General features: G+C 43.4%; 1 protein-coding gene across 1 annotated transcript; it reads right to left on the bottom strand.

The window, feature by feature from the left end:
• Window positions 1-18,587: 18,587 nt before the first annotated feature.
• On the bottom strand, window positions 18,588-38,375 carry LOC147607180 (uncharacterized). Its single transcript, XM_086791399.1, has 3 exons — window positions 38,094-38,375; window positions 37,926-37,999; window positions 18,588-18,926 (listed from the first exon to the last, which is right to left on the bottom strand). Exons 1-3 carry the CDS (start codon window positions 38,274-38,276, stop codon window positions 18,866-18,868), a joined length of 318 nt encoding a protein of 105 aa, XP_086647525.1. The 5' UTR covers window positions 38,277-38,375; the 3' UTR covers window positions 18,588-18,865.
• Between the last annotated feature and the right edge of the window lie 22,573 nt (window positions 38,376-60,948).

Below are 60,948 nucleotides of genomic sequence, written 5' to 3'. Positions count from 1 at the left end.
TAGACCAGAATTTGCAAGCGAGATTAGACTTTTGAGTCCATGATTGCTCAATCTTGAGCACGTGGACCCTGCAGGCCAACGATCGGACTTCCCAAGCCATCGATTGGACTTTCCATAGAGTAATTTTTGCTTGTTTTTTCCAACACGATCCCTCCTTTTGGGCCATATTTATCTCCTAGAGCACTTATTCAATGTATTAAAGCTCTACTATGACAATGCCATCAATTAAACACCAAAAAATCAAGAATTTTTACAAAAGCTGGAAGCTTCTAATTAGCTAATTGTAATGAAATTAGGTCTAGGACCATGGTCATGGGCTCAAGTTTAAAAGGGGGCTCATGGATCACTATTGTACCTTTTTGACATCTTATGACATTTGGTCATCTTGACTCTTAGAGCATCATGGGTTTCATACCTTGGCTTGTCCATCCTCTTAGTGGGAGGTTAACTCACTTAACCATCATGGCAATTACATGGCAAGTTTAAAAGGGGGCTCATGGATCACTATTGTACCTTTTTGACATCTTATGACATTTGGTCATCTTGACTCTTAGAGCATCATGGGTTTCATACCTTGGCTTGTCCATCCTCTTAGTGGGAGGTTAACTCACTTAAGCATCATGGCAATTATATGGGATTATCTCTTTAACCTGTATTAATACATGGCAATTTTTCCATATCTTGACTTTATAATCACTCCATTTTAGTTGGTATCAGAGCTCTTGGCTTAGATCCTTGTTTAGGGAGTGATTAGAAGATTAATCATTTTTGGATATTCTTAATCCAACTTTTAGAATGCATTTTCTTGATCTCATGATTAGTGATAATCTTTTTTGGATTACTATTAATCTAATTTTTTAAAAATGCATTATGATAATTATTTTTAGATTATCATTAATCTAATTTTTTAGAATGTATTTTTTTAATTATGATTAGTGTTAATCATTCTCAAATTAGGAATTTTTACAGTTTTCAAAATGCGTTTTCTTAATTTTTTTGCATCTCTTTGATGTTCTTGAAAATCTTCTTGATTTTCTTGAATTTTGGAGAAATTATGCATGAATTAGAGTCTAATTTCATCAAATCTTCACATAAATCCTAATAGTTTCCCGGTATCATTTTTGCAAGATTGTTTGACTTTCTTATATTCTTGGGGAGATTCTTGGTCGCTTTGCCGCTTTGGTGAAAGATTCATCAAGAAAGGTGTTGATTATCAAAGATATTGGAGACAGATAGCAAATATTACACATTTTGATGCAATTTTCAACAACAGTCAACAGATTGAAGATCTATTGTAGAGTTATTGTAGTTTTCTTGCATATTTCAATGCATAATACAAGATCAGTGCAGAGTTATTGTTCAGATTACAATATTGTGCATATTATTACAAAGCCAGTGTGCAGGTTTATAGTTCTGTTGTTACGAAAGATTTCAAAGCAAAATTCAAATTGGAGAAAATATTATGTGCTCTTTGAAGCTTTGAAGAATCTTGGTACATATTTATAATGATTACAAAGGCATTGTGCAAATCAAGTTTTCTCTGCATGAATTTGGAGTAATGTTTTACTATACAAATCAAGTCTACAACAATTTCAGCAATGGAAAGCTTGATCAAATTTCAAATATTTGCCTAAAAGAAGTGCAAGCATCTAATCTTTACTGCATATTACCATTTTTGTTAAGCTTTGTTGAATCTTGATAAAGATTCATATACAAAAGGTAATACAAGCAATTTGTAATCAAGAAAGTGATTACAATAGTGGATTAGTGTTAATCTTTAAAAGATTAGCGTTAAAGATGTCAATAAAATCAAGATTGAGTTCTACAACATAATACAAGAGTCTTTTGCATCATTGAGCTTTGGTGAAGCTCTCACAAAAAGGGGGGGGGCAAATAATTAGATAGTGGACGGCGCTATTATGGTGCATTTTTCATCAAGAAAGAGACTAATCAATATGGTCGACCTAGTCAAATCTTGAATGAACAAGATTACAATCAAATGTTGATTATGTACAAGTGCAATGAGTAAGTGCAATGAGTAATGCAGAGCGCAAATGCAAAACTTAGGGTCATTACAATGTCTTGCTGGAACCAAGAAAGCCAGACAGGAGGACTTGTGAGACAGAGAAGCTGAAAGTGCATGTTCACCCTAAATATTGTTGTTTCATATTCGTATGTAGTGTAAAATCCTGATAACAAGGTCCAACAACACCACCAGAGGAATCAGGCATAACCCAATAGCAGAAAGATTCAGATGAAGGCTTGGCTGACTTGGGCCTAAGCGTGGCAGTAGCCATGGCATTCCTCGCTTCCTCTTGGCACTTTGCATCTCCACGAATGAGAATTTCTTCTCATGGTGGTTGATACACATTTAGCGTTGGTGAGAAGGTTATTTACTGTTGTTGCGCCGACTCCAACTAGCTCATCATCGCCCAGCTACTACAGCATGCGACTGGTTGTGAGTACCCCAACAACATGCCGACTTGCTACCCCCCACCTATCCTTGCCATTGTGTATTAGAGCTTCATGGGTTTGTTCACATGCCTTGAGCACTTTGATGCTGCCTAGTCATTTTTTACATTTGTTCGATGAGGAGAAGATATGTGCCAGATGGTCTAGGTGGTCCACACTCGATGATTTTATCACTTCATTTCTTGGCTACATCGACACGGATGTTCGGTATTGTTCACGTGGGATGATTATTCTTTTGGTGACTTGATTGAGTTCCCACACTCTCATGTCATCGTGATTATGTTCCTGATGAGGACATGGACTACACTTGCATGGATACCTATGATCGTTATGATGTTCATGATGCGGCTATGGATCATTATATAAGTGATGATGATCATGGTGATCATTCATGGGATACATTTGGTGAGTTATAGCATGACAAGGTTGGATCCTTGGAGGACACATATCGAGCATGACAAGGTTGGATCCTTGGAGGACATATCGAGCATGCTTATACTTTCGCACCGCTATCACAATGGTATTCGCATGGGCCTTGATAGCTTCTACCACTCACCCACGACATTGACTAGCCATCATCTCATTAGTTCTCATTTACTTACACCGACTCATTCATTTTATTATGATGAGGATGATGATGATGATGATGATGATGATGTATTATACACATACACACACACATGATGACATTGATGTATCACACACATGCACATGATCATATAGTGATATACGTGCACATGATGCCACTAATACATATGCACATGATGATGATGTATGTGATATTGATGTGTGTGAGTTAGATCATCTGGACATGATCTCGAGGGTTGAGATGGTAGAGCGAGCACATGAGCATCGACACTTCTATGCTTATCATCTTCCCTATGGATCATGTGGACACTCTAGTTGATCGTGTGACATTCTAGAGGATAGTGTGCACTTGATTAGTGACGCATCCATTAGCACACTTGGGATGAGTGTATCCATTAGCACATTTGGGATTAATGATACTCTGCATACGAGTAACAAAGACACCTATGAGCATAGACCTAAGTTCCTAGTGTTAGATACATCAAACTATTCTTCTAGGATTTCTATTTGTGGAGATATCACTGATACAACTACTACTCCTAGTATTCATAGCATTCCTTGCAACATTCGTGTGGATTCTAGAGTTCATGTATTTGAGCAGTCAGGGGGGATAGTGCATGACAGTAGTGATGATTTTTCTGGTTAGACCTCGTAGGAGAGGCAAGATTGTCCATATGGATATAGAGAGCTTTGTATTTGATTTAGACATTTTTCTAGATCCAATGATTAGAGAGGTTTGTTGGATATGCTCCATCACATGCACACGACTCTTGATATAGTTCAAATCTCATGGGTTATTAAGACATTAGTCTTGGCCCTTTATTGCACTGATTAAGGTTTTTAGATATACCACAAGAAAAGGACATGCCTTACATTGAAATATTCTTGGAGATATTCATGCCTCTAATCAAGCAAGCGGTGGAGCGGTGGAGATAGATTATGAGACAGGATTTGTATCTAATCTTCATTAGAGGCCAAGATTAGGCATGTGCCTCTGCCTATTTAAAGAGGCATTAAATCAATGAAATCAGAGTCTCTATTTCAATACTCTGCAGTGTTACCATGTCTCTATCTATCTGTTATTATCCTCCTTAATTATCATTGGTATCAGAGCCACCTGCGCATTTGTGTAATTAAGAGCAGACTATCGTTGTCGGGCTGCATTCCACTGCCATGGGTCTTCCGTCGTAGCTCAGTTGCTAGTGTTGCTAACCAACAATTCTCAGCCACCACCAATAACCGATTGTTCTCAACCACACATCGTCACTCCGCCTCACGACCTCAGCCACGTGGCCGTTTCTAACCAAGCCACGCGGTCGATTCAATCCAACCAAATTTTTTTAGGCATTTAACTAAGGCTTTGTGTAAAGCCTTTAAAAAGCGGGTTCACAAGCCTTAGAAATAAGGCCCTTTAAAAATATATATATATATATAATCTGGTTTTTCATCAACTCAACATGGCCGCGTCGCCTTGGTGAACTCACCTCCTTCAGCACTGCTCAACTCAGTTGGATCTGCGACAACAAAATACAAGGTAGTTCTCTTTGAACGACAAATCTTTGAACACTTTTTTACATTGCTCTTTGAATTATTGATGATATGACTAGTTCATGTGAAGAAATCATACAAATATCATCTGACTCTGAAGCTTCGGTAAATCAGCCAGCTAAACGAACTCCTAAGCCAAGGAAAAGAGTGATTAGAAAATCAAAATCAAGGCTCAATAGAAAACCATGGTATTTTAATTATGCGCCAAATATATTGGTTTAAGTGATTTTCTTGCAACAAGCATGCATTTGTATGGAACTGGAATGGATAACTAATCTCTTTCTATCTTAGTATCTTTGTACAAGGCATTAGACACTGCTTGAAGAGAGTCTCTCAAGTAAGACCTTGCCATCATGTCTAAAACTTCACAGCTAGAAAGATTTACCGGGGGAAATTTTCATACTTTGCAAACTAGACACAAGTTTATCCTTCAAAAGAAAGATTTGTGGAAAGTAATTACTACATCTAAAAATGATAAACCCACCACATGGGAACTCTGTGACACTAAGGCACTTGCTATTTTAGCACTTGGGCTTGACGATCAATATTTACATCATATTTCAAACATAGAGATAGCCAAAGTAGCATGGGAAACCCTTGATAGGATTTTTGGTGCTAGTGGAAAGAATTCAAAGATAAATCTCAAGCTACAAATCTTTAAGATAAGATCATATCTATAGGGATAAGCTTAGAGACATTGAGGATGCCATGGATAGTGACTTCGTGGATAATACCACTTATTTCTCATGTGTGGATACATTGTCAGTATTTAGTGGTTTTGGTGACAACTATGCTTATGATGATATTGTTGATCATGCTTTTGCTTTGGATAATCATACATACATAGATGGTCTTGCACATGAGGATATGTTATATGGTATAGATCATGCTCATACATATGATGATGCACTAGACCATGCCTTGATTGGTTTGAGTGATGCTCTATATGGAATGATGACATTGGTTCACATTTCTTGCATGATGATGATTATGAGTTATGTTCATTTGGCTCCCATGGATGTCGACATGATCCTGTGTTCTTTGGAGATGAGACATTGGTCTTTGGATACATTATATGCCACTTCGAATGTATGGTACTTGATTATGTGGAATATATTTTGAATGCACATCGTTGTTTTGGCCAAGCAGCACGGTGATTTGTGCTAGGACCGTTTGACATTCCAGCCATGAGTTAAGGGTTTATTTAGTGGATACCTTGGATGTTGGATTCACACTGTAGCTGTGAGGATGGGATTGTGAGCTTTCCCTTTGACTCGAGACCTATTATTACATTGATTTCAAGGGTCTATGGTGTATACCATGGCTTGCGAGCTTTCCCTTCAACTAGGGAGCTATTAATACATTGATTTCAAGGGTATGTGGTGTAACCGTGGCTATTTTACCTTGGAGGATATATGGTTAGCCTCATCATTGACATTGGTTCCCTACATCTTCCATTTGACCCAGGTGGTTGGAGAGACATGCCTTTGAGTTTGCATGGCTTGGATTTCCCTTTGATCTAGGTGATTGCATGGATAGCCTCATCGACGATACTCCACCATCCTTTTCATTTGATCCCAGGGGTCATGCGACTTTGGCTTGATTTACTGTTTTGGTACTTTGGTCTTCTATTTGACCATGGCATTGATGCCTAGTTATGGGTCAATTTTTGGCTTTTGTATATGTTGTTTGTGCATGCTGTTTATGTATGACCACTCTTTGATTTTGAGGATGAAATCATTGTAGGAGGGGATGGTTTGTAATGAAGTAATTTTAGGATGCACATGCACATGGGGCATGGGCCTAGGTGCGCTTAGGGATATTTACACATGTGGGCACATGGGCCTTGGGACTATAAAGGCACATGTCGTGTATTTGGGACCCATTACTTTTTTACCTCATTACCTTTTTGGTATATTATACATTGTTACCTTTCTTGGAGCAATTAGCTTCTTGCCCAAGCTTTCATGAACATATGGCTACTCTAGGAATTGAGGAGCAAGCTGTGTGGACTCCAACCATTGAGTCTAGTTGTGTGAGGACTCCAACCAATGAGTTCTGTTCTCTCACTAGATCTCTTTCTTGCATTCTTAATGGCTTTGCTTTTTTACAAGGCTCACATCGTCCAAACAATGCTTGTCCTTTAAGATTCGGCAATCCCCTTACCAAACCTTTGCATGATGTCTCCTTTAATCGAGAGATAGTTATGTGACCAAGTCTTTTGTGCCAAAGCTCAATCTTTGACATAGAGGAGCTTCTCGTATATGCACATGCCTCTGACATAGTCATTGCATCCAAGATAAACATCCTTTTAACCTTTTCACCTTTTGCAAGAACTTTAAGTGACTTATAGTCTTGCATTATACACCCATCCGGATTCATGATCACTTGCATATTTTTCTCCACAATCTGTCCAACTGACACCAAGTTCTTTGTAATACATGGAACATAAAGATATTGTGCCTTTGGGAACCTCTAATGGTATATTCCCAACGTGAGTTGTAGCAGGGTGTTGTGTATCATCTCCAGTGGATGAACTCCTCTGTTTAGTGACTTCTTGTTTTGATGCAAAGTCATGTGATTTGTACATGCAAAATCTCTGTCTCACTTGTCTTTTTCCAAAGACTACCTCTAAATGATGACGCATAGCAAACAAGTTATGTTTATCTTCTTCTTTTCTCTCTCCTTCTATCGAGGCATAATTCCCTTAATCCAATGTGCAATTCCTTATATCTCTTTGCTTTAAATAGCAATCTCGAGCCCAATGTCCGAGAAATGGCACGTGTCACTGTACATTGTTCTTTTCTCTTATCTTTTTCTTCTTCGTCCTTTTCTCTTCTTCGTCATCCTCTCTATTTTACTCTCCATTATCTTCTTCCTCTTCTCCTTTCCTTCCTTACTCTAACCCTATTATACCTTTAAAAGAAGAATACAAGGGGCAAGAAAGGTTCTAAGATGCACTCCTCACATGTTAGAAATCAACACAACAAGAAAACATACACACACACACACCCTTCTATTCATCAATACCTATTCTTTTCCTCAAAGAGAAATATACACCCTCTTGTCTGCAAATCTTTATTATGCTTCACTAGGAAGATTATAGTAAAGTCACTTTGCTTACAAGAAAACTCTAGAAAAGCACAACTAGTAGCATCAGTGCAACCAACGTCTACAAGAAGTCTTATAGAGAATGGAGAATGGAGCATGGGAATGCAAATGGAGTCAAAATGGACAAAACTTAAGTTGTTCATAGTTTGCATTCTTTTTATAACAAATTTAGTGGTCCTTGCAAAATGCTAAACCATTGCTATTTTCACTTTGTAGAATAATCCACCTTACAAGTTTTCACATTTAACCTAAGAGCATTATTAGACATACCCAATGGCATCCCAACATCCATTAGGATTCCACTAATCTTTGATGAAAACATGGGATTAGAGCGAAGGTTAAGGTTATCTTAAAAGTTTCTCATCCACCTTGCCCTTGCCTACTAGTACAACAACATTGAAAAGTTCGTGGTTATTTTCTATCAATCAATGTAACATCACCTCCATTGAAATGTGTACACAATTCTTTCTCTCTCTACACATGTCAAGACTTGAAAAAAGAGCATGACTCTCGTGAGCCATTACTTTTGGAACTTCTAGATCTAAAAGAAGATAAATAGTCACTTTATTTGCACCACTTTATGCATGATGCGATTAGACTTGACCATAATGATTTGACCCTTAGGCATGGTTGAAAAGTTTGTCCGATATATCTCTTTGCACACAAATGGTTCTTTATTAAGTGTACTCACAAATTTTACATTTGTGTATAATCTTAATAAGATTCAAGTGAACTTAGAGTAGAGGTATTAAATAATGTACTCAGATTAGTGGTATTACATTTATGTGTATAATCTTAATAAGATTCTAATATACTCATAGTAGAGGTTTTGAATAATCTCTCTCTCTCTCTCTCTCTCTCTCTCTCTCTCTCTCTCTCTCTCTCTCTCTCTCTCTCTTTAGTTTTACAAAAATTACTTCTTGAGTCTTGGAGAATGGTCACATTGAGAAATCATGATATCTCTATAGACACATGTCCCATGCCATGAGGATGGCCATTGGCCAACTAACGATATCCTCACTGCCTTTGGATACAGATAGGGAGAGGAGAGGAGAGGGCATACCAAAAGAGGAAAAACTCTACAAATGGAGGAGCACCACTTTTGCTCAGATGCCCATTGTACTATGAGATACAAGGGAGGTTTCCTTGTCCACCCCATGAAGGGATTTGGCCCCAAGGATAAAGATGTCTAGGGATTGTGGGTTAACTAGAGATGTGCGCACCATCACTGAGAGGCATTACTAAGGCTATAGATAGGGTGTCAAAATCAATAGGTCCCACTTAATCATCCATGACTAACTAATAGAGTGTCAGCACATCTGACATTCAAGGGCATTAAAAAACCATTAAAAAATGGACACCCACGCCCACCAAAAGTGCCGACCAAACTCAAGGCCCACTAGCGCCTTGCACACTTGGAGTTATAGCCAATGTTCTCGTCCTCTACGATCCAATCCCTCTTCCCATTAGCTCCAAATTTGAGATATTTTCCAAATATATAGAATGGATCCACCCTATGTACTGACCCTAAGTAGTGGACATTGTCTTTGTGTATACTATCATAGAGTGAAGATGAGCATCGTGATACATAAGTCCATTTTTCTTTTGGAACCTTCTATCTCCATTTATGTAACACTTGTTGGTTTGATAATCCCATTGGGTATTTAGTAGACTTTGGTAAAGATCTCTCTCTCTCTCTCTCTCTCTCTCTCTCTCTCTCTCTCTCTCTCTCTCTCACACACACACACACACACACACACACACACACACTTAGATCCCAAGATACATCTAAACACATCACATGCCATGATGATAGCAATCTGTCAAGCTTAAGGTATCCTCTCACCACCTTAGAGTAGAGATTGGTAGAGCTAATACATCTCATAGGAGGACCAAATATGCAGAGTATGCACTACAAGAGAGTTGGAGATTAGTAGAGAGACAATACATCTCGCAAGAGGACCAAATATGCAAAGTATGCACTACAAGAGAGTTGGAGGATGAGGGGCACTACATGTTCAAACACAGCCTATTATAAGATCTGAGGGAGATTTTGTTCTCTTATGAGACAATTTTGGTCCACTCTAAAATTAGTGATGAAGTATGAGGATTATAGATGTCAAGGCATGCTCTTGATGGAGCTCAGATGCTATAGAGAGACAAAATTGAGGCAATAGTCTAAGAGAGACTTGGCAGGACTCGTCACAAATTTCTTTGACATCTGAGGTGCCCACAGTGCAATGGCGATGGCGGCGGCCATGACCACTCAGACATAATCTCCCGTCCCCACATTGTTACAACCCCATGGATCTCTTAAATGCAAAACATGAGTGATTAGTAAAAAACCCCTAAGAGGGGTACAGTCTAGCTCACTTCCCAACCATAGGTTCTATGCTTTGAACCACCCTCGAGCGAGAGGCCAAGAGATTCACAAACACCTACTACAGATAATAATCACTTAAAAATTAATGTCCTTCACTTTTTTAGGCAAGCACAAATCCATGTTTCTCATGTTGTTCACAAACATCTGGACGTCCAAATGATTTTGGTGTTAAAGGAGACAACTTTTTTTAAAGTTGTCTATGACTCATCTTTTTGGTGGGTCCAAAGTAGTTTGTCCAACAAACGTTTATGAAATGAAAAAGTGCTGAACAACTCTTCTCCACCAATCAAATCATTCCAAATCAAAAAGTGTTTTTTGTCTAGGGACGTTTGTGAAAATACCCTAAGGTCCAACTCCCACAGATCCATGCCAATCCTTCGGCATGCCGATCTATGCTATGCAACACAGGTAGCCAGAGTTTTGATCAAACTCTTACCAATAGTAAGGTTATTATAACAATAACCCATGTTTCACTTACATAGTGACCAAACTGTTATAAATAGCAAGTACACATGGATTTATTAATATTAATCTTAGTCGCCCGTATTAGCCTACTTTATCCTAACCGCAGGGTTCCCTTAACCCTGTAAAATTAGGCCACTAATCCCAAGGATTAGCACTAGGTACATAGCATACTTCCCCTCCTCATACATTTTCAATCTTGGAAAGAAAATATGTCTAAGAAATAAAATTGGGAAACCTATGCTGTAAATTAGCAACTATCTCCCAACTCAAAGACATTCCCAGTCTTGGGAATAAACCTGGGAAACTCAAACTACATCTCTGACAACTAACTCTGTAATCTAGTTCACCGTCTACTCTTTCCACTCATAACTCTACCATAGGAATTAGCTAAAGCTATAGCCACTGTTCCTATAATCTCAGTGGAACTAAAAACAGACCACCAACTCGAGCCACAGTTGTGAGGAACATAACAATCCCTCAATCCAACCCCCGAGGAATCGAATAATCTAATATCACAGAGACAATTGTCATAGCCAATCAAATTACCTATCCTATGAGGATTAGGTAATTTCTCATACCTAAGGGATTAAAAAAAAAACCTTCCTGAGAACCATAGAACTATCAAATATCTGAACAATCTTGTCATAAAATGACCTTTGAAAGTGTTCCCATCAAGATGGTGTCCAAGACAAAACACCCATAATATGTCTCTTCCATCGTACCATATTCTTTGCCAAATGCACTACTATGGAATTGGTTGTACAACAGGTTAATTCTTTCTAGGACTACACCTAGAACTACATTTTCAAGTTCTAATTCTCATCAAGAGAAACTTGGGTTAACACACTCATACCAAGCGTAACCTATTAAGTATCAAAGTAGATCCTGACTAATCAAATGATCTCTTGGTGCTGAACATGTGCACAATGTTCAACCAGAACTGATTTATCCTTTCTGCTGTGCTGCTTGATAGACTAGGAACACTCATCATTGAGTAGTAACCTATTCAGTCTTTGATTGATTGAAGTATCAAAAGAAACTTCGGGTAATCAAGATGCAAGCGAAATCTACGAGTATCAACACTCTCTACTAGAACTGGGTCCAAGTAGTATAATCTCACCAATCAATACCTCACTACATAGCTTTGGATATAACAGCCATAAAATCTACCTTATCAAAGGCATGGCCCATAAACCGTATATTTGTGACTAATGAAATGGACATCTGCGATGTCAGAGGCTAGTACACTTACCCCATGAATTATCCTAAGTTCTGAATAACTATCCCATCAAAAGCTAAAACATCTGCATTGACAAAACCCTAAAAACCCACACGTGATACATCCTAGCATACCACTAGAACAAACCCCAAATACGTCTTACAATCCATCACTCCTCAACTTACAAGTCTTCCAAAAGATTTTCCAAGGTTGCTAGGAAATCTGAATAAGTATCCCATCATAAGCTAAAACATATGCCTCGACGAAACCTGTAAATCCACACATGTGATACATCCTAGCATACCACTAGAACAAACCCAGATACGTCTTACAATCCATCACTCCTTAACTTGCAAGTCTTTTGAAAGATTTCCTAAGGTTGCTAGCAATCTCTCTCAGCAGATAAACTAAATCTTCTTAGGAGATTTTATGATATGGTGCACTGCGTGGAATTGAAACTTACAGTATTTTATTGGGTTTCTTTTTCAGATGTAGCAACAAAAAAACTATCCAAGAAACCTACTATTTTCAATATCAGCAAAGTCTAGCCTGAATCTAGATCTCTACAAAATATATGTGCGTACACCAAGATTTATTAGAATTGTCTCTGCAAAGTTGAAAATCTTCATCTAGCAAAAAGCATAACCACTTTACCCAAAAACATATAGACCCAATTGTAGTTGCAAATACCAAGCAACAACAGGACACTCTCTTCGATCATCTACAATCCACAGTCTCATTCTTCCTTCCTTCTTGTTATTGATTTCTCAAATCAGCTATGGCTTTCCCTCAATCTAGAAATCCACCAAATAGGAATATAGATGTATCTAGAAACCTTGCGTGTGTGTAGCGGATCCTAGTGTCCCATACCACTAGGATACACTACATACAAGATTGCCTTTAGACATAAGATTTAGTCAAGAGTGATCAATTCATTCCCAATCCTGCCTTGACATAACCAGATTCCCACCTAAAGGACATTGACTTTCAGGTTAGCCCACCACATAAATGTGCCCTATATGATATTTCCTCCCATAATCCTGGAGCTACCATAAGTACATAATGTTTATCTATGGAAATCTTGTCCTAAATAAAGATCATGAGGCTAGTGTAGAATACTCATGGCAATCTTGTCCAATGACAATTCTGCCTCACGTAAAACTATGTATGTAGCAACTCACTAGCCCAAATCATACCTACATAAAGGCTAGACAAATCCTCATTATGCTACCACATGTAAACAGTCTAAACCTGAGTTCAAACTTGAGAGGATAATCTCAAGGAATGCTACCTTTACCCAAACTAGTACCGCTTCTCCAAAGAAACCATAAATCCCATACAAAGCTACTAAACTCTCCCAAGAGACTAATCATAATATCCACTTCTGCCTTTGTATCTGTGCACCAAAAAGAAACTCAAGCCCCATCCAATAGATGGGTTCTATACAAGAACCCTAGGTCACATCCAATAAATGATGGAACAAAGGTAGTCCCTCTCATCTCAAAATCTAAGATGGAACAAAGATAACCTTTCTCATCTAAACAAAGTTGCATCCCAAAATGCTCAATAAGAAAAACCTACTACCTTTACAGCATGCAAGGATTCCACAACAAATGCCATCCTGGGCTAGAGTACATATGTGAGCCAAAGGCATCCGGGAAAATTGAGTATAGGTCATACCATCAATGTTGTGTACATCACACATCCACATATCCTATCAACCTAGGGTAACCACTCTGGTACTAAAACGTAGTACCAAATCTGCACATTCTCAAAGTACCAGTATAATCACCAATAAACCTAGTGCACCTCAAGGAAAATATGACACAACGTCTGATCCTCACCATGTTGACAACAATAAGTTATCCATGGTCATAGAGAGGCCTCATCAATATAATCTTCTCGTCAAAAGTCAAGACATGCTTCCCTAGTGAGTCAAAATTCATCAAAAAATAATTATCGATGTGAAGCTACACTATAACCCTAGCTTAAAGTTGAAAACTCTCTGGCAAAAGATGACTGAATAAACCACCCCTGAGATCTTATGCACTATATCCAATGTGCTCGATCAAATACATGATATAATGTTACTGTAGGTAACTCAAAATAGACAAGCTCAATGATCATATAAGAAAGTACTAAGTAATTGCAAGTAGTCACAAACCTGGTCACACTAGCACTTGGTTGTGACACATACGGATTGGCAATCGAAGCAAATGCCTGATATAATTCCTTCGTCGAGGCTTTCCGATTAGTGTCTATCTATCCAGGACTAACCAATGTTGTTCTTGGATGCATGAAGGAACTATGGATCATATCAACTCTATCGGCAAAATAAAATTAGATAATTGTATAATATACATAGCACTATCAAAGTTATTTTATCATGCCTTTGCATCCTCTCCTGGTTCACACCAAGTAGCCTACAATCACTAGGATCCCCACAAAAGACGTTGGTTTCTACTTGCAAACACAGGTCATGGAATAACCACCAAAGTACATCTGCATCCAAATCGTGGGTTTTCTACTTTGCAACACATGGTTCATGGAATAACCACCAAAGTACATCCGCATCCAAGAGGTCATCTAAACAAACTCAAGGTTACCTTGACAAGACCATCCAAAGAAGTCTCTTTGGTCTCTCAAGTCCATGGTCTCTACAATAAATTCTTCTGTACAGGTCAAGGATTTTACCCAAAAGGAAAACATCCATCTACAACTAGACCGACTCAAATATCCAAAACAATAATGTGTTAGAATGGGACACTAAGGTATATGTCTCCAAGGTGTGTATCTCCATGTGAACCAAATGGGGCACCAAGGTATACGTCTCCAAGAGATCAATGACTCTTGGGTCCCCTCCCTTATATCACTTGTGCAATGGTCTAAATCTACTCCTTCATATCACCCCTACAATGGTTTGGATCTACTCTACCACGAGTCCAGGTAATCAAGGAGAATTCTAGTCCAAGTTCAGCTAAAGCATTACGAGCGGATACAAATCAAGAAGCTATCAAGAAAACTTCTTCTATGTCTGCTCCTCGTGGGTATGAAGGCCATGGTACCCTCTAATGGAGGGGAAAGAGCCATCAGGGTATCTGGAAGGAATCATGAAGGAAAACTCAAACTGTTGTGCTCCAAAGACGAAAATCTACTCCAATCAAGTCACTCCCCAAACAACCACCCATAAAGTAAGACGACGAAGGATTAACGCTTTACATGGAAGGGAAGCACAAAATATCCCCTATAGAAGCAAACCAATCTTCTCTACTGGCCTATGCTATAAAAACACCCTTGTGTTTCGTCCTTCACACCCACATATGTCTAAAAGGTGAAAGAACCTGTATTAAGAAACAAAAGGGAGAAAAGGTGCTACAAGGTCATAATAAAATGCATGTTGATTATTGATGTTCACAAAAGCAAAGGAAAAAAATTAGTTTAAAAAACTTGTGAAAAATTTTTAGATCATTGCATGAACCACTTACCTAGCAATCCGTGTACAAAAATCAAAGTGTGAACTTTGCTCCCCATAGTTTTATCCCACATGGATCATTGGTAAAAGTCTTTCATGGTTCGTTGAAGGGATAGTTTATTGTTCGTTGGAAGGGATAGTTTATAAGATCTTCTAACGGTTGTCTGCCCATGGCATCCACATGCTCATGTGTGCATCCATACGGGAAATCTAGACCTGTCAAAAAAAAGAGGGGTGGCCTATGCACGTTTTCCCCCTCTGCTGCCCACCCACCCCTTCAGTAGGCCACATACTTCTGTTGGCCACTCTGATCTGAGATCCCGACTTGCATCATGTGAAAAGGCTGATGTACCTATCCTCAATACATGTGATATGCATGTAGGCACAAGGGTGGAGGAGATTGAGCAAGGGATAGCCTCATTTTGGTGTGTAGAAGGGCTCTTCTGTCTTACAGCCCTTCTACAGGCTGAAAGAGTGCTTGTAGGCAGAAGAGCCCTTCTACACACCAAAATGAGGCTATCCCTTGCTCAATCTCCTCCACCCCTGTGCCTACATGCATATCACATGTATTGAGGATAGGTACATCAGCCCAAACACAACCAACCAGGAGGAAAACCACAGAAGGATTAGGGTTTCCCACCATGAAGCTTCCTCTACACACATGAATCTCGCATATTCGTCCTCTCTCAGAATCCATGTAACTTAACATTTAAGCAAAACCCTAAAAAGCATAGGCTTTTTTCCCAAGATGAAAACCTAGACATGGCATAAAGAAATACCGTCAACGAGTATGCACAAAAGCATCTGGATCTTCAAATCCATGAAAAGTAAAATAGAAAAGCTTATTGAGACCTCTTCCCGTGTATCACAATACCTACCGTGTTTAGGCCACTCTAACACCGACGCAAAACACAAGTGATTAGTACAAACCCTATAAGAGGGGTGCAGGCTTCCATGCTTTGAACCACCCTCAAGCTAGAGGCTAAGGACTGGCTCCCACAGATCCTTGCAAGTCCTTCGGCATGCCGATCTATGCTCTGCCACACACGTAGCCAAAATCTTGGTTGAACTCTGACCAATGGTGAGGTTATGATAGCAATAACCCATGTTTCACTTATATAGTGCCCACTACTACTATAAATAACCAAATTGTTATAAATAGCCAGTGCACATACATTTATTAATAATAACCTTAGCCGCCCATATTAGCCTGCTTTCTCCTAATCATAGGGCTCCCCTATCGGATTTGCCCACTAATCTCGACTAGGTACGTAACACACACCCAAGGAGTTACTAGGTGAGGGCTTGATATATACTACAAGCAAGACATCATTGGCCTCAAGCATCACAATCCTCCACTTACCAAATGTAGATCTAGGATGCTTTCCGATGCCATAGGCTCCCTCTCACACAATGCCATGTGCTTACACGACAAGCATTAGCAATAATTGTTTTTTTTAGTCCTTTTATTTACATGGCTTCATATGTACGTATTTACATGTGTAAGTGTTGTACCACCTTTTGGTCTCGGGTTTTTAGTAGACATAACTCTCTCTCTCTCTCTCTCTCTCTCTCTCTCTCATGATCTACAACAAACCATCAATCCCACACCAGATTATCCAAGCAAAGTTTGATGCAAGCCCAATGGTAGTGGATGCACTCTTCTAGACAGTCATATACCTCCATCGCATCAGTCACATGGATCCCCATAGGTACCTAAGGCTTGCTTTGGAGTCCTTGAGATAGCTAGTACTCAATGGCCACCCTAGAGTATGATATGCCCAAGTTTCCACTTGGTTCTCAAGATATGGGCTCCACGTGGACGGCATCCCACCCCTTAAGTACAATTTGGACTTTGCTTTTCTCTAGGTCTCTGATTGAGGACACCAACCAGGTTATCCGATTAGATCTTCTCAACCTCCACACCCACTCCACATGGATCACACCTTTGAGGCTCCCACCGAAGATGCTCTTCTACAAAGATCACTTCCTCACACTCACTGAGGATGCATTCATCCAACAACCGAGCTACCTGAGTAATCACATGTCCCATGGCCATGCCATGCAGATTGGGATTGGCAAGTTACAAGTTTAATCCCATCGCCTCAAAGTGGAGACAGGGAAAGCTAAACGCATCTTCAGAGCCAGGAGCTCATACAAAGACCCAGTGAGAAGAAAATTTGCCGATTATGCCACAAACGTTGAGACAGAGGAGCATTACATATGTCGTTGCCCATTATACTATGAGATCTGTGGGGGGTTTCATTGTCTATTCCATACGGGATTTGGCTTACTTTTCCAAGATCATTGCCCTCCCTGCAACGTTGCCTGGATACCATGGACCCACCTCAAGCTGCTATAGAGGAGTTACATCAAACCAGGCCTCCGCATTCCAACGTGCCCAACGCCCCTGGACCCAAAAACACTAGGCATGATCCCCTAATCAACTCCAAATCCAAGACATGCTCCATCACCATCGACCTACCTTTCCGCGTGACATAGCTGAGAGAGACCTCTCGGCCATGCTTATTGGCCCCATGCTTGATATTTTGGAGAGTGGTATACTATCTACGCTCCTCCCATGTTTCACGTTTCATGCTCATGGTATTCTATGATGGACAATTTTGTATCACTCCAATGAGAGAGTTATGATTTGTTTTATTTTATTTTCCGATCCATGATGAGATATGCCATGGACATTTTTGTATCGCATTGGTCTCATAGGCCCATTGGATCTTTAGTATGACGCTTAATATATCTTTCTTTGGTCATTTTTGTATCACGTTGATCTCATAGGCCCTTTGGATCTTTAGTAGACGCTTAATATATCTTTCTTTCTTCCTCACACACACACACACACACACACACACACATGCAAATGTGTAAAATAGTGGTTTATTTCCTTCCCATAGATAAGCCATATAAGGCCCTTCAATCTCAAACCCCATGAAAGTTATTGTAAGTAGTTTTATTTTAATAATAAATTTTGGCTTTGGAGAACTTCATATGAACGATCAAGGTAGTACTTTGAAAGGTGGTATAAAAACTACGGTTGCTCGGTACATAGCGGAGCCAAGGCTCTACAAAAAAAAGTTACTGGTAGCGAGCCACCTTAAAAGGTGTGGCAATGAGGCTGCCACCAATTGATGAGCTTGGATTGAGCTTTACTAGAGACTCCAATGAAGCACTTTCTGACATTTACCTATCCAAACTGTTTGCACGTTAAGTTACACACACACTAGGGTTGTGTGAAACGTTTTCAGCCAACCCAAATTAATCACCATGAAATAATGAGAGACCTACCAATATACGGGCCATCAACAGAGATGAGCGATCAAATTTTATCATTGCATGATGATAGCCCAAATCCAATTTTGAAAACCGAAAGCCGTGAGAATGAAAACCAAAAAGCCCATGACTGCACACAATGGTTTTGAAGAATTTCTTACAAAAACTATTACCATCTAAGGCAATCAGCCCCACAAACATCCTTCATAACAAGTCACTTGATCATACTACTAATCACATACTTCATACAGCAAGCCATTTTATCAGTTACTACACTCTTGGCATGAGTAATACTTGTTGCACCCTCACTGTGGCACGATCAGACTTTCTTTTCACCACTACAACAGTAAAAGTGAGGAAGCTTCACCCGCCCACAGCTCCTGCAATGAAGTAAAGTTGCACACTGTAAGTTGATTTTTTTTTAAAAAAAATTCTTCAACAAGATTGGCATAAAAGGCTTTCCTATGGAACTTTACCCCAAGCAAATCAAAGATGCATGGTTGAGACTAACACATAACATGCCAGCCATCAAAAGTTAGGATTTGAAGCTGGAAGATCATTCACTAGAAAGTCTGTACTGTGGACAGTCACAAAGATGTGAGGGAAAGAAGTGACAGGGCAAGAAAGTCCTTTTAGATAAGATGCAGTGTCTACATATGCAAGGAAGTCCTTTTAGATAAGATGCAGTGTCTACATATGCAAGGAAGTCCTTTTACATATGCATCATTCACAATGTCTACTAGAAAACTCTATAATCTATGAATGCCTCCCAGCCCCCTAACTCATCAATGTGGAAAGAGCCAAAGATCAAAACCAAGAAATGTACGTAATTTTCTGATTGCAGAAGTCTGGTTTCACTTCCCATTCCATTACACAATCAGCTTTAGAGATTTTCAAGGCAAATTTATTCTCCAGTAACATCTCTGGAATTGTGCAGCAACATGATGGCTGCATTGACACATTGCCAGCATGTTCGTGTTGCCACGGTTAACTTGTTCCAGGACATTTTGAGGTGGCAGAGATGACAGCTGGGAAGCTTTTTATGTCCCGGTCCCGTCAATTGAACGTGGCCCTGAACAAATTACCTATTCAATAACCACAACAGCAAGAATCTTCCTCAATCCAACTGTAGGTCATACACATAACAATCTCACATGCAGAAAGCTGATTGCTTGTCAATCTGTATCTAAACATCAAATTGTGGATGAAATACACAAGAAAATTGCACCTGAAATTTTAAACGGACTGGAGCTCCCCTGTGTACGCTGGTCCCCCCCCCCCCTTCAGGGCTCCTTGAACGTTTCTGTGCCAACCCACCGAAATCCCATGGCTTTCTTTGTCAAATCATGTAGTGGACTTGCTACCACGGCAAATCACTTGATGAACTTCCTATAATAAGAGCATAAGCCAAGGAAACTTCGAACGGCATGCACACTAGTCAACTTTGGCCATTCCATAATAGCCTTGACCGTATCTGGGTCCATCTTGACCCCTTCTTTGGACACTATATGGCCCAAGTAGTGAATCTATGACAAAAAGAACTCACTCTTCTTGCCATTCACATACAACTTGTGCTTCCGCAATTCTTGAAATACCATATCCAAGTGCTTACGATGCTCTTCTTTGTTCTTTGAATGCACAATAATGTCATCAAAGAAAGTAGCTACAAACTTTCCATGTTCTCGAAATATTATTTCCATCATTTGGTTGAAAGTAGTCAGGTTATTGGTACGACCAAAAGGCATCACCAAATACTCATAGAGTCCAAAAAGTAGTCCTGAATGTGGTCTTGTGAATGTCCTCTGGAATAATCCCGACTTGATGGTAACCACTCTTCAAGTCGATCTTGATAAAGATAGTGCCTCCATCCAATCTAGCCAGGATATCATCAATCCTAGGAATAGGAAACCTATTCTTCACAGTGATCTTGTTAAGAGCCCTGTAATCAATACACATACGCCAAGAACCATCCTTTTTCTAAACCAATAAGACTAGGGAGCAAAAAGATAATGAGCTAGGTCTAAACCCCTTTCCAATAGCTCGGTCAGTTGCTTCATAATCTCCTCTTGTTGAATTTCTTGGCATGATATCAATCTGATGATCTTCCAATCTCTCTGGTTTCTTACTTTGGCTTGTCGGGACAATTTGCAGCCCAAATGTCCCTTCTTTCCCTTACGTGTTCCGAAGAAGCGGCATCTAAGATAGCAGGCCTATGAGTAGCCTCCTTGTCTCCTCCACGAGAAATAGACCAAGTAGCTCTAGATCCTTCTGAGATAAGCTTTAGCAGCTTCAACTCCCTTGGCTTTGGTGGCTCGATCCTTGATGAAATCTTCAAACATTTGAGCCCTTCTTTGGTCCCATTCCCTCTGGGTTCTCCAAGCAAGGAATTCGTCTCTGAGAAATTGTTTGAACTGCCGAAAGTCATGGTACTCTTATGATGACATGGTTGTGGTCTCATGAGTAATGGATCAACGATCCTGGTTCTTATCCTGAAGTCTTAGATCAGCCTTTCCTTCGTTGCAAGAACATCTCCAAAAGAAGTATCCATAAGATCACTGGCTGCATAGCACCCAAAAGCGGAAACCATCTACCGATCACTGGCATCACCATACAGGTCACAAAGCAGGTCACAAAGCAACTGCCACACATAGAAAGTAGAAGCATCATCAGGAGCATAGATGAAGTGTCGAAGAACCGAATCCTAACAATTCAGGAGGAGAAAGGCATAGATATGTCCGTCAGTCTTCCTCCACCGACACACATCCTCCGCAGAGGCAAGGTCCGGCAAGCACCGATTCTTGTACAAGAGAAACTCCATCAAACCATACTCCTTGAGAATAGAAGTAACCTACAACTTCCATGACTGAAAGTTACCACCATCCAACTTGTTTGCCTCATCTAGGAAATAACAAGAAAGTGGTACGGGAGCCAAATCTGAAGCTGTCATCATTGATCCAACCAATAGGACCAAATCTCATTAGATAAAAAACTATCCAAATCAGAAAACTCTGATGTAGGTCCCTTCCTCCCACCAAAACGCAGCCCTAAGAGGCTGGATAGCACCCGAAATCCTCCTGTAGCAAAAAACTGTACCTCCAACCTTCATGTACAAGCTTTGAGGGCCTTACTCTCCCCACGGGAGATGCCGGATTATCCCTATACAAATGCCATAACACAGCCCAACACAAGGCTACCAAGCCGGAACATAGGCTATAGACATGCCGAGCCAACAATATAATCCATATCCCTCTGTGTGGGTACTGATTCTTCCCCAAAAACCAGGGGTCTTCATGCAATAGAGCTGGTACAGCAAGTACAATTCTCCATTCAGCCAGTACAATAGGTACAATGGTTGGTACAGCAAGTACAGTGGCTGGAACAGCAGGTATAGTGGTTGGTACAGTCGGTATGGTGGCTGGTACAATAGGTACAGCAAGTACAAATGTTGGTACAGCAAGTACAATGACTAGTACAGTAGGTGCAATGGTTGGTACAGTCGGTACGATGGCTGGTACTGCAAGTACAATGGCTGGTATAGCCGGTACGATGGCTGGTACAACAAGTACAACAAGTACAAATGCTGGTGCAACAAGTACAATGGCTAGAAATCATAATAAATGATTAAATACCCTTGCCTTCAGTATTTCTTCGCGATGGAAGCCTCCATCCAAAACACCAACAGCCGGTATTCTTCATGGGCAGCCTTCAAGAGAGAGAGAGAAAGAGAGTAGCCATCATTAGGGCAGCCTGTAACGGTGGTAGAGGCTAGTGTGCAGCAAGAGAGCCTCTATTAATGAAGAGAGAGGGCTCCAATTTATAGATTTGGGCCTCCCATGAGCTAAAATGGCAAGAGAAGGCTACGATGACAAGTGGAGAGCCACACAATAGCTGAAGTGACAAGTGTGAGGCCACTTGTCTCACTTTGATCCACTTTCTAACAAATGTCAAGCCACTTGTATCACTTTGGTCCACCTCCTTGCCACATGTCCCAATCTAAGAGATGGGTCCTTCCATAAACTTTATCTCTAAAAATATCCCAACTGGTACACATTCTGTCATAGGTACTTTGCCAACTCTTGGTATCTGCCCATGTAATAACGCGAACAGAATTTCCATCGGAGTCGGGCCAAAAATGGCAATTCTCCTAAATTTTAGGAGTGTGGTCCTTTGTATTCTAGGATAATCCCCCATTCCCAAAGCTTGTACTTTCCAAATATTTAAACATACTGGAGTCCACCAGACCCCTTTCAGACTGGGAAATGTCCAGGCTGGTGACACGTACCATATCCATCACAGTTCGGTTCTTACACTCGACCACTCCATTTTGTGAGGGAGAGTTGGTGGAGGTGAGTTGGCATTGAATGCCTTGGTCTTGTAAGAACTTAGTAAATTGATGGGAGATAAATTCACCACCATTGTCACTACGAGCAATCCCAATTAAGACGCCCATTTGATTAGTGACTAACCGAACCCATGTGGAAAAGTATTGGAAAGCGTCGGATTTATGCTTTAGGAAATATACATGCTGATTGTTGATGATTACTTAAGGTACATGTAGTAGAGAGATCCATTCAAGGAAGGGGTTGGGGATTGGCCACTCAAGTCGAAATGAATCAACTTGAGGATTCCTGAAGCACGATGAGTAGCATGTTGTGGAAATGGGAAGCGATGCTGCTTACCCATTTGACAGGGCTGGCAAACATCCTTTGTCAGTTTGAGGCTGGGTATGCCTGCAACGAACTGGTCTCGAGATGACTCATAGAGTGTATCATAGGGTAGATGACCATAGCGAAAGTGCCAGTCGTTCAATGTCGGATGGAGCTCAGGTCACATAGGTACGAACCCGATGAAACTATGAACCATTAGAAGATGGCTGAGTTAAAAAAGTAGACATGCGGTACAAACCATCCTTCTGAGCTTGACCTCTGGCAACAACAAGACCGGTAGTCTCATCAATTATCTCAACAACTCGTTTGTTGAAGTAAACTCCACGATCGAGTTGGGTCAGCTAGGATACAGAAAGTAAGTTGAGACCTAAATTAGGGACAAGATAAACATTGTCAGGTAGCGTGGTTGGGGCCAGTGTTAAGTGTCAAATAAGACAGTGCCAATAGATTTGATGGGCATCATTGTGTTGTTGCCACATCGAACATCTCCCTTAGCGGGACGCTGAGAAATGAAAATGTCAGCATTGCATGCCATATGGTGAGTAGCTCCACTGTCAACTACCCAAGTGACCGGATGACCACAAGGAAGAGTTGGATGGGCCTCAATGATGGGCACAGAAGGATTGTCAGGTAACTGACAAATCTGAATGAAGGCATAGTCTTTCCCCCGCGGATGGCCTCGTCTAGGCCTTTGTTTCTTCGTCCTTCTGGAAGAGTGGCCAGAGTCAACCTCATAGTCACAAGGGGCGGAGGGGACGGAGGCTTGGAACGCCGGGACGGCACAGGGACGGGGACGGACGGACGGACCCCACGAAACGTTTCTCACAGGGGACGGCGCAGGGACGGGGACGACGGGGGGACGGCAGAGAGCCGTTGCGCCTGCCGTTGCGCCTGCCCGTTTCTAGCCGTTTATGGTTGTTGGCTCTTTGAGGCTTAGCCCTCTCTCTCTCTCTCTTGCCCTTGAGGCTTTCCTCTCTCTCTCTCTCTTGCCTATCTATATAAGAACAAGCCTCTACAAGGCTACAAGCACAAACAAGTTCACAACTCTCAAGACTCAAGCTTCTTCTCTCTTCCAACTTCCAAGTTCCAAGCTCTAGGGCCTAGGCTCTCACCTCTCCCTCAAGCCTCTTGAGTCTTGACTCTTCCAACTTCCAAGCCTCTAGGCTCTCTCTCTCTCTCTCTCTCTCTCTCTCTCTCTCTCTCTCTCATTCCTCAAGGCTCTCTCTCTCTCTCTCTCTCTCATTCCTCAAGGCTCAAGAGTCAAGCCATCTTCAACCATGGCATCCTCCTCACGTGCCAGGGCTTCTCGTAGAAGGACAACGGGATGGACATGGTGGGACGAGGTTAACTACACCACATCCGTTCATGGAGGCGGTTCTCCGCCATGGGTATGCAAGCTTTGCCCGTACCGGCGAACGGGTGGCGCCGACAAAGTGCGAGCCCACCTCTTGCATGAGAGTGGGCATGAGGTGAGGTTTTGCACGAATGTCACGCCCGAGAAGAGACGGGAACTTCTTGACAAGCTTAGCGTCTACGAAGCGGTCGAAGCGACAAGAAGGACACCACGAGTGGCCGTGGATCCCGCGACGATGGGGAGAGGAACTCAAGCCTCTACAATGGAGTCATGTGGTGGATCGGGATCATGCACACCATCACCTTCACCATCAAGTCGGAATGTTACTCCATCCACGACACCGGCACCCTCCATCTCCACGGCCTCTCAATCATTACGTGGCCCATGGCGACAATCTACACTTGGGGAGAATTGGAACCCCAAGTTGGAGGAGGTGGATATGGCGGTGGCCCGCTTCTTCTTCCACGACCACATTGCCTTTCAAGCGGCTAGGTAAGTGCAATCGATCATTGCCAATTCATCATTCATGTTTTCATCATCCTAGTCCCCTTCTCATTAGTAAATTACTTTCTTGAATAGGTCGGAATACTTCAAGGTCATGGTTAAGAAGATTGGGGAGTATGGCTCAACCTATACGCCCCCCTCATCCGAGAGCTTGCGCACTATATTGCTCGAGAAGGAGAAGCGCATTGTAGAGCAAGCGGCCGACAACACAAAGCGGCAATGGGAGAGGAACGGAGTCTCCCTCATTGTGGATGGATGGAGTGACACCCGCAAGAGGAGTATTCACAGCATGGTTGCATATTCCCGCGGAGAGATGTACTTCATCTCATCTCATGATGCATCCGGCACTGGGAAGAGCGCGGATGTGCTTGCGGCGGAGTGGGCTACCACCATGGAGATCGTTGGCCCCGAGCATGTAGTGGGCTTTGTTGCGGATGGGGAGCCTTCCAATAGGGCGGCGGGAGCTATTCTCCAAGGTATGTATGGACATGTCACGTGTTGGGGTAAAGGCATTATGCCCACCCTTATAGTGTGTACAAGCCCATAAGTTATAGTACATAGTACACTTAGTACTTTTAATGTACTAAGTGCACTATGTGTACTAGTGCAATATACATGTGTGATAGGGGAGTCACACACTCACTTGATGAGTTGACTTATCCCCACAACTCTCTCTCTCTCTCTCTCTCCCTTGTTTCTCTGTGTATGTCTCCCACATGAACTCTAACCCTTATTCTCTTCTCCCATTCAACTGGTATCAGAGCACAAGCAAAGGCAAGAGCAATTGCGGACTGAATTTCAGTCGCATCTGTTGGGTAGAGTTGCTGCAAAACCATACAGGCGCTGATTTCTCTCCTGGCTGCTGAGCTATGCAACAAGTGTGGCAGGCAGTGCAAGAGTAGCAGCGCACAGTGTGTAGACAGCCACACAGCCAGTCGTAGGCTTGCAGCAAGGCGCCTGGCCACCTATGCGAGTGGCGCTCAGCAGCAAGGCGTGTGACCGCAAGGTGTGTGAAGCGAAGACTAAGCAGGCGTGAGCGAAGCGTGGAGTTCCAGCGCACAGCAGGCGGACACGTAAAAGCAGCGCCATTCAACTGTCCCGTGGCGTACAGCAGGCGAAGCGTGGAGTTCCAGCGGGAGTTCCAGCGCACAGCAGGCGAAGGCAGGCGCATACCTGGTGCGTGTAATCGTGGAGACAAGCTCGTAGAGCGAAGCGTGGAGTTCCAGCGCACAACGGATGAAGGCGGAGGGGTACGCCTTCTTGCACTCGATGATCTATCTCAGCACAACAGCAACGTCTGTGCAGCCGTAGGGAAGCTTCCACATGAGCCCAACCATCCGTACATCGTACAACTGCATCAGCATCAGCATCAGCATCAGCATCAGAAGCGCGCCCCCCCCCCCCCCCCCCCTTTTTTGCATACACGAATTCTGCAGCACGCCTGAAGAGCCCTCCAACAGCATCAGATTTCTGCAGAGCAGCACCAAATTCAGCACACCCCCCTTTCCTGCAACAAAATTCAGAAATTACAAGGTATCTTGCTTCAATTTTTTTTGGGATTTGCAATTGAGCAGGTACAATCATCAATTGAGCAGATACAGGTGCCGAATTGCTCAATTTTTGAGCAAAATTGGCAAAATTGGGTGACATTGGTCACAATCAGGATCAATTTGCAGGAAAGCAATTGTCTCGTTTAGGTTACTTGCCTTCTCTAAAGTTTTCAAGTTTTCAGTTTTGTGAGCATTGTATATATGGTAGGCAACTACAGTGCCCCCACAAGAAAGCTCTTGGACAGAAAGATGCTCAGTTAGAGCTTGTGCATACAGATGTACGTGAGATGCCTCAGCTTTCTTTGGGAGGGGCAAAATACTGTGTGTCTTTTATAGATGATGCCACACGCAAGGTGTGGGTTTATCCTCTTCGTTTGAAGAGTGATACATTCTCAGTGTTTGAGAAGTTTGTTGCTCTTGTTGAGAATCAAACTGGCAAAACACTGAAAGCTTTGCGTTCCGACAATGGTGGAGAGTACATGTCCAAACAGTTTCAGGACTTTTGTGATGCTAAAGGCATCAAGAGGGAGCTCTCTACTCCTTATGATCCTCCACAAAACGGGACAGCAGAGAGGATGAACAGGACCATTCAGGAGAAGGTCCGTTCTATGTTGTCACATGCTGCATTACCTCATGGTTTTTGGGCTGAAGCTGTTATGACAGCCGTTCATCTTATAAACAGGTCACCTAACACGAGGCTTGGTGGGAAAGTGCCAGAAGAAGTATGGATAGGGAAGCCTAACACGAGGCTTGGTGGGAAAGTGCCAGAAGAAGTATGGACAAGGAAGCCTCCGTCATACAAGCACTTGAGAGTGTTTGGTTGCGTTGCGTACGTGCACATACGCAGGAAAATGCGCACCAAACTTGATCCTAAGTCTCACAAATGCATATTCCTAGGATATGGTGACAGAGGTGAAATGGGGTATAGACTTTGGGATCCCGTGAATAGAAAGATTATACGCAGCAATGATGTCATTTTTTATGAAACATGCATGTATAAGGAGCCCGCAAGGCAACAGGAGCCTGGCAGAGTCATCTTTGATGATGATGGACATCATGGACAACAACCAAGGGCTGTAAATCAGCCATTACAGCAGGAAAACCAGCCCTTAAATGGTGCTGAAAATGGTCCAAATGGACAGCCAAAGATGGCAGAAGATATCCCTATGGATATACCACAGTTAGAGGAGATACCGGGCATGATATTTCAGCCTTATGGCATGGAACAGGAGCCACCAATGGGTGATATGCAGGCTGGACAGCAACCTGCAAATCATGGTCATTGGGTACGGAGGTCCACTAGACCCTCCAGAGCCCCTGACAGGTTTGTTCCAGGGGTTGACTACTTGATGCTCACTGACTGTGGGGAGCCCTCATTTTATAAGGAGGCTTTACAAAGGGCAGACAAGGCTCTTTGGGAGCGTGCCATGAAGTCAGAGATGGATTCTCTGCACAAAAATGGAACATGGAAGTTGGTGCATTTGCCTGTAGGCAAGAAGGTTTTGCCATGCAAATGGGCATACAGGCTCAAAGTTGCACCTGATGCAAAGCCAAGATACAAAGCCAGGTTAGTGGCTAAGGGCTTCAAGCAGGAATATGGTGTGGACTTTGAGGAGATCTTCTCTCCAGTGGTCAAAATGACCACACTTAGAGCTGTGTTAGCTTTGGTTGCGCATGATGATCTGGACTTGATTCAGATGGATGTGAAGACTGCTTTTCTTCACGGTGATCTCCATGAGGAGATATATATGCAGCAACCAGAGGGTTATGCAGTGAGTGGAAAGGAGAAGCTTGTATGCAAGCTGAAAAAGAGTCTTTATGGGCTCAAACAGGCACCAAGGGAATGGTATCATAAATTTGATACATTCATGAAATCCCACAAATTCAGGAGAAGTGACATAGATCACTGCTTGTACACCAAGAAAGCTTTGGATGGCAGTCTATTGATCCTCATCTTGTATGTTGATGATATGTTGATTGCTGGGAAATCTCGTAAAGAGATGGATGCCTTGAAGAAGAGGCTGCATGAAACCTTTGATATGAAGGATTTGGGTGATGCAAATCACATTTTGGGTATGCGGATACTTTGGGACAGAAATCAGCATGTGTTGTATTTGTCTCAGAAGGAATACATTGGCAAAGTCTTGCAGAGGTTCAATATGGACGGGGGGAAGAAGACTAGTACTCCTTTGCCTCCATATGTGAAACTCAGTGCTATGGACAGCCCACAGTCGGATAGAGACAGGGCTAATATGGCCAAGATTCCGTATGCTTCAGCTTGTGGCAGTCTCATGTATGCCATGGTTGCTACTAGGCCGGACATTGCATTTGCAGTGGGAGTGGTTTCTAGATACATGGCCAACCCTGGCAAGAAGCATTGGGAAGCAGTGAAAGGTGTCATGAGATACCTGAAGGGCACACAGGATATGTGCATTTGTTTTGGCAAACAGGATGCATTAGTGCATGGTTACACGGATTCGGATTATGCCGGTCATCCAGATAACCGGAAGTCTACTACCGGTTATGTATTTACATTCACAGGAGGTGCTGTGTCATGGATATCCAGGATGCAGAAGTGCACAGCCTTATCTACTACAGAGGCCGAGTATATTGCAGCCACAGAAGCATGTGGATGTGAAGTATCACTTCATCAGAGAGGTGATAGAGAACAAGCAAATTCAGCTTGTTAAGATTCATACGGATGACAACCCGGCTGATCTGTTGACAAAGAGTTTGCCTCCGGAGCGGTTTGCTCATTGCAGACACTTGATGGGCATTGGATGAGGCCAGTTTCAGCCTTGATATGGCCTTGTATATTATCATGTACATGCTGATTTTTTCTTTTCCTTCATTTAAGGGCACTTTGCCTTTAAGTGGGAGGTTGTTGGGGTAAAGGCATTATGCCCACCCTTATAGTGTGTACAAGCCCATAAGTTATAGTACATAGTACACTTAGTACTTTTAATGTACTAAGTGCACTATGTGTACTAGTGCAATATACATGTGTGATAGGGGAGTCACACACTCACTTGATGAGTTGAATTATCCCCACAACTCTCTCTCTCTCTCTCTCTCCCTTGTTTCTCTGTGTATGTCTCCCACATGAACTCTAACCCTAATTCTCTTCTCCCATTCATCACGGTGTCCTTTTGTATGGCTCATTGCCTAAATAACCTCCTCAAGGACATCGGGGCATTACCATGGATCAGCCCACTCATTGAGGAGGCCAACACCATGGTCTCCTTTGTCCTCAACCACCAAAGACTTCGGCATGAGTTCAACAAGAGGTCCTGTCTCTCTCTCCTCAAATATTCCGACACCCGGTTTGCATACAACTTTCTCATGTTGGGCCGGTTGAAGGATTGTAGCGGTGCTTTGAGGGGGCTTTTCCTTAGCGACGAGTTTGTCGCCATGCAAGAGTCCCATACAAACACTGGCCAAGAGTGTGTAGGCTACGGGCAGATGACGCCTCTTGGTGGGAGCGTGTGAAGACCACAGATGCTATGGTGAGGCCCATAGTCCACCTATTGAGGATCGAGACGCTATGTAACCATGCATACGCAAGGTCTACGAGGCCATGGATCGCATGATAGAGAAGTTGAAAGACTTCGTGCCTGACGAAGACAGATACGAGGAGATCCATGCCTTGTGTCTAGGAAGGTGGAATTCCTACTACTCTCCATTGCATGCAGCAGCTTATGTGGTGGACCCAGAATTCCAAGGCAACAAGCAGGAGAGCGATCGAGAGGTGAGCGCTGGATGGAGGATCATCTTGGATCGTCTTGTGCCTGATGCATCGGTTAGGCGCAAGATCAGGGACCAGCTTTCGATGTACAGGTCATTTCATGGCTCCTATGGCTGTCATGATGCACAGGTTGACCGCTCCAAAGTTGGTGCTGCTCTATGGTGGGAGGACTTTGGTTCAGATGGACCGGAGCTGCAGCAGCTTGCCATCCGCATACTTAGCCAAGCCGTCAGCTCCTCTTGCTTGGAGCAACTTTGGAGTACCTACAGCCACATTACCTCTAGGAAGAGGAACCGACTCGGGGTAGAGCGTGCCAATGACCTTGTCTTCGTCAGCACGAACTTGCGAATGCTTTGCAAGAGCGTGACCAAGAAGGCAGATTCCTTCACCGAGTGGGAGATGAGTCAACAAGAAGAGCAACAAGAGGATGAGGTGCAGGAGCAACATGCCAGTGAGGATGAGATTGAGGATGTGCTTGATGCTTCTTTGGCACAAGCTACCCATGACCATGAGGCGAGCACTTCACGTGGATGATCATTCATGGATCATGATTCATGGGCCTTACTACTTAGCTCTAGCCTCTAGCCTCTAGTCTTCAGCACTTTTTTGTCATTGACTCATTTGAGTCCGTCCATGTATTTTGCCTCCTTAAGGCTTAGTCCTGACTCGTGAGTCCTGACTCTTGAGTCATGACTCATTTTGTTTCTACTTAATTATTAATATGACTCAAAAGCTTACCATTTTAGTGTAAATTTGTGCTCATTTTGATGTACTTCCAAAGTAGAATAAGTGCAGAGTAGAAATTATTTTTTTTTTAAGTATTTTTTGAGTGTCGTTCCCTCCCCCGTCCCCGTTCCCTACTTATGGCCGTCCCCCATCCCGTCCCCGTCCCCGTCACCGTCCCCCGTCCCTTGTGACTATGGTCAACCTTAAATGTGACCTGAGCGATATTGGCCGAGGGGCCAGGATGAGGTGTAAGGGAAGACCAATCAGACATCTCTTCCGAGGTGGTGAAAGAAACTAACTAGGAGGGTGGGGCTTGAGCAACCTGACCAGTGGATCGCCACTAAGAGGATCGCAGCCAAGTCGAACCATTGCCTTATTGCTGGGTCCTTGGCGGGGAGCCCTGCAGAGTAGGTGCTGGAATATTACCCCCTCTTGATCTCCAATTTTGGGCATTGCTACCACCTTGGTTGTTTTGGCGGGTGGAGGTAGCGGTGTTGGAGGTGTTGCCTCTATTTTCCTTGGCTTTAAAAACACACTCATCATCAAAATGTCCAAGCATTTGGAAATAAGTGCAATATCTATTCTTTTTGGGAATATTTTGCCATTGGGAAATAGGTGTTGAGGCAAGGGTTTTGGAATCAGTATTGTTGCCAAGAGGTTTGCCTTGATTACCTGAGTTGTTGTTCCCCTTCCCTTGCTGTCCTTTTTGATTAGAGGTGGTATTGGACACAAGGGCCCCCTCTTGAGTGAAGGAGGAAGAGGATGACTTCTTGGGATGAAATTGGTCATGCAACTGAGCGAAGCGCAAAAGTTGGCACTCACACTCATATAGGTTAGGCATAGGTTCTAAACTAATGGTCTATGTGACGAAAGTAAAGAAACTAGGAGGCAACTTGTTTAGTAAAGTGATAACCTGATCTTCCTGTGGCAGAACCAATGGTGGCATACTCGGCGTTAAGGCGTCGATATTCAGCAACTTTGATGGTCAGGTCATCCCCTTCTTTGATAGAGAAAATTTGAATTTGATGCTCGAGATCAATGCGACGCGTGCGATCGCGTGCGGCATATCTCTCTGCAAGGTGTGCCCATCTGTCAGAGACATAGGGGAACTGCTGGAGTTGAGAATGAAACTCCGGCAGAAGGCCTTGCATGAGCTCCACTATAGCCGTGGCATTTCTAGCTTCCCAATGGCTAATGACTTTAGGAGGTGCTAGGGAAGGGTGGGGTTTTGGTTCAAATCCCTTTACTAGGTTCCAAGAACCTTGGGAAGTAAAAACCTATTCATAAGATTAGCCCAGGTGGTATAATTAGACCCGTTAAAACGAGTCTTTTCTGTGAAAGCATTTCTGGACATAGAAACATGAAAGGAAGATGGTGGGGGAGTCCAGAATGGCTGGTGCCCATATCCGGAGTATATATAAGTTTGGGCACTCAGCATAGGTGGAATACCTGGTTGAGGCACGAATCCTTGAGAGGGCACATAATTAGGAAAAACATTAGTGCCAGAGTTGGGTTGGTAAACCACCTGATACCCCGAAATGTTGGGTGGCACCGTAGTGCCGAGAGATACTTGGGATGGGTAGAACCCATACGCAGGACCCAAAAGAGGTGTAGGCGGTGATGACTGCACGCCAACACTAGTAGGAATAGCCATGGGTTGGGTGGGAGGGTTTTGTGCTTGAAGTTGAGCAGTATTCCATAACACATTAGGAGCAAGAACAAAAAGTGAACCAAAGGAGAAAACAGTGTTACCTCCTTGAACACCAGAAGGCTGAGAGTGAATTGTACTCCTAGACCCTCCTCTGTTTGGGTTCACAAAATGCCAGGGATCGAGGGTAGTTGATGTTGAACCTGTGCTACATAAGAAGATACCCAGGTAGAGTTAGGAACATACCTAGTAAAAGGCACATACGAACCTGACACAAATCACCGGCGGCAGGGTTGATGATGATGGATCTCCGAACGACCAAGGAGATACGTGTCCTTCCTAAGAAAAGTCCCATACCGAAGTCCAGTTTGTCGGCTATAATGAGAAGCAAGGCTCTCCAGATAAGGCTAAATACCTAGGTCCAATACTGGCACACTAGTTGTGGACATGTATCCTCCTCTGGAAGTAACGGCTGATGAGCTCGGAGAAGAAAAACCATATGCCAAGGGTGTAGAGGGTGAGTAGGTAAAAAAAGGCTGGTCGTCTCCCAATGAAAGACCTCGAACAGGGCTCTCCGGTGAATGAGGAGTTCCATCCTCCATGTGATCTATATCTAAATAAGGAGAATCAACGTCTGGTAAGAAAGGCTGATCCTCCAGAATCTTGGGTAGACGATCCATGTTGTGTGCTCTCAAGGTCTTCAATCCTTTTGCTCACGATAGCTTTGATACCATGCGAGGGCAAAAGAGACCAAAGGACCAAATATATGAGAGATCAGAGCAAATCACACAACATGCAATGGGGATGTATATATAAATGATGAAATCCAGTGCAGGAGCTCTATGTGAGACTCAAAAGGAGCAGAGAGGGCTGCTGTCCCAAAAAACGCAGATAACAGTGCCGTAGTAAGCCTGATGTAAGCGCCGATATATGCCTGACGTAAGGCTGATGTAAACGCTGAAGTACTCCTTATGTAGAAACGCTGAAGTCAGCCTGATGGTGTGCTGAAGACAAACGCAGAAGTATACCTGATGGTGAAAACGCTGAGATCAGCCCTGAAGTAGGCAATGACAAAACGCAGAACACTCCCCTGATGTAGGCGATGGAGAAACACAGTAGACAGCCTTGATGTAGGCAATGAGTCCAACAGAAGAGGTGGCAGGTTGCACCAGTCGTAGGCGACCTGCACCAGTAGCAGAGAAGGCAACTCGCACCTGTCGTAGGCGACCTGCACCAGTAGCAGAGAAGGCATCTCGCACCTGTCGTAGGCGGCCTGATGGTGACTCAGAAGTTGGCGACCAGCAGAGGAGGTGCTCTCTTGAGTGTTGCTGAATGAAGATGTGCTTCATATATATAGGAAGGGAGGGTGCTGGTCGGCCAGCATATAAAATCAAAATGACCAAATAACCCTTTTTGGGTTGGGTAAAATACCCTTTTGGGTATATTTTCACACAGCCAACCCCTGTTTGGGTCAGCCGACCAGCAGTTTGAAGGGGTATAAATACCCAGCCAAGAAATCAGTTTGAGCATCTCATTATTCACAATCGGTGGTGTGTTCCAAGGGCCAATAAGACAGCCAAGGGGAAGTGCTCCAACCACGGTGAAAAATACAAGTCAAGATTCAGTCTTTATTTTCATATTTAAATCATTCTAATAAAGCAAATACACCATTCGTGGCGGGGGCCCTACAGAGGGGATATAGGACCCAATATTGTGTCCTCTTCTCCCTCCCTCCCTCCCTCCCTCTCTCTCTCTCTCTCTCTCTCTCTCTTCTACACATCTTCTTCAATATTGTGCGTTATATTCGTCGTGAGAATGATTGCTGAATTCTGAGCATTGAAGTTACTGGTTCTTCCACCAAGCTTCCGCATGTTACATAGGTATGGCTCAACAAGGCTCAACACTGATTCAATCCCAGATGACGGTGCACAATCCAAGAAAAGGAACACAAGACAAGAAAAGGAAAACAAGACATGGAAGAAGTTTTCAAGAGATTGGTTGGTGGTGTTCCATAAGACCCAAGGGGAATGGTAGCCACTTGGGGCATACCAGGAAAGGCTTTCAAGCAACGATTCCAAGGGAGGATGATCCTCCAAGGGGTGGAGTGAGAGTGCTAGACTCAATACTCCGAAAAAGAAGACCAAAGAAAGTGTTCAAGGACAGGGCATGAAGGGATAAGGGACAGGATGGAACAGATGCATGGATCTTCAGCAGATTTGGAGTGGATTTGGAGACCGGGCCGAGTTTTCAGTAAAAAGGTTGCCAAGAAGGGAAAGATGACAGGTTTGGGACTCCAAGAAGAGACAAAGGGATGATGACAGTCATCCAAGAACAGAAGTTGAAATCTCGTCATCAAGTTTAGCAAAGGGGGATGTCATGTGCATGCACATGTACATGCTGATCCCAGGGCTGATCCTTGAAGGGCAACGATAAAGACAAGGTTTTTGGACCGGATGCAGGAGCATGTGCTGCTTGTGTGGGCAAGGAAGCCTTGTGGAGGACTGAAGTGGCTATCGGCCAGCTTATGAAGGTGACATGCCTCTGTCGGCTGCAGCTTATATGAATTTATTATCCATGGACCTGACCGACAACAAGTCCGGGATTTCCCAAGGCCTATTTAAGGTGCATATTGCTCATTGTTAGAGGTACTCACTCCTCTAGGGAGTAGGGTCACAGAATAGGATGTAGACTATGTATTTCTAGCTTTTGATGGGGCAGCCATGGGCTACCCAAGACTTGCAGAATATATTGGATACTCAGCTATCTCTCTCTCCTCTCTATCTTCTATATGTGTTTTGCATCAAGAATGTTCCAGGATGGTGTTTAAGGTTGAAAGAAGACTCCCAGAGCTTCCGCATGTGACAACAATCTCAAACTAGGAGATGAAAGATAAAGCTTTGGTAGAGTCATACCCGCCATGGTAGTTCTCAAATTTTACAGATTTGTCTCCTACCTGCACATCCTCCTCACCAATGTTGGCTCTTCTTTTGCCTTTGTCTCCATGAGGAATATAACGGTCCAATTCCTTCCTCAAGAACCGAAACATGAGACGGTTCCTTGCCATGTGTACCTAAAAATGAAGAAGCATGTCTCTAGGATGGGATTCCAGAGGCATGGCAAGAGGTTACTGTCACCTCTTCCCTCTTGTTGAATTGCAGATTTCAGATTTGCAGAAGCAGCTGCAAAGAGGGTTTGGACAAGGTGGCTTTTTAAACATAAGCCCACCTTCTTTTCCCTCCACCACATCGCCTTGATCAAGAGAGTGCCATCTCTCTTGGTTTGACACCCAATTCAAGTACAACAGTTTCCAATGCGCCATTCACAAAGCTTGAGTGCCTTTGTGCATCCAATACCTGCTTAACTTCTGGATCTTCATGCAAACTCTTCAATTGGGCATCTTTCTCACGTAGCTACCTCTTGAGATTTTCCATCTTAGCATGCATAGCATCAAGTTCATTAGTGTCTTGCACCTTCTCTTTGCCATGGGACCGTTGTCACTCTTTTACACAATCACCACGGTCTTTCCCTTTACTACGGGACGGCTATCCCTCATGTGCATAATCACCACAGAATGCATGAGATACATTTTCAGCATAATGTTCATCATTTGCATGGGTTTCATGGGGTATATCTTCGACAACATGTTCTCCACGGGCTTGCCTTCTTGAGTATACATTCACTCCACTACCTATATGGCTTGCCATAATGTTTAAAAGCACTAACATTTAGTGTATGCAAGATAGATCGTCTTCCACACAGAAAGGAGGACGATCCTAGGCTTTGATACCAATGTAATTGCCCCAAATAGGGTTGAGCACAATCTCCTCACACACTCAAACTTATTAATACTAATAAACACGATGAAATGGCACAAAACCAAATGAGATAGCAATGCTGAAAAGGACTCCCAAGGGTTGGACAGCAGTGTAGCACTCATTTGTCAAATGTTCCAAGAGTTGGAGAAGCAAGAAACCATGCCTAAAAGTATGTGTATGGACTAGTTATGCTGAAAATTGCCTTCCCTTCTCTCCTCATGAATTTGCTCAGATCAAATCATTCCAATCCAGATTAGACCATTCAAATCATCCCATTCTGATCATCATCGTTTTGATAGTCTAATCTCGATCACTTAGATAGATCAAATCATTCCAATCTAGATTGGACCATTCAAATCATCCCATTTTGATCGTCATCTTCACCACCGGCATGTTGCGACCTAGTAACCATCGCCTGGGGCACAAGAGGCATCGGTTAACAAGGGATGGGCTACGACACACTGGCTTGTGTGCCACGGTAGATCTGCCACAACAAGTATAGTTAGGGCTCTCCATTTTGGCGAGGGAGTTGGGTCCAAGGACTGCAAGTCAGAGAAGCGGCTCGAACCATGTATGCAACAAGAGGTATGTCCAGGTGTAGTAGCCAATCTCGGGCTACGACACTCCGGAACAATGAGACCCAAATAAGGGAGGAGCTGTAGCAAAAAAAAAAAAAAAAGAATAATGTGGAAGATCCTCCTCAATGGTCCACAGTAAGTAAATCCACACATCAAAGTGCATGTGGCTCGCAGTGGCTGGTGTGGCTACTTATATACAATAAGAACCGAGAGGTGGAGAAGTGTGGGTACAGGCACGGGGGATTGGGGAGGGGTATCTTGCAGAAAACTGCAATGAAAGGTTTTAAGGTAAGTAACCTTAGTTTAAACAGCCCTTATGTTCTAAATTTTTTTGATCAAAGCAAGAGACGTGTTGCTGCATGAAGGGTCGGGGGTCGCTTCATGAAACGACACCCGAAGAGAGTGGAGAAGCAACCAATCGACTAGCCTGCGGGGGCAATTGGGGCATGTGTGAGCAACCAGGGCGGGGTATGCATCTATTCATTAAGGGGGAAAAGGGGAAAGCTGGGGTCTCCATTCTTTGGTATGAGTTCTTCATGCTAGGACATCAGTGAAGAGGCAGACTCGACAGCTAGCACAGATGGTGCTACTCCTTGCATGTCTTGGACCTTGGTTTCTTTAGCCTTAAAAACAGTATACGAGAAATAGACCCAACTAATTAAATCAATCTGGCATGACAGGGCACATTAAAGATTAGAGACCTAAGCATAGAGAAACTTTTCATGTTTGTGCTTACAACAACTACAATAAAGACGTTGCAACAAGGCCAAAAAGAAAGCTTGGAAAGCCTACTTGCACCGGATGATAACTGCTTGGGGTTTTAGAGCCTTTGGACCGTTGCGGATCCCCTTTTTCGAGCGACTGACCTGCAGGCTTCCACCGCATCTTTCAGCAATCCAGTCGACCGTCGAAAAAAAGGAAGAACGCGCGCGAGAGAGAGAAAGAGAGAGAAGGGCATACCTTGCGTTTAGGAACGGCCATGAGCTCAAACAAACCCCACGCGAAACCACAGGGGGCGGGCGCCCTCGGACGTTCCGGAATCACCGGGGGCGACACGTTCACGTGCAGGGACGAAGAGAAGAAGGACCTCTGCGAACAAGCCAGCCAACCACGACTCACGAGCTGCTGGAGTGGGCGTGCCATCCTGCTCCTCTGCTCCTCCCCCCAGTTTGTCAAGTTGTTTTAGTTTGCCATGTCGGTAGGTGTATTTAACATAATTTGCTTTTGTCTCATCGTGTGTGGGCTGTTGTACATAACGGGATCCCCCTAGAGAAGAGATGGAAGAAGAAAGGCGCCCACTATCGAAGAATGTTGGTGGTGTACCACCTTTTGATTCTTTGATCCCCCATACATGGAGGTGAGGTTGTATCTAGCCCTTCGAGACTCGTTTTTTGTTAACTAATAGAAGGATCTTTTTCCCTAGAAAAAAATATATACCATGGTGGTACCCAACCTACTAGGTAGTACAAAAATAGCCTTGAGGCTCTATAGAGAAAGCATGTGATGGAGTGCCAAAAAGGTGATGGGGTGCGGGGTGGCACCTGATCGAGAATCTCCATGAGGCAATTGCTTGGAATAAGCAAGGGTGGTGAGGTGTGAAGAAGGCACGAAGGAGAAACCTAGGAGAGCGAGGATGATGTGGCAATATGGTGTTAAAGTGGCGGCGGCAAGGGAATGATGGTGGCACCGGAAGGTAGGTAAGCAAGGCAGCTAACTAACACTGATTAGTGGCGCAATGGTGTGAAACTAGCACACTCGGGGGGAGAGTGGGACTTGGTGGCACTAATGTGCAAACTCGAACAAATGCCCATGGGGTACTAGAGCGAAGAGGGGGGTGGATGTGCAAGAGTGTAGTGGTGTCGGTACCACTAAGGTGTAAGAATTAATGGTATTCCATGGACAAATGCAATAGTCATGCCAAGATCATCAATGTGGCAAGTGGTGTCACTACCACTTGAAAAAGTAAGTGGCACGTGGAAAGAGTGGTGCCATTACCACTTTCTACATGAAGTGGCACCGTTACTCATGGGGTGCCAGTTGTGGCACTTGCGTATACCACTACAACCAACTGGGGGCACTGGTACACCATTGCACCAATGAGACACCACCATATGGCAATAGGAAAGTGGCACCATATGTTTTTAAGGTATACACCAACACCTTCTTCTGTGTGGACCAATATAATGGCTCGAGGATTGCTGTGGTGCCACAGTGGCACCACAAACACCATGGTCCAAATGCTCTTCTAGCTTTAGCTTTTGCAAACCATGCTTCTAGGGAATCCAATGCTTATTAGATCCCCATTCATTCAGCATACTAGTACGTATGGGCCATATGGTCTTCTGAGAGGTACCCTTTACTTCAAGTAAACGTGTTCAAAGTCAAGAGCTTACCTTAGCCTTTCCGAATCAAGTGTCATTTGGTTCTTTGCCATCTGTCACATGTCCTCACATCACTCGTTGTCACAGCGAAATGTGCCTTTGCTTAGGGGGTGAAGGTAGAGCGTCCTTTACCTAGACGGAGGTTAAGAGATTACCTTAGCCTTTCTGAATCAAGTGTCATTTGGTTCTTTACCATCTATCACGTCCTCGCTCTGTTGTCACACTAAAATGCTCCTTTCCTAAGGGGGTGAAGGTGGAGCTTCATTTGCCTAGATGGAGGCAAGAAAGAGATAACCTTCACTGTAGCCTTCACCATGGTTCTCTCTCGCAAAAGGTGGATGGAGAAGAAGCTAATAAGAGGGAGAAGCGTATAATCAACAAATCTATTTAGCTAATAAGAGAGGAAGAACAAGCTAATAAGAGATAGATAGCCTTCACCATGGTTCTCTCTCACAAAAGTTGGATGGAGAAGAAGCTAATAAGAGGGAGAAGCCTATAATTAACAAACCTATCTAGCAAGCATCTATTAAGTAAGCAAGATTCAATAAAACACAACCAAGAGAGTAGGGAGAAGAAGGAGAGCTCATAAGTATTCTATAAGAGAAGAAGGAGATCTCATAAGTATTCTATTACAAGGGAATGAATGTGTATTGCTCAATGTTTATAAAAAAAAGACTTATATACAAATGTGTATTCTATAAGAAAAGAAGGAGAGCTCATAAGTATTCTATAAGAGAAGAAGGAGAGCTCATCTCATAAGTATTCTATAAGAGAAGAAGGAGAGCTCATAAGAATTCTATTACAAGGGAATGAATGTGTATTACTTAATGTTAAAAAAAAAGACTTATATATAAATGAGTTGCTTTTACACTAGGGCAAACAAAACTTAAAAGAAGTCTCGAGTTGCTAGTTCTAGCCACCATAAGCAAGTATCTACATGAAATTAGTGGCTTCCCTTTTGGCATTAAGCTCATTAAGGCTACTTTATAAAGTCTAGCATTGTCCTCTTACAAGAATTGGGCATCCACTATAAGTAAGATGGTAAAATACCTTACAGTAGGTCAAAAAGGGTGAATTCATGTTAACCTGGTTATTAACATACCCCCCTTCCTAATGGTAACTGACTGCATTCCTTGCGTCTCCTCGTGTCACCACCAAGCTCAGGTGGTGTACATGTTATCAATTTCGAAAGAGGTGTGGATGGTCTAGGATACGTCACATTGGCATGCAAGGTTAAGTGGTATATTTAGGATCGATCCATAGCTCGATGTAGGCATGTATATTTAGGTGTGGATGGTCTAGGATACGTCACATTAGCATGCAAGTTTAAGTGGTATATTTAGGATCGATCCATAGCTCGATGTAGGCATGTTGGTGATAATCTTTAGGTAGCCCTAGTGGTAGGCAGCTTTTCAAGGTGGCATGTATATGCAATGTAGTAATTCTTTATGTGATAATCTTTAGAGCCAACATGGCCCACCATCCAAGGTTGTTGTTTAACAAGGTTAGTTATACAAGTGCATGTGTCCACCGTGTCTACCACATGAGATGTAAGATGTGATGTCCTTCGCAAAATATGTTAGAGTGGATATCAATTTCACAACACACGCATACATACAACAAGCAAGAAGATATAGATGGAAGCACTTGGCCTCGCCCAAGATCGCCACCTATCCTTGCCTATAGAAAGTGCATGATCAACTAATGCACTTATCATCAAAGGCATGCTCACACTAAAATTAGATTGATGAGAATGAGTGAAGTACAAGTGAAGTGTCATGCACTTACACACACTCATAAGAGTACGTACATACGCTTAAGGGAAAAAACCTTCTAAAGAGGGAAAAAGTGCAATGGCCCATTATTAGCCTACGTCCACACATCACTACCATATAAATGGCTATATTTTCCCCCTATAGTGATGATGTGAACATGTACAGGGATCCTGTGGCTAATCAATCCCCAAATGGCAATAAGCCCAAAGCTTTGCAAAAAGCTTCAAACTTTTCTCGTGATGAGAGAGCCTTCGTAAACATATCTACCACATTATCATGTAAGCCAAGCTAATCTCTCTTACAATGAGCCCCTCCCTGCTAACATGATGATAATGCAAACTCAATGTGCTTTGTGTGAGCATGAAACAATGGGTTTCTCGCAAAACGGCTAATGCAATTTGCCTATCAATGTGGTGAAGACGGAGGTGGGGGATTGTTGTCCAATACCAAGATCTACCAAAAGGTATCTGAGTCATACACACTCCACATTCACTATAAAAGTTGCCATGTGCTCACCTTCATAGCTCAAAGTAGCCACTATCGGCGACTGCTTCTTGTTGTTGAGCCATGATATACATGAATTACCAAGGTGAAAGCAAAAGCCACTAGTGGACACTCACATGTCATAGCATCTAGCCCAATTGGAATCAGTGAAAGCATGCAGCTGAATATCACCGCGTAGTAGCATAGAATAAGCGAAGGGATTGAGCGCCTTGTAAGTATATGAATACTCGCTTGTAGCCTACTAATGCTTACTTCCAGTTGCTTACTTTCGGGACTACACATAAATGTGCTCGACTGGGAGACCCCAAACTGAATGTCTAGCCTTGTATTACATAGATAGATGAGGATCCAACATCCCATTGATAAATTGATACATCAAATGGTTCACTTGCATCCTAGATATGCTAAGCCTAGCACCTGTCTCTATTGTTTTTCTTGGATTCAAACCCAACTGCACTTGTTTTCTAAAATGTTGTGTGTTGCTCGTCCAATAAGTAGTAACAAGCTTATAGTCTTTAAGACCAAACCATGTAAGTAGCCTCTGTATGTTGCAACATCACAATACTATTAGTATGCTGCATAAATTGTATGCCCAGATAATAACGTAATGAGCCCAAATTTACGATGTCAAATGACACATGTAATTCACCCTTAAAGACTCAAATCTTCTCCTCACATTAGGGCTTGTGATGAGCAACATGTCATCAACATATAAAACGATGGCCAAAAGATAATCTTTGCTCCTCTTTACATAGAGGATACTCTCAATTGGTCTGTTGGCAAAAACCATTTTCAACCAAGTATGCATTTATCTTTGTATACCATGCTCTGGAAGCTTGCTTAAGGCCATATAAAGCTTTTCTTAACTAGCATACTTTAGACTGTTGTCTTTTCTCTCAACAAAACCACGAGGTTAAGATACATAAACCTTCTCATGCAAATCACCATTTGAGAAGGCAGCCTTGATATCCAACTAATGTATATTCCACCCATGATGGGATGCCAATGTAATAATACACATAATCATAGGCATACAAGCCGTGGGTGCAAGGGTCTCATCATAATCTATGCCTCTCTACTCAACCAAAACCTTTGCAAACAAGCCTTGCCTTGTAACATTCATACAAGATGTGGGTGCAAGGGTTTCATCACAATCTATGTCCTTCTCTTGTGAGCATAAACCTTTGCAACAAGCCTTGCCTTGTAGCAGTCAATGCTACCATCAGCTTCATGCTTAAGCTTATAAACCCACTTTGTACCAAATGGCCTTTTTACCATAAGGCAAATCTACTAGTGTCATTTTTTAAGGATTGAGTTGTACTCATCCTGTATGGCCTACATCCCCAATGATCATTTTTCTCAAAGGAAATAGGTTTCTCTTCATTGCATATACTAGCAAATGAGAGCATGATCCACAACAGAATAAGATCCATGATGAGAACCTTAACGTGTCCTGCTAGGTAAAGGAGTCTAATTTGCTATCCCGCAATGTTTGCATGAACAATTTTTTGGCATACTCTTGGATGCCTGTATGGCTACCTTTTCTCATTCGTTGCATCATCCACAATTGCCTCATCAATAAACTGATCTGTGGGTTCAAATTCAAGCTGATTTTCAACCAATATGGGCTAATTTGTAGCACCTTTTTGAGCATTCATTTGGTCCACATGTGGCTGCCTGACATTGTACAAAGGTAACCTCACCATTTTGTTGAGGTGTATAAGATATTATGCATTGATGTTTTATGCCTCTTTTAGCCATATATATATATATAACTCCTTTGACATATACTCCCCCTCTCGATCTATGTTAACCATAATGGTTATGCCTCTTTTAGCTATATATATATGAAACTCCTTTGACATAAACTCCCCCTCTTGATCTATGTTAACCACAATGGTTAACAATATTTTAAAGCATTGTTACACTTCATGTAACTCATTACGTAAACTAAAGATATATGCGATGACCTAGCTTACGACATGTGTAATGCCGGTCATGAGCATAAGCCTAGGTGTACATAGAGCTAGAAGAACCAATTTTGGGCCCCTAATTGTTAAATGGGCGACCAGCCATTGCAAAAAGAGAGCTTATGTATATAAGTGACTTATGAAATATGAAAAGCATATACAATCCCATTATCACAATTGAGTTTCTCTCTCTCTCTCTCTCTCTCTCTCTGGCTATGGTGGTAAACTTGTGTGTATGTATGCATGCTTGCTTGCTTGGTTGTATGTGTGTTGTGTGTGCATGTAGGTGATGCTCCTTTTGCTTGCCCTTTCTTCTCCTTCTTGCTCTCTCACTCTCTTCCGCTCTTGCACACGGGAAGGCATTGAGTAAAAGATAATCTCTCCATAGCTCTCTCTCTCTCATTGCTCCCCACCTAGACTGATGAAAGCTCCACTTGGGTGACACAAATGATGGTGGAGTGATCCCCTAGTAGTTTTACATCAAGGAGTTAACCCTCATTAGGATTGGCTAAGTGTAACCAACCCTTACAGTGTCTCTTCTCTCTTCTCTTCTCCCTCTCTCATGTAAGGAAGTAATCTTATTTAGGTGAATATCTTTCGCGCTGCTGCCGAGGATAGCATTTAGCTTAGGGTCCTCCACATTCTATTCCTTAGCTAGAGTCTTGATTTGCGATGGAATGCAAATCCAGGAATGCAAATCCACCGGTAGGAGTAGGTCTTAGATGCATGTTTAATTTGTTTGATTTTGTTTTTCTTCATACAATGGAGTTCAATGGAGCATAAGGACCTTCGAAGGTTACACCAAAAGTGGGAGCTACAAGTAAGTGCCCTAATCTTGCTCTTGAGTCCATTAATTCTTAATTTTTCTTTTACTAGTTAAAAATTGCATATTAGCTTAACTCACAATTAATCTTAGGATATTAGATTTAACTACGCATTTTATGCATTATTGGATAGCTTGGGACTAGCCTAAGCCATCCCACCCAAAAAAAAAATCATCATTGAATGAGCAATGAAAAACCAGAGAAAAATTGGACGTAGTTCAATCTTGGCTTGCTTCTTTAAGAAGTGAATTGTTGTTCACTTCATAGAGGTACAACTGTATGCTCTTAAGGCATGCCTATTCATTTCCTCTGGCAGAATCTTTCCGTACTGTCTCATCAATGTGAGTAATGTGCATTAAAGAGAGCATAAAGTGTATTAAAAAGGGTATAAAATAAGTACATCTGAACTGTTAGGGGAATATTTGAAGGCAGCTGTCAGAAGATACGTCATTTTGGCACAGTTAAGATACCCGCCAATGTTCATAAGTGTACATCCATACCTTCACAAATGTACGTGTGTTCCCTGACAAGTGTATTTCCCGTACTTTCCCAAGTGAATGCTCATTCTTTCCTAAGTGAATTCCCGTACTTTCCTAAGTGAATGCTCATTCTCGCACTAGAAAATCTTGTTTTTAATACATAAGTCACGACCATGTTTTCACTCAAGGAATGCTTGTTCCTCCCCCAAGGGACGCTCGTTTTTCTGTCTATCCATGACCATACCCTTTTTGCCACCACAAACGCTCATTCCTCCACAGGTGAACACCCGTTCCTGTTCTCAATTCTCAACCGTGCCTACATTAACGTACAGCTATAACTCTCACTAAGCAATACCTGTACCTGCGCACGAGTAAATGTCTGTTCCTCTATGAACAAACGGTTATTCACTTCTTAGAGGGCAAAAAATTCCCTATCAAGAGTGTGATTCATGCACCTACGCACTCATGGAAATTGGTGCAAAACAACCCTTTGTTTAACAAAGTTGAACCATCTTACGCACAATCACTTGTGAGATATGACCCTTCAGTCACAACGTGGAGTCAAACGGTGTTAGTCCTTGATAGCACCAATGAAAGCGAAGAATATCCAAGCACGGGATGCACCACCCAGTTCTTGGATAGACCATTGACTCACGAGCAAGACCTAGGATCCCCTCCACATTCGCAAAGGAGTCTTGCCTTGAGACTAAGAAACTTTATCTTGGGAAACGTGCAATTAGAAGAGCCTCATCCCACAGACATAGGCATGGATCGTCAACCAAAGAGAACTATCACACCACTGCTAGATCCTAGACCAAAGCTGGGGCAGGGCCCAGTAACCCAATCCAAACTGATCTAACAATCTGGGGAGCCATGCCAATTGCAGATTCATACGAGGACCATAGGCTAGCACCAAGCTTAGGTCAACAACCAGCTCACCAAGGTTGAGAGACCTCTTACCAAAGAGAAAGAGCCCACATAGAACATTTCAGCCAACACACGACACAAATGTACAACCACTACCCGCCTCGCGGAGTGTATCCCAAATACCACATGTGGATCCTTATGAAGAAGCACACATCGGCTCACCAAACTGAGGCATGGTCCATAGATGGGATACTATCCTCCAGGCTTAGCTCCCCCACCTATCATGCCCCAACACGCATTAGCCCCAACCATGGCAGGACTAACACCAGAAATATTGAGGATAGCCATGGAAATAGGGAGGGGGTAGCTTCAGGAATTTCACCATCAGCACTTACATAACCAACGCAATGGCCAAGACCAGAGGAATAAACTAGCCCACATCTCCAAACTTATCACTAAGTTTGATGGGTCCAGAGACCCCATACCTCATCTAGAGATGTTAAACCAGATTTGTGAGGCTTTTGGCCATGTGAATGATCATTAGGTTAAGGTGAGTACCTTTGCTCTCACCCTTGATGTGGAAAAGTTAGATAGTGGTTTTGATCACTGAAAGTAGAAGATAAGGCTACCTTTGATGCCTTGAAAGAGGCTTTCAAAGTAGGGTATTCAAGGCAAGGAACTCGATGGAGTGTCCGATCGAATAGTTGCACAATGTAAAACAAAAAGATGGACCGAGACTATATCAACCTGGTGAGATACCTTCTCTCGCTATAACAATACTATATCAACCTGGTGAGATACCTTCTCTCGCTATAACAATACTTTAAGGATGAAAGAATGATCGATCAATCGATTCCTCGTGGAACTTGAAGATGTAGCCTTACACAACTCACTGTATGCTCTAGCCCATGTTTCCTTTGAGCAATGCTATAGAAGTGCCATGGATTTCGAGAGAATAATTTCAAGGGAAATTGTTCCCAAGAATTGCACAAGGGCACTTCTAAAGCTTCCTTTAAAACCACAAGCACAAAATCTGAAGGAAAAGAAAAAGAGTCCTCTTTAGGACAACAAGTGGAGCAGCTAGTAGCACTTGCTGCATGAATACAGTAAATGAACCAACAAGAGTAGGCCAAGGCCATGACCAAGTTGGGCAACCTCATCTTTACCCCAAGAGAGAAGTAGTATGGTGCTCAATTTGTCAAGCAAACCACATTAGTACGGAGTGTCCACATTTGAGACCCCAACCCACTCTTTACTGTGCTTACGGTGAAAGGTGGGGCAATCACGAAACCTCAAAAACTGCTACCACCAAAGTGCTGCTTAAGCAAGGGCTCTACCCCGCAGGCCTTGCCACCCAATCAGAGAAAACCCCAGCACATTACAACACACCTCAATCTGGCCATGAAGTGGCCCCACGAGGAATCCTTAGGGTACTCGAAGTACCCTTTCCACCCCCAGTTCTTCCACCACAATCACCATTATCTCGAGTAACCCAATTAATGCTGACCAAAATCTTTAGGGAAGGTGAGGAGGGAGAAGCTATGAACAACACCATCTTCGAGCCCACGGAGCCAAGCAGCTTGCCCCTGTAAATCCTAAGTCACTACGTGATGGAGGGTGAGCACATGTACCCCGTGTACCTAGCAGCCACAACACCATGGGGATTAGACTTGAACAACATGTCTAAACGATCGCCAATGCAGTCCTGGACCTCATCAAATAGCCGAATGTTTGGTCAAAAGGGATGGTTGTGAGTACTTCCACCTTAATTGGCTATGGGATAGACCATATGTACAAGGATTGTCCATTGAGAACAGGTACAATGGGGAAGGGAAATGAAGCAGAACCTAGTACCAGCATTAATTTGTGTGAGTATACGAGTGAGTATACGAGATGGCTTCATCCACACAGTGCCTCTAAATGCAGTCACTCGAATGCAAAGTAGAAGGAGAGTCGTAGCTCACGCTGCCGATGCATCTACTTTGTAGAAGCAGGAAACCTTAGGACATGCAAGGATATTATCTTCTGAGGAGGTTCCTGAACAAGTATGAGCAACTAGGCACTCTCTAAAAAGGCACAAAGATCGATAAGGCAGATAGTTGCATTGTTATAAAAAGTGGGTCTGACGAGGGCACAACATCCAATGTGTTATCTTCCCATCTATTGAAGAAAAGACACTACCATCTGCCCCTCAAGCAAGAGAACAAATAGACCCCAATCAACTACCCCAAAAGTTAGTTGAATATCCAAACCTAATTGAGGAGAAGGGAAGGCTAAAGGTAGCTCAGGAGTTGGTCAAGGACTGCCAAGCTCAATTATTGAGGAGAAACCTCAACTAGTTCAAGCTATGGGAAGTTCTTCTATGCCTAACTTACAACTAACCAAGGAAACCCAAGAGCTTAATAGAGATCCCTACCACCAAACACTCCTTAAGAATCTCCCCCAAGAGGTAGACCCCAAAGCTATGACGAAAGTCCCACACTAGGTAGATCCTGTTTTGCTGCATACCTTAAGAATCTAAGGGACAATCACCCAAGAAGAACATACACGGAAGTTCATATCCCTATACCCTACACCTTGAAAAGCCTAAGCATGAATAGGGATAACTAGATTCATGAACCCAAACCCACTCCAAGACATATTGCAGGTCTTTCCTCCTTTCTGCCTTTACAAGTCCATATTCCCATTGGCACCTTACTCCAAGGCAACCTAATTCTATGGAAGGACTTGAAGGATTGAATAGAAGGAAGGCTTGGAGCAAGAATAAAAGAATAGGTGGAACTGGAAAGTCTCGATGAGATCGATGAGAAAGGATTCATAGAACCATACGGAATTATTGGCGTTTTTATAGTCCGAGTGAACAAGTTGGGCTAGTATTTTGAAGGAGATGAACTTAACGCAGCGCAGCATTTCCCTTAACTTTTGATGACCTTCAAGGATCCTTCAAGTCACCACCATCCTAGATAACGAGGTAGGAGTGAGCATTGTTACCAAACAATGTTGGGAAAAATGGGGAAAACCTCCTATAGATGACATGGCATTAATCGTGAAACTAGTTGTGAGACAGAGACACCTACAAAGCCCATAGGTCTTATGTAGGATTTGAAGATTAAGATTCTCAAAAATAAATTTTGACACACGTTCATGATGATGAACTTTGGCTAGCAACATGTTTCCTATGATTGCATCTTATGACATCCCTTTATGAGAGAAACCAAAATGATCCATGACTGGGAATCAGATGATATTTACATTCGAAAGAAAGACCAAATGCTAAAGGTCAACCTACGCACTTGGAAGATCCATCCAATGAGTGGAAAACCCTTAGCAGAGGATTCAGTGACTACTACCAGATCCATGACAGTGCACTTCTGCCAAACATGCCATAAAACATTGGATGATGAATGGGATAGCATGGAATTTGCACCTCTCCTAGAGTCGAAAGACTATAAGAACTAGATGCACATCCTTGCTACCATGGACATACTTCCAAAATGCACGGGTACAAGGTTTGTCATGGTTGATGGGCGGCAAGAGATCACATCCCTCTACATGCTTAGTGCTGTGTATATGCTCGATGCTACAAGCCATGAGCCTATGAGCATCAGAGAAGAAAGACCATTATGGGAAAAATACTCCCATAAAACCCATAAAACAAATGGCTTCATAGGAAAGGAGACTTACATCTTCCTAATAGAATCGAAAGAACATTTGTTGAGATATATGGAAGCTATTAACACACATTCCTACTTCTGCCAAGTCTGGCAAAAGGAGCTTGACGAGTTCCCCATTTCAGTTAACACCATGGCCACAAAAAAAGAAGAGTCAGCTGATTCCCAGTCTAAATCCTAAAAGCTTTGTCACTTTGTGCAAAAAGCACAAAACAAAAAGTTGGCAATTAGCCGAGCGGGAAGCCCAAAAAAAAAGAATAGATGAGGAAAGTGCTAAAGCTGAAGAGACCAAACAAGTCCCCCAACACCTCAGGGCCTACAAGGTAGGAGACCATTCTGTACAACACGAAAAGGCCAAAAGAACCCATGATGGGAAGCTAGGAACATCTTATGATGGCCCAGATAAGGTCGAGGAAATTAACTTAACAGGCCTAGGGGAAGATCTGCGGCCCATGTACATTGGGGAAGACCTCTCTATGGAAGAAGAGAAATACCTTATTAACCTCTTCACAAAATTTCAAGATTGCTTTGCCTGGAAATATAAGGATATAAAGGGTGTGCTTCTTGAAGTGGTTAAACACACCATCCCCATGGTTGAGGAAGCAAGGCCAGTGAAGCAGAGAGCATACCCTATGAACCCCAATTACTCCAAGATGGTTCGGAAAGAAATCGATGAGCTCATAGATGCCAGATTCATCTACGAGATAGAGCACACCGAATGGGTCTCACCTATTGTGATAGTGCCCAAAAATAATGGAAAAGTGAGAGTGTGTGTGGACCTTAAAAAGGTCAATGCCACCACAATACGAGACCACTATCTATTTCCTTGCATAGAACATGTGCTTAAATGGATCACAGGAAAGGAATCCTACAGCTTCCTTGATGGATTTTCTGGCTATAACCAAGTGCTGATCGACCCAAAAGATTAACATAAAATGGATTTTACCATAAAATGGGACATGTATATCGAGTCATGCCATTTGGGTTAACTAATGCCTTAGGCACCTTCCAACACCTAATGTGCATAGCCTACAAGGAGTATCTACAAAAATTCCTTGAAGTCTTTATGGATGACCTTTGTGTTAATTCTAAATGAAAATCAACTTTGTGGTGTCCGAGGATAGTGAGAGATGCTAGCTCTATAAGATCTCTCTTAACCCTTTAAAATGTTAATTTTTGGTTTGGCACGGGGTAATCCTGGAACACATTGTCTTCGAACACGGTATCTCCATAGATGACAGTAAGATGCGACTCATTCTTGAGCTGCCAACCCCTACCAACTTCAAAGGAGTCCAGGGATTCATGGGGCATATCAATTATTACCGGCATTTCATCTTTATGTATGCTGACATAGCTCGTCCCCTTTATGGACTCCTATGATTTTTGAATGGAAAGAGGAGTGACAACAAGCATATGATACCTTGAAAAAGGCATTGGCAAGCGCTCCCATTTTGAGATGCCCTAATTGGGAAAAAGGCATTGGCAAGCGCTCCTATTTTGAGATGCCCTAATTGGGAAATCATATTCCATGTCCACATAGACTTCATAATTGGTTGTGTGCTGGCTCAAACTAGAGAACACAATTGGGATTTCCTTGTTAGCTTTGCCAGTCGCGTCGCTAATTAAATGAAGTAGAACCGAAATATACCACCATGGAAAGAGAAGGGCTGGCCATGGTCTATACAGTTAAAAAAGTTATGTCATTACCTTTTGGTGACCAAATTTGTTTTCTTTGTAGACCATCAAGCTCTTCACTATCTAGTGAACAAACCTTACACCATGGGTAAGATCCTCATTTTGTTGGAATTTGATTTTACCGTTATTACGGTACGTAAATCTCCTAGCATGTATGGCCGACCATATGTCACGCATCTCTAACGGGCAGCCACCAGTGGGTGTGAATGATGACTTGCCAGATGTCCCCCTATTCCAACTATGGCTGATTCTTGAGTGGGGAGAGGAATTTGCACACTTCCTAGCTAATGGCCTACCCATCGAAGCACCAATCAACAAGGATTGAGCAAGACGCCTCATCAAAAAAGTCACCCCCTATCAATTGATTTGCAAGGCAACTCTATAAACAAGGAAAGGGTAGAATCATGAGACACCCGTGAGGACGAATACATCTCTATTTGGGAGCAAGTCCACTTTGGAGTCACAGGTGGACACTTTGCGGTAGATACCAGTGCTCAAAAGATCCTTCTAGAGCAGGCTTGTGGTGGTGGCTAACCTTCTTTGGAGATGCCATTGAATACGTTGCCATGAATGCCAATGGATGGCAATTCCACACAATAAGGACAGGATGCCCCTTCACCTCGTTATGTCCTTACAACCATTTGAGAAATGGGGCGCATTGATTTTGTGGGACCCATTAGTTCGGCCACTCGACACACCCAAGCCCAGTACATCATAGTGGCCACGGACTACTGCACAAAATGGGTTGAAGCTAGAGCCACAAGAAAAGCCGATGTAAGTTCCATAGCTAAATTCCTTTACGAGTGCGTTATCACTCGCTTCTTTGGATGCCCCCTTGAGCTTGTTAGTGAATGGCACCCACTTCATCAATGAAGTAATACAATTTTTGCTACTAGAATTCATGGTCACGCACCATAAATCTTCACCCTATTACTCCCAAGCCAATGGCTAGGTAGAAAGCACGAACAAGACCGTATGCGCTATCTTGACCAAGACCATAGAGGCAAGTCACAAAACGGTTGGGAACAAAAGTTGCCCCGGCTACATTCTAGGTTTATTGTACTACATATAAAGTGGCCATTAACACAACACCCTTCAACTTAACATATGGCACTAAAGCGGTTATGCCTATGGAATTCTTGGTGCCAAGCTTAAGGGGGGTCATATAGGAAAGGCTCACTGCCAAGCTTAAGGGGGGTCATATAGGAAAGGCTCACTGGCAATGTCCTGAGCGATCGGCTCTTTAAGCTTGAGAAACTCGATATATGAAACACATAAGGGCTGTGTATACAATGATTGTCGTCAAAAAACTAAGGTGCAAATAATGGTCGGATGACCACAGCTCAAGGACAAGGAGCTGATGGGATATGGTCCTTCTTTACACCACTAAAGTCACAAGAAAAAACTCAAATACAAAGGACTAGGACCTTTTCTACTAACCGAAATAACCCCACAAGGTGCAATGCAGATTGAAACTCTCGACAGTGTCAAGATGGAAGGTTATACAAGAAGCCAAGGAACGGTAAGTAAAAGTTAGAGGCCAACAAATTGTAGTAAACATGGCCCAGGAAATCGACCTTAAGAAAGAGGAATGGGACGTGAAACCTGCTCACTTGTGGTTAGGAATGACCACTCCGACAAGTTTCACATAAAAATTAGCACTTGTTGATATGGGTGATAACCATAATTTAATGTCCTATGACACATGGCATTCTCTCGAGAGTCCAACCTTACTCCCCACCCTAGCCCACTGTCACTACCATCAATTTGCATTCAGTGAAGTGTATAGGTGTTGTTACAATTTTATTTCACATTGAAAATAACCCCTTGGAAGGCAAGTTCTATGTCATGCCTGCCTGCAGGAACAATGCAAGAAGAGATCCTTCTGGGACGAGGATGGATGGGACACAACCGGTGTTATACCAATTGGGACGCAAGGATGGCAACACTACAACTGGCCTCAAGCCAAGTTACTGTCCTTATGAGATAGACAAAGATTCGGAGCCGCTAATCTCACCTCCACCATCCTCTTCTCACCAACCACAACCCCCTTGCTTACCGACAAACATAGAACCGTGCCACCCAAAAAGAGGCCTATCCTTGACCTAAATCCCTGATCCGATAAAGCCTCCTCCACGAGACAAACACTACAACACTACAACTGGCCTCAAGCCAAGTTACTGTCCTTATGATATAGACAAAGATTCGGAGCGGCTAATCTCACCTCCACCATCCTCTTCTCACCAACCACAACCCCCTTGCTTACCGACAAACATAGAACCGTGCCACCCAAAAAGAGGCCTATCCTTGACCTGAATCCCTGATCCGATAAAGCCTCCTCCACGAGACAAGCTTTGCAACACGTCCAACCTCACTAGTGGAGCCTACTAACACCACTAACAGTGCTAACACCACTAACTACCAGTAGGTACTAGCTCGCCCCTATTCCACCCAACCCACTGATATGCACTGTTGGGTGCCCAAGAAGATCCTCGTTGCCCAAGGTTATTATGAGGGTGCTACCACCCTATGGATTCTCCGAAGGTCCAACCTTTCCCCTCAAACCTTGGCAAACCCAAACTCTCCAAGTCAAAGAGAATGATTGTTCACTTCTTAAGCCACATTCATTCGCTCATGAATCCATGGCCATTCATCTATAACGTCATGGGGTGTTCACTCTTGCATCCTCGTACAAAACCTATTCACAGGGTGCAAAAAAAAAAAACACTCTCCAAGTCAAAGAGAACAACCATTCACTTCTTAAGCCACATTCGTTCACTCATGAATCCATAGTCGTTTATCTATAACGTCACAAGCCATTCACTCTTGCATCCCCAACCATTCACTTCCTTGAATCCACAGCCATTCGCTAGCCCCTAGTCATACCGTTCACTGGTCAGTCCATGGCCATTCACTCCTTAAGCCACGGCCGTTCCTCAACGGAGCCCGTTCCTCTGTGAAGCCACAGCCGTCGTACCTTCCTCAAAAATCTATATAAGGGCCCACCCCCATTCAATTTCCTCACTTTTCTTCTTGCCTCCTAGCTAAACTCTTGCAATTTTTTCACTCAAATTTTCACTACTTCCTGCATGCTTGCTTGCCCACAGCTATTATGGCCGAACCCGAACAATTAGATTCCTCCTTTGAGGTCATTGTTCACACTCTCTAGAAGAAGAGACAGCACGCCAGCCATAGATTCAAGGTGGTTGGCAAGCACCCCACCCAGCTCTCCCATCTAGGTGAAGGCCTAATGAAGCAGGTTGACGGCCCTGATGAAGAACACATATAAGGTCGAGCACAAGCTGCTCTATTACACCCAGCCTTGCTATCAAGCCATTGTTGAACCCGCTATCATCACCTACTTGGAGTAGATAGGGTTGGCGAGTTGCCCACCTTGTAGCCATGGAGACCTCACCACATCAATTGTCTCTACTTCATTAAGACATACAATGCCAACTAGGCTTTAGGGTAGGTCCTGGTGGACAATGAAGATGCTTCTCATACTGTCCACCTCAGTCTCGACCTTGCCCATGCCATGCGCTTCACCTCCCCCACATCAAGCAGCCGCACGTGCACCACATCAATGTCATGCACCATGTGCGTGATGCCTTCTAAAACTACCAAAGATGATGTGAAGTGGGAGAACATTACACGATAGGAGTTGGTCATACCCGCCCGCACTCTTTTCTTTCTCCTCATGACACATTGGGGGGCAGACCACTGCAATCACTCGCCAATATTCACCAAGGTAAAGTATCTGTACAAGGAGCTACATGCCATCTGCTGCTCCAACCCCCAGGGCAAGCTAGTGGCCTCCTTTGTACTCACCAAAGTGCTCTACCACGTCGCCGGCACTGGGAGAATCTCCCACAACCTGTCCGCCTCCAGGGCAGCACCTCCATCGCTCCCCCTATCCATGAACCCCCACCTTCCCAAACCATGCCCCCTCCAAGCGCCACCATTCCGATTCCCAGGTGGAGGAGGAGGCTCGCCGCGCAAAGTAGCAGAAGAAGAGGAACTTTGACGCATAGCCCAATTCCTTGAAGAGAACCTCCTCCAAACACCCATCCCCAAAAGCCAATCCCTTCCTTCCCCATCCCTAGTTCATCTTGATGAAGGGCCGTCGGTATCACCCTCTACCTTACAATGCCATACCTTGGACACCCTCTGTTGGGTACAGGCTGGCGGGTGTTTTCGATCCTAATAGACATACTCCAAAGGGATCTGGTCCTCCCACGGTGCCCTCCCCAACTTTGTTGAAGTCTTCTCTAACCTTTCTATAAGGAGCTCCTCATGTCCATGATGGACTATATGTAGAGGTAGCACGAATAGATAACCGCGCCACCCAACACACCATGCTCCTGGCTAGATTTGATCAGTTACAAACCCAATAGGACCTCCAAAGAGCCTTCCTTGCAAGACCCAATTGCAAACATCCCTGGAGAACCCACACGCACCCTTGCCGATGCCCTGGCTGCCATCAACTGACTCTAGTAACAACTCCATGTGGCCCAGGAGGATGCTCAAACTGCAAACCACGCCCGCTCCCGCTCCCTCTCCCTCTCCCAGAAGGAAGCTTAGGACATGCATTGCCGAGCCACACCCACTCCCTCTCCTAGAAGGAAGCTTAGAACATGCGCTGTTGCCAAGACATGAGACGGACTTTATGCAGAGGTAGAACGAATAGGTAACCACCACCCAATAAGCTATGCTCCTAGCCAGAGCTTATCAGTTACCCAGGCAACCTTCCTCACCAACACCCAACTACAAACATCCTTGGAGGACCACGAACGAGTGCACCCTCGTCGATGCCGTGTCTGTCGTTTGTCACCCAAGTCTAGTAGCAGCTCTATGCGGTCCAAGAGGATGCTCAAACCACAAACCATGCTTGTTTCCTCTCCAAAAAGGAAGCTCAGGACATGCGTTGTCAAGCCTAGACTACCGAGGATGGCTACAACAGGATCCAAGCCTCCTTTGACTCCTACAAGCAGGTCGTTGAGTAGACCTTGTAGCAAAAAGATGCCCAACTCTGGGCAACAGAGGAGCATGCCCTCAAATCATAGCAAGCAACTATGAGGCAGACGTCTAGCACCATAGAGCACAAAGTTGATGCCTTAATGGATGCTACCACTGAGGTTCCCATCCTTTCCACCCCACCCCAAAACGGTGCCCTACTTCTTGAACTCCATTATCGTGCTCTCTAGCTCAATCTGCTCCAACACAACCTTTTCCTTGACCCCTCACCACCTCCACCGTCTCCTACCTCATCACCAAACTCCCTTGCCCCTTCATTAACTTCCTTGTCACCCTCTTCTTCCAAAACCAAATTTCCTTCATCGATCCCACCATCCTCTTCAACCTTCCCTTTAGCCCTCTCGTTTGCCAACCTCATCAACTCGGCCATTCTCCTAGAGTATGGATAAGCCATAGACACCAATGCCTCGATCAAGCGTTCGGTCTGCATGGCCTAAGTCCATACCCATACCCCACTTCAAATGCCATTGCCACCCTTGCCTTCCTCGAAAACGAAGCGGTTGGACCACCCTCTATTATGCCTACAAGGCCTTCCGTTTGCCACCACTGGCGACCTTCCCCATACTCTGCTTGTGGCCTCCTTGTCCTCTACCACCGTATCTACTGCCAATTGGAGGTCGTCTTGCTGCCACCGCCATTATCCAATTTGACAACTCCCATATCGCCTTCCCCTTCAACATCACCTCTGAAGAGCAAGGTGAAGGCTTTCTTCTTCTCCAAATGCCCGACGTGCAACCCCGACAAACAACGACAAAGATGATGATGGTGGTGAAAGTTAGAATCCCCCTACCCAAGGCAATCCCCTTGCCTCCCAATCTCCCCTGCCACACCCTCCCCCTCACCACACACTCCCACTCCGTTCTCGGCCCGAGTTCTCAACCACCTCCCAACCCATCTCCCACTCTGGTGCCCAGCACCACTCCTTTGAACCCCCCACCCTCCACACAAAACTCCTTGTGGGCACCAGCTTCCCTCCTTCTACCTCTTCACCTGCCACCCTACCCCTCTTCCCCTCACCTCATACAACCCCTCCTCAAGTCCCCTCACCACCCCTTTCACCAACACCATCATCACCCCCTTCCTCCCTCCATCTTGGCTTGGCCCTGGCCCTGCTCCCCAATAGATATTCCCTCTACATCGGCATGCCCACCCCTTCTCCTTAATGCCTTGCTTGGTATTGCAACCTCTTTCTCTCCAAAACTGCTCTGCCTCAATAACCTCAACCCACCGACCTCCCTTTACCCACCTCTGGAGGAGGGCAAAATCCCACCCCAACCCCATAGGAGCATGAGGAGGTGGATCTCCCAAATCCTCTAAACTAGCGTGATCCCCTAGACCGTACCGACTTTAAGAAGGTACTCACCAAAATAACGGATCGTACGGACATTCATGTTCGTAGTACGATCTACCTCGATGCCAAGCACGACACATAGAAGTGCCAGCATCCGCCACCACAGAGAACGCGGCAGCTACATCTGACCGGACTCCGATTGCTCGATCCCTCACATTTGATCTTATGGGTGAGCAGTCGGTTTAGCAGTGACCTTTCCTACTCAAGCCACTTATTTAGGTTGAGTATTGCAAAGCCCCTTGCAACCTCCGCATCAACCCGACTTACCTCCCCATCCACCGTTTAGGCATGGAACCTGTTCCACATCAAACAAAAAGAGAACCCCAAGCTCCAATTCAACTTCCCATGGTTCCCCCCTCCTACGTCTTGGAACCCATGCACGAAGGAAAGTATGCTCGGTCAAATGCATGCTTTCATAACCAAATATGATCACGTGCCAGATCCTACCATAGTGGCTACCATCCACTTCTTTAACCTTATATCATCACCCTATTGTGGAGTTCCCCCCAGTGGCACCACCATCACCATGAAGGAGCCTAAGGCCTCGACCTTAATAAACGCCCAACCCTCAAGTAGCTTTTTGGCTACTACGAGTGCATCCAGCGGCTTCCCACCTAGTATCTCCAAATCTTCGAAGATATGATGGAGACCACATTGTAGACAAGCTACAAGGCCTTTCGATCCCCCGCGTACCCCAAGTCGCAGTAGTACAATTTTGTCCGCGCATCCTCCCTCGACTAGCGTTGATTCTTCTTGCTAGTTCCAAGGACGAACCTGAATTAGGGAGGGGGTATGTTAACCATAATGGTTAAGTATTATTTTAAAGCGTGGTTATGCTTCATGTAACTCATTTTTATGTAAACCACGCGTTTCATGTAAAAGATATATGGGATGAAAAAGCTTACGACATGTGTAATGTCATGAGTATAAGCTTAGGTGTACATAGAGCTAGAAGACCTATTTTAGGCCCCGAATTATTAAATAGGTGGCCAGCTACTGTAAAAAGAGAGCTCATGTATATAAGTGACTTACGAACTATGAAAAGGATATATAATCCCATTATCACAATTGAGTTTTGCTCTCTCTCTCTCTGTCTCTCTGTCTCTCTCTGTCTCTCTCTCTCTCGTGGCTATGGTGGTGAGCTTGTGTGTATGCATTCTTGGTTGCTTAGTTGTATGTGTGTGCATGTAGGGGATGCTCCTTTTGCTTGCCCCTTCTTCTCCTTCTTGCTCTCTCACTCTCTTCCACTCTTGCACATGACGCAAAGGCATTGAGTAGGAGTTGAGCTCTCCATAGCTCCTTCTATCGTTGCTCCCCTCCTAGCTTGAGGAAAGCTCCTCTTGGGTGACACAAGTGTTGGTGGAGTGAGCCCCTAGCGGCTTCACATTATTGAGGAGTTAACCCTCATTAGGTTTGGCTAAGTGCATGTTCCCAAACCGACCCTTGCATTCTCTCTTCTTCCTCTCTCATGCAAGGAAGTATGCTTATTTAGGTGAACAATATATACAAAGGGTGCCAACTTTACATGTAGACACATTTTTAGCCATAGAAATGAAGTGTCTAAAGCATGTAAAAACCTTTGACTTTACCTTTAAAGGATTTACCCAGATGTGCCTAGAGTAGTCATCAATAAAAGTCACAAAGTAGTCATCAATAAAAGTCACATTTTTAGCCATAGAAATGAAGTGTCTAAAGCATGTAAAAACCTTTGACTTTACCTTTAAAGGATTTACCCAGATGTGCCTAGAGTAGTCATCAATAAAAGTTACAAAGTAGAGATATCACTAGATCGATGGTGTTCTCATGGGACCACATACATCACTATGTATAAGCTGTAATTTATGAATAACTAATCCATGTTTTGGGAATGATGCTTGTTGCATCTTGCCTAGAATGCACCCCTCACATACATGTTTGATAAGGGCCTCAAGCTTTGGCAACTCTGAAACCATCTTTTGCCTTTTAAGGTGTAATAAACTACCAAAGTTCAAGTAAGCAAAGCGAACATGCCATAGATTTATGTCACTTATAGCATGTGTGGCAATACATGAATAAGCATTATGTGCCATAGTGATGTCTCCATCACTCCGATCATGAACTATACACCTGTCACATCAATAAATCTAACCACTAGGCCTGCCCTAGTAATGGGACAGAGAGACTGACAGCAAATTCTTTTTAATGGTTGGAACAAACAAGACTTCCCCACCATTTGCAACAGTGAGAACAACCTTACCGACTACTTTTATTGGATACGAGGAGTTGTTTGCACATGTGACTGTGCCTCCTTGAGGAGCAGACTAAGGTGAGGAAAACAAATCATGTTGGGAAGTAATGTGTTTGCTAGCACCACTATCAAAGTTCTAGACATGCTGATTTGTCGTTTACTGATATGCATACATTATAGATAGAAGGATCATAACTGTAGTGTATAATGAATGCCTAATCATCTTGTACATATTTTACTGCCTCCTTCTTTTTAGCATTAGGTGTGCTGATTCATTAAACATATAGCCATGCCTAACTCTTTCTTCTTGTCCTTCTCTAGCCTTTTTTTGAATTCATTGATGTAATGGCGTGGATTTCGATAGTAGTTGCATTTTTTTTCTTATTAGGCTTATCACCCTTCTTCTTGGCATCCTTTCTAGAAGACTAGCTGATTCTACCTTTGGCTTATAACCACCCTGAAAAAACATGACAAAAGGCTTTACCTTTGCCTTTTTGATAGGTAGTAAATGTCTAATCTCCCACACACAACCAACTCATCAAAAGTAAGTGCATTGGGTTTATCCTTCATCATAAATCGAAGTGTAGGTATAAAACCCTAGTATGAATCCAGTAGAGCTGTGAGAATAGTACACACCAAAGAACTGTCCGGATAGGCCTCATCAATACATGCAACTATCCTCGAGATCTGTAATCCTTATGAGGAACTCATCCATTAAACCTCCCTCATTCATATGCTTGAAATTTAACTACTTATGCAAGTAAGTCACTAGTGCCTCATTACATACTTGGTAAAGTGTAGCAAGTGCATCTCAAGCTTACTTTGTAGTTTTACATGAGCAAATATGAGGAATAATGCTCTTTTTTACTAAAAGTGCCACTAACGCATGTGCCAATGCATCCTTGCCATCCCACCTGGCTTGTTCCTCTTTGGGAAGTGGAGAGGTGGATGATGTCACAGTTACATCAGAACTAGTGAGGCAGGGCATGCCTCAATGCCAATAACAACATTTCAAAGCCCTTTAGTGACCAATACAT

The sequence above is a fragment of the Cibotium barometz genome, chromosome 56, assembly GCF_041138505.1.
Source record: "Cibotium barometz isolate CiBa-2024 chromosome 56, ASM4113850v1, whole genome shotgun sequence".
NCBI classification, from domain to species: domain Eukaryota; kingdom Viridiplantae; phylum Streptophyta; class Polypodiopsida; order Cyatheales; family Cibotiaceae; genus Cibotium; species Cibotium barometz.
This window is presented reverse-complemented; position numbering and strand designations above follow the sequence as displayed.

Coding starts and splice junctions, on each gene's coding strand:
- LOC147607180 (XM_086791399.1), bottom strand. CDS start 38,276: ATGGCACGCCCACTCCAGCAGCTCGTGAGTCGTGGTTGGCTGGCTTGT. Junction 38,000..38,093: donor TGGCCGTTCCTAAACGCAAG/GTATGCCCTTCT, acceptor GGAAGCCTGCAG/GTCAGTCGCTCGAAAAAGGG. Junction 18,927..37,925: donor GCAGTTATCATCCGGTGCAA/GTAGGCTTTCCA, acceptor ACTTCATTGCAG/GAGCTGTGGGCGGGTGAAGC.